Genomic DNA, 72,089 nt, shown 5'->3' on the forward strand with positions numbered 1-72,089 from the left:
ATTGGGAGCGTTTGATAATTTTATCTCCTCTAGTGCTCTCCTCTAACATTCCCAAATGTGGCATGTGGCATGGGACTCTGAATTGGAATGCCCACGGCCCCACAGTTAATCCATGGTTGGGGAGTGCATGTGGAGCCCTTTTGATAATTATAATGTATTTTTGAAATGGCGTGCCAAACCAATCTGACTTTAATTATTTCTTTTTTCTTTTTTTTTTCTTTTTTGAAAAGTAATAATTAATTTCAACAATTATTTAATTATTTTATAATTTTAGAAATTACAAATTTAAATTTCGTTGATTTTAATATTAATAGTAAAAGATATGTTATATTTAAATTCATTAATATGGTAAAAAAAACTTATGTTTTAATTTTAATAATTAAATTTCACTATAATAATACAAGAAATATTTATTTTACAATTAAATTTTAATTTCGTAAATACGTTAATTTTAATTTATTTGATTATTCCACATATGTCTCTCATATTCATCACTTTTATTATAAGAAATGTCAAAATAAATTTTCATGAAATTTAATTTTACTAAATTCGATAACAATATTAAATATAATACGAACAATGTAAAAATAAAAGAACATTAAATCACAACTACAATTAGAAATACTCATAAGCAATTGATATTTAGACATCTTCTTCTCCGTAGATAGTACAAATTGCAGGGCGTATCGACGGAAAAGAAATTGCACGTGTCGAATGGACCAGAGAGGGTAGGGTTCCCCTACAAACCATTCGAGCTAAAATTGATTATTGTTATAAAATAATATATAATGTAATAAAAATGGTGACTAATATTTAATTAATGTAATCTTATAGGAAATTAATTTAATTAAATACAAAGATTCAAATTTAATTATATTATTATATTTACTTCCTTAATATTTTATTATTGTTTAAGATATTTGGACAAATTTTTAGGGAGTTTTAAATGTATCAGTAGAGAATTTTTTTGTAGGGAGTGTTAAATGTGTGTCCTACTTTTAAGGAGATAGTAAATTGAGTAGGTGGCATGTGGACCTCACTGTTTAGGGAGTGTTTTATAGGGGTTTCACTACAGGTACCCTAACTCTACACAATGTATATGAGGGGGTTTTGTCAAATAATCGCTTTTTACTAAGAACTTTTCCAGCCCACTCCTCATCGTGGGACTCATGCTTCCTCTTATCCTCGTGGTTGGAATTGTATTAGTGGATTTATTTTTTGGGAAAATTAGCAATAACCCCCTCATCTAGAAAATGTAGTTAAGGAAACACCCCCTTTCAAAAATAATTAGAGAAAACCCCATTAGCTAATATTCTACCCAAATGCTATTTTAATAATTCATAAACTACTCTTATTTAATTATATCTATTTTAACTGTAATTATATATCATCTTTTCCAAACCCGTTTTTTTTCCTCTACCATTTCTATCGTTTCTCTTCAATATTCAAATTTCATATCTCTCTCTCCCTCCGCCACCACCATGACCTAAATTACGAACAATTTCTGGAAATCCACAGCAAAGACTACGGCGACGACGCGGCGGAGGATCTTGCACTCGCGAAATTACCCCAAGTAGCGTTCCCTTACCCACAGTTTCTCGATTTTGCGAAGATTGCTTATGTGTCGCCGCAGGTTATGGATTTTTAATTTAATTTTGTTGCCTCTTTTTTGATATGACGTTTGTCATGAAGAAAATTGGGTTTGGGTGGCATTGTTTTGGTGGTTTTGATGGTGGTGGTATTGTTTGGGATGGTGGTACGGGTTGTAATTTACTTTATTTGTCATTAAAAACCGTCAGAATATGGAAGTGTGGTGGTGATGGTGTGGTGTGGCGGCGGCATGGTGACGCCGAGGAGCAGATCTAGGGTTTTTAGGTAGATCAGGCGGAACACGGCGCGGGTAGATAAATTCGCGCAGACTGGACCCTTAATCGACTATGTGTTTTTTGGGTGGTCGATTAAGTTAATTGACTATGCTCTGGTAGTCGATTAAAGTGTTAATCGACTGTTTTGATAGTCGATTAAGGTTACTTGATTTTATTTTTTTAATTGATTTTCGGATTCCTATTTGTATAAATCAATTACAATTTATGTATATTATTTATTATGTAAAAATAGTTGTGTTTTATTTTATTTTATAGTAGTCACTTTCTTAATCGACTATGATTATATCGTATAGACGATAAATATATCTGAGAGAAAGAAAAAAAGTTAAAAAACGAAAAAAAATTAAAATTTTAAAAATTTTAAAAAATTTAATAAAAAAAAAAGGTGATGAGGTGGCAGGAACATTAGTGATAATGTTGATGAGGTGGTAGAGCATAATTGGAAAAATTGGTGGTTGAAACTAGGAAGGGGCTTTTCTCAAATGGTGCAAAATAGTTTGAGCATTTCCCCATTAAAAAGAAGTATTGAAGAGGTTATATCAAAGAGGCCCAATTTTTTTTTTGATTGGAGTTGCTAGTATTCCTCAAGGGAATTAGAATTCCAAGTCTAAAGAAAGATGAAAAAAACGTGATTCTAATATTTGTACTTGTATAAGAGGGTAATTGCACATCAAAATGAACGGCCCAATGGCAAATCTATCTAGTCAAATCTCAACAAGCCATGAGTTCGAAACCAGGTGGTGTTCTGTTTCGAATATAGTTCTATTAATAAGATGAAAAGGACAACAAAGCCCTTACTTACTCGTGTGCACAAACGTCGTCAGTTAGGGTTAGCTTTTAGATTGATAAATTGATTGTCTGTGCAGAAAGGAGGGGAGGAATATTCAATTCAATTCAGATTTACATGAGAAAGTCAGTGCTGCAGCAGCAGCAGCAGCTGGAGAACAACAGTCTTCCCAGAAGAGACGATGCTGATGATGGAATATCCTCCGAGTCGGAATACTCGTTTAGCTTAACACGGGTTGCGGTGGCCCAGATTTGCCAATCGATGGGGTTTAAGGGGGCCCAAAAATCGGCCCTCGAAGCCCTAACCGACGTGGCAACCATGTACTTGAAAGCAATTGCCAAATTGGGGGCAGCATCCGCCAACTCCAACGGCAGCCGGACTCAATCTAACATCACTGACGTCATCGTTGCTCTCGAGGACTTGGGATCTGTGCAAGGTTTTGCCGGATCCTCCACAGTAAGAGAACGATCCTTGTACACGTCAGCCGTCATTAAGGATTTGATCAAGTTCGTCAACTACTCCGATGAAATCCCATTCGCCCGGCCCTTGCCGCTGCCGTGAACTAGTTTTTTCCCACGGCAAACTAGTAGTAAATTGCATTATGATGATGAGGGTGGTTCGAAGCACGTGCCGAGGTGGTTACCGGCTGTGCCAGTAGTGGTGGAGGTGGGGAAAAGGAAGCGGTGGTGGGGGTGTTTGGAGGAGGAGAGAGGAAACGAAATTGGGAGAATACGGTGGTGGAAAATGAGACGTCGTCCGTTATTAATAATAATGACATTGATATATCATCAGCAAAGAGGGCCAAAGTGAGATTCAAACTCGGATCGCGGCCGCCAGCTACTGGTGGTAATGTAGGGATTAGAAAAAGGTTTTTGTGCGACTGATTTTGATTCATTATCGAGATTCATACTCTCTCTCTCTCTCTCAATTTTCAGCATGCATCATCATCATCTTGATCCGAAGCCAAACACTCTTTAACATAACCTGTGAATACTGATGTTATTATAATTATTATTCTATAACTTTGTCCTGCTTAATAAATCCCTTGCTTTAAAAGATTTGTTAATGGAGAATCAACACAGCACATACATGATCACCATATGAATTGGCAGTCAAGAAATTTAGTTTCCAGAGTTAAAACCCCTGTCCTTGTATTCTGAAATAAATGTAGCACAGAAAACACGGTTTTCACAATTGCTTACGGAGATGAAAGTCAGTGATGCCTGAGGCTGAGCAGCTGAATATCGAAGATGATTGATTATCCATAGTATGGTTGGTTGAGCCTTCTTCTCCATTGGCTAGACAGAGGTGTTGGATTGAATATTGTAGTGAATAGCCTCTGTCTCTCAAAAAACTGCAAACCAACCACACATTAACTAATTAATATATATAGAGACTCCCAACATAACTCACTAATCTCAATTCTCAACAAACTTCCCTCCTTATTTCATTGCTCAAATTCGTAGATTACAAGTAATAGGGCATAAACAATTTAACATGAGAGAGAGATCCTAGAAAATTACATACATTAGGTGGGATGTATTTTGATATCCTTGAGGGATAACAACTCTGCGAATGCCACCTACTTTCATCCATCAAAAATGAAACATGAGAGAGAGAGAGAGAGAGAGAGAGAGAGAGAGAGAGAGAGAGAGAGAGAGAGAGAGAGATGAGAGAGAGAGAGAGAGAGAGAGAGAGAGAGAGAGAGAGAGAGAGAGAGGAACAGGTTCTCCATTTTCATCTTTATGATCATAAGTGGAATCAAAGCGCCATCCTTGATTGCTTTGCTGCCAATCTTCCATACTAATGTATTATAACCTTTGTTTACCCACCCCATAAACCAAACCAACATCAATAAATTACTTCAAATGCAAAGAATAGATTAAAAAACAATTAGTAACGAGGGAGGTGGTTGAATAAACCTTGTCGCCGTTCAAGGGAGTTTCCCCATCGCCGATTCGAAATCTGAAACACCACCAGAATTTGGGATATCAACAAAATCTGAAACACCGGCGGGGGGCTTGGACCAACTGTAATTTCTACCAAAATTGGATAATCCGATTCCGGAGGAAAAGCTGATTGCAAAGAGACAGAACTCTTCTACTGCTTGTTAGAGGTGTCGCCGCTGCCGTGGTTATCAAAACCAGACCGGACCAGGCGGTCCGACCGGGAACCGGCAACTTTGTGATCTGGGTCAACATCAAAAACCGTAAAAATCAAACCCGGGGTCAATAAGCAAAAAATCAAGTTCACACCCCGAAACGGGTTAACGAACCGGGTTTTAGCCTATAATGGCGGTAGTGTTGGAATAAATTGAATAAATGTGAATTCAATATTGGAATTAGTGGCAATTCAATATTGGAAGAAGTGGGCATTCATGTTAGAAGAAGTGGGCATTCATGTTGGAATAAGTGGAGGATTGAATAAATGTGAATTCGAAGCACTATTGTCTAGATGTATAGACAATTGTCTTTTGATTTTCCTAAGTATTAAATTAGAATTAAAAGAGTTGTTAGTCTATGAGTTATTTTGTAATTTACTAGTAGATTAATGTACTCATCACTATAAATATGGAGTGCTAGAGATCATTGTAAGCAAGACAAGAGAAACAAAAAGAGAAGTAATTTTTCCATCCACAAAAACACTTATATTTTACTTTCTCTACTCAAAAATATTATTTTTTCAAGTCTTCACAAAATCACTAAAATCCAAATTCGGGATTAATCATTTTTATCCTATCCTGGTGCCTACAAATTGGCATCAGAGCCATCTTAAAAATGTCCACCAACCTTGCTACTCTTATCCCTCGTTTCAATGGAGAAAAATTCGATTATTGGAGTAATCTTATGAAGCTTTGTCTTGAATCTCAAGACATTTGGAGCGTTGTTGAAGACGGTGTTCAGACTCCCGAAAATGAGGATCAATTGACGAATGCACAAAGGCAAACTTTGAGAACCGAAAGGCAAAAAGATCGAAAAGCTCTTTTCCAAATATATCAAGCCATCGAAGTTCCCGTCTATGAAAGACTAACCAAGGCGAGTAGTTCCATGGAGGCATGGGAAATTCTACAAACAACCTATGCCGGGAAAAATGAAGTAAAGAAGGTTCGTTTGCAATCTTTGAGGGCTGAATTCGAAACATTGGAGATGAAAGAAAACGAAAAAATTGTTGAATATTTTACAAGAATGACCTCTCTTGTAAATCAAATGGCGACAAATGGCGAAGTCATGGAAACCCAAAGGGTTGTCGAAAAAATTATGCGAAGCTTGCCAGTGAAATTTGATCATGTTGTTGTGGCTATCGAAGAGTCACGAGATCTCTCATCAATGGCGATGGAGAGTCTACAAGGACGATTGGAGGCACACGAAGCAAGGATCCTTCAAAGAAATCCTCAAATTTCTTCTCCGGATCAAGCATTAAAATCCCAAGTTACATTCACGGGAGGCCGTGGCTCGTTCCGTGGACGTGGCCGAGGTCGTGGCCAAATAAGAGGAGGAATAAACTCTTACAACAATTACCGTGGACAAGTCAAATCAAATGATGAGGCGAAAGAGGAGGAGAAATATTTTCCGAACAATTTTCAAAGAGGAAGAGGCCGAGGACGAGGATCATATAAAGGTACAACGCCTTACGTTGAGTGTCATTATTGTCATAAACCGGGACACAAAATCAATGATTGTTGGGAAAAACATCCAGAAAAAAGGCAAGAAGTTGGTTATTTGCATGAAAATAAAGTCGAAAATATGGAGACTTTATTGATTGCATCTAACGGTAGCTTTGAAAATACTTGGTATTTGGATAGTGGTGCGAGCAAGCACATGACGGGGAATAAAAAATTATTCTCAAATCTTGTCGAAGCTAGCCATGAGACAGTTACGCTTGGAGATGGATACACCTACGCATTAGAAGGTGTTGGAGAAATTGTCTTCAAAACAAAATCCGGAAAAGTCGAAACAATGTCCGAGGTTTACTATGTACCTAACTTGGCAAGTAATTTGCTAAGTGTTGGTCACTTGATGAGGAAAGGTTTCAACATGTTTTTCGACGACTTCACTTGCGTTTTGAAAAAGAAGGATCAACACATTGCAAATATCGGTATGACCGGAAATAATATATTTCCGATCAAACTTAATAATTTTGAAGCCTCTTGCCATTTAACTATGAAGGACGACGTTTCAAAGTTGTGGCATGACCGGTTCGGGCATCTTAATTTCCAAAGTTTGAAGGAGTTGTCAAACAAGGAAATTGTTCAAGGATTGTCGAACATTAAAGCCATGGACGAAATTTGTGAAGAATGCCAATTGGGGAAGCAACACCGAGAGCCATTTCCTTCCAAGTCAAACTGGAAATCAAAGTCACCATTGGAGCTCATTCATAGTGACCTTTGTGGACCATTTCAAGTTCCCTCTTTCGGTGGTAATCGCTATTTCTTGTTATTTATTGATGATTTTACAAGAAAAGTTTGTGCTTATTTTGTGAAAGAAAAATCCGAAACTCTTTCATGCTTCAAAGATTTTAAAATCCAAGGTGAGAAATTTTTCGGTTTCGAAATAAAAAATTTGAGGAGTGATCGTGGTGGAGAATATTTATCTTCTTTATTTGAAGAATTTTGTCGAATCCATGGGATTAGACATGAATTGACGGCCCGGTATACACCGCAACAAAATGGCATGGCGGAGCGAAAGAATCGAACAATCATGGATATGGTTCGGTGTATGTTGAAAAACAAGAATATTCCATCGGAGTTTTGGGCTGAAGCGGTCGCTTGTGCCGTTTATTTGATCAACCGATCACCGACGAAGAGCTTGGAGAATTCTACTCCAAATGAGGTGTGGTATGGTAAGAAGCCAAATGTTAGTCACCTTAAAACATTTGGTTGTCTTGCATATTCACATATTCCAAATGCTATGAGGACCAAGCTTGACGATAAAGCTGAATAATGCATTTTCATTGTGTATAGTGAGAGGTCAAAAGCTGACAAGCTTTACAATCCTCAAACGAAAAAAATTGTGATAAGTCGGGATGTTCGTTTTGATGAAAAAGCCTCTTATGATTTTTCAAAAAATTCAGAATCATTAACTTGGCCGACCCTTGGAGACGAAGAAGGCGATTCTCAAGCAATGCAATCAAATGATGGTGAAAATGAGTCTCTGCAAAATTCACCATCTCCCCCGCCAAGAAAAACAAGGAGTTTGAGAGAACTCTATGATGAAACGGAGGAGGTGAATGCAATAAATTCTATTTTCTTTGCATTCTTTGCCGGGGAGGATCCAATCTCTTTTGAATAAGCCTCAAAAGAAGAAAAGTGGAATCGAGCGATGAAAGAAGAGATCAAGGCGATTGAAAAAAATGAAACTTGGGAGCTCACACCTTTACCTTCACACAAATCTCCTATTGGTGTGAAATGGGTGTTCAAAACAAAAACCAATCTTGATGGTTCCATCAACAAATACAAGGCACGGCTTGTTGCAAAAGGATACAAGCAAAAAGAAGGAGAAGACTTCAATGAGGTATTTGCTTCCGTTTCAAGGCTTGATACAATTCGTTTAATTATCTCTCTTGCGGCTCAAAATGGTTGGAAGTTGTATCAAATGTATGTCAAATCAGCGTTCTTGAACGGATTTCTTCAAGAAGAAATTTATCTTCAGCAACCTCCCGGATTTATTAAAAAAGGCGAGGAAGAAAAGATGTACAAACTCAAGAAAGCTCTCTATGGCTTGAAGCAATCACCCCGTGCATGGTATGATCGAATTAATGATTATTTCATTAAATTTGGTTTTGATCGTTGTCCTTTTGAGCATACTCTTTACATCAAAAGGAATTCTAACGGCGATTTTATGGTGGTGAGTCTTTATGTTGATGATTTAATCTTCACGGGTGAGGATTTTGAGATGTTGGCGGAATTCAAAGCTTCTATGATGAAGGAGTTTGAAATGACCGATCTAGGTGAATTGCATCATTTTCTTGGAATTAATGTGGAACAATCAAAAGGAGGGATTTTTATTTCTCAAGAAAAATATGCAAAAGAAATTTTGAAAAAGTTCAAAATGGAGAATTCAAATCCGGTGTCAACTCCTTGCTTCACGGGCTTAAAATTAAGCAAAGAAGGTGAAGGAAAATTGGTGAACACAACTATGTTTCGAAGCTTAATTGGAAATTTGATGTATCTTACACCCACTCGTCCCGATATCATGTTTGGTGTAAGTTTGATTAGCAGGTTTATGGAGAAGCCATATTCGAATCATTGGGAGGCGGCAAAAAGAATTCTTCGATATGTCAAAGGAATCATTGATTATGGTATTTTTTATGAAAAAAATATTTCTGTTAAACTTGTGGGTTTTACAGATAGTGATCTTGGTGGAAGCGTGGATGATTCTAAAAGTACTTCCGGTTATGTTTTTAATCTTGGAAGTGGAGCAATTTCTTGGAGTTCGAAAAAAAACCAATCGTGGCCCTTTCTACAACCGAAGCGGAGTACATCGCGGCTTCTTCCGCCGGATGTCAAATTGTGTGGTTGAGAGGAATTCTCGAAACCTTGAGTTTCAAGCAAGATGGGCCTACAATTCTCTTTTGTGATAATAGCTCGGCTATTTCTATCTCGAAAGATCCAGTTCTTCATGGAAGAACAAAACACATTCGACTTCGTTTCCATTTCTTAAGGGAACTTGTTCATGAGGGTGAACTCAATCTTGAGTATTGCAAAAGTGAAGAACAACTTGCCGATATTTTCACTAAGCCACTTGGAGGTCCCGTTTTCTCGAAAAATGTTGAAGGTTTGGGAATCAAAAGCAAATTCAATTTACGGGAGGCAATGTTGGAATAAATTGAATAAATGTGAATTCAATAGTGGAATTAGTGGCAATTCAATATTGGAAGAAGTGGGCATTCATGTTGGAAGAAGTGGGCATTCATGTTGGAATAAGTGGAGGATTAAATAAATGTGAATTTGAAGCACTATTGTCTAGATGTATAGACAATTGTCTTTTGATTTTCCTAAGTATTAAATTAGAATTAAAAGAGTTGTTAGTCTATGAGTTATTTTATAATTTATTAGTAGATTAATGTACTCCTCACTATAAATATGGAGTGCTAGAGATCATTGTAAGCAACACAAGAAAAAAAAAAAAAAGTAATTTTTCCATCCACAAAAACACTTATATTTTACTTTCTCTACTCAAAAATATTATTTTTTCAAGTTTTCACAAAATCACTAAAATCCAAATTTGCGATTAATCATTTTTATCCTATTCTGGTGCCTACAGGTAGGTTGCTGGATTTGGACGGGGGATTTCTGAGGGTGGTCAGATCTGTGTGTTATGAACAAATAGGAGTTGTGGATGGCTAGATCTATGGACTGAAGAAAAAAAAACTAAGAAAAGGAAATAGAAGAAGTGATGCGTGAAGATGGATGAAAAATGAAAAGAAGTAAAACTGGATGTGGAAAATGATGTTTTGTGAAGTTAAGGGCCCTTTTGGTTGGGCAGCTTATACTTGTAGGATACGTATTTGTATGCATCATATATTTGTAGGGTTTAGGTGAACTAATTGAGATTTTACTTTGTTCTTGAGCGGAGATGAGTGATTTTGTTTTTTCGTGTGTATTTGTTAGTTCAGTTGTTTTATGAAGAAAAATCATTTATTTTATGTTGTTAATTCAGCTTGTTTTGTTGTACTTTCTTAGTAGAAATTTCAAATTGTTGTTGTTGATAGAGTTAATGTTAACAAACTGTGCTAAAAAATCAATCTTTAAAGTTATAGATGAATGTGCGCACACAAATAGCTTTTGAAGATTCGCAATATTTGAAGCTCAATAAACTAATGGATTATATGCCTTTACTTTAGCTTTAACGGTGTCGGGTGTATTGGATTATATGTTTGTAAGTTTACTTGTGTTGAGTGTTCTGGTGGTTTGTTGACTGGTTTCTGAGTGTTCTCGTTTGTATATTTATATATTTATTCTGTTTCAATATGTTACTGATGATGGGTCTTTCGCTCGCTAACTAATTCGCTTTTTTGCTTAATATTTTTCTTGAAAACATTAGATATTTTGAGTCTGGGGTCGACTATATTTCCTATCGCGGTGCTGATGTTATAGACGTTTCATGACATTAAGGAGTATTAACATGTGTTAATCTTATCTATTACATTACTTGATATGACTATGACATTAAGGGGTAATTTGCTTACATCTAAGTGTCAATAAAAAATTTCCTCAAAAAAAAAAAAAACAGATGGACTTATTTGTAAAGACCCCTAAAAAATAAATATATTATATTATATATATATATATATATATATATATATATATATATATATATATATATATATATATATATATATATATATATATATATATATATATATATATATATATATATATATATATAACTTACGGTACTTTAATATATTAAGTTAGAAGGGGACTAATCTGAAAATAAGTAAAGGGTAAACTACACCCACACCCCTGAGGTATGCTTAAATAACTTTAAGGTCCCTGTGGTATCGATAATTACACTCACCCCTGAAACGTAGTTAGAAACTCTAATGGGATAATGCATTGGATACGTTATTCTGATAGCGTTCTAAGGGACTATTGGTTTCAGGAAGTGGTCGAGACAACAAAGAGCTATGGGTGATTTAAGAAATGTTGGGGGAGACATGTCACCCCCTAAGTCTATGTTGTCTCCACCACTAGCTAAAAGTAATAGTCCGTTAGAACCCTATCGGAATACGTATCCAATGTATTATCTCATTAGAGTTTCTAACTACGTTTCAGGGTGGTGAGTGTAATTATCGATACCACAGGGACCTTAAAATTATTTAAGCATACCTCAGAGGTGTGGGTGTAATTTACCCTTTACTTACTTTCAGATTAGTCCCCTTCTAACTTAATATATTAAAGTACCCTAAGTTATTATATATATATATATATATATATATATATATATATATATATATATATATATATATATTTTAGGGGTCTTTACAAATAAGCCCATCAATGGGTACTTATTCATAAAGAGATCTAGACAAAAAACTCATTTACCAATAAGTCCACACATGGTCCAGATTTTTGTAAAGGACTAAAATAACCATTCATACTTTAATATGTTCCAATTTCATCCTTAACTTTATTTAACCTCAATTTGACCCCAAATTACACAAATTATTCAATTTCGACCCAAACAAAAAAATTTCAAAAAAAAAAAATTTCAAAAAAATTTTTTTCCCGACGGATTCCGGCGTTGCCTTTTCATTTTTTTTTTTTTATTTATTATTTTTTTTCTTCCGGATTTTTTCGCCGGTCTCCGCCGTTGACTTTTTCGATTTTTTTTTTTCTTCCGGATTTTTTTCGCCGATTTCCGGCGTTGACTTTTCAAAAAAGAAAAGAAAAAAAAAAGTCAACGCCGGAAACCGGCGAAAAAATCCGAAAGAAAAGAAAAACAAAAAAAAATTGAAAAGTCAACGCCGGAATCAGGCGGTAAAAAAAAAATTGAAAAAAAAAAGTTTTGGGTCTAAATTGAATAATTTGTGAAATTTGGGGTCAAATTGATATCAAATTAAGTTAAGGATGAAATTGGAGCATATTAAAGTATGCTCAAAAAAGTCAAAATTGAATTCTTGTGGTCAAAATTGGATTTTTGTGGACAAAATTAATTAAACTGGGGTTACAATTAAGAATTATGTATAAAGGGTTGAGGGTAATATTGGCATATACATGAATGTTTCCTTTATTTATAATAAATATTAAAAGGATGGGCTTATTGGTGAAAGAGATATAGCCCATAAACCTAGAATAATAAAGATGTTTGGTTGGGGACTTATGCACAAAAACCCCTATTTTTTAATCCAAAGGTGTGCACATGGCCGGTTCTGACGGGAGGCGAAGTAGGCGGTCGCCTAGGGCCCCCATTTTTTTACGAAAATTTGGGGCCCCCAAATTATTTTATTTACACTTTATATACCAGTACTTATTTTTTTTTAAATATTATATATAATATTTGGAATATCGGTTCTAAAATAAATTTAAGCTAAATGATCAATAGATATTTTTGCAATTTTCTTAACTTTGGGGCCCCTAAATATTAAATTTATAATGTCTTAATTACTTATTTTTGTTCTAAAATAAGAATCAATATTCATTAGTGTATTCAAGTTTATAAATATTTATGAAGTCTATTTGGTATAAAGATTATCTTCCGAGTAAGTGAACCAACAAATCATATTGTTAATTTTTTTATTTTTTTTCCACATTTTTAGCTACTTTATATTCATATATTCATACATTTCAAAAATTATTTCAGGGGCACCACCCCCGAACCTCCATAATCTTTTATTTCATCATTTTTAGAAAATATTATTTATATTTTTTTAATACATTCAATTTCAAACACCCATTAATAAAAAAAAAAATGGTTTATCAAATAGAGACCCCTGTTTTCAGTTGTTCTTTAAAACCTCGCATAGGGCCCCGGAATTCTCAGGAACGGGTCTGGGTGTGCAAGTGCACATCCTAGAACCATAATAGATTCGTTGTGTACCAAGTGGAAAAATTCCAGTCGGTGGAACTGGAAGTCTGTCATGTCTGTTAAGCTCTCCGAGACAACCTAGGACCCAACACCCAACCAACTGTACCATCACCTCCTGCCACGTGTCATACAAATTCGTGAGGCTTCACAGCTACAAGATCGAAAACCTGGCAATTTAAAAGGAAAAGAGGACGATAATTTACAACACCTGTTTTCTTATAAAAAAATAATGCATTTATATTTGTTGATCCGAGTACGAAGGCAAACAATCCGACTTGTTGCCAATTACTATAACAATGTTAACAATATAAGATCTTCATATAATTAAAACCCGCAAAAGAAAAATCATTAGTCCGGGAAATTGAAATTTAATTTCAGAGTTCGAACTTAGTTCTTCGTTAATCGGGAGATAAAAAGAGACTGGCATTTGTTTATCGTTTTACAATAGTTAAAAATACAAATAATTAGTGCTTGGGAAAAGTTTTCAAATTAATTAAGAGGAATTAAACTAAAACAATTCACATTTTAACATCACACGGTCTTTTTATGTGATGTTAGCCATAATCTTTTTCGGCGGCACATGACTTTTTGACAGATCTTTAATAATCTCCAACTCCTTTTGAAATAATGGACTCAACCCATGCTCAGATGTATATGTTGGAAAATGATTATGCTTCCCATATAATATTATGAGCTCTCATCTGTCATCCAACTGTTTCACTCCCACAACCTGAAAACCACAATGGATTTTATTGCTACCAGTCCATCTTCTCGGGCGTGCAGTTGGTTAGTTGATGGTGTATCTCCTTTCGCCCCAAATAGGTCACAAGTCAGGTACGTTTTATTTTTAGGGTCACTTCTTTTAGCCAACTTTATAAGAAGATTTGTAGCAACGGACCTCGCCCAATCTACCAGCTCGTCATTGGAGTCAAACAATTGAGTAGTCGTAAAATAATCAGTATGATCGACTTCAACTTCAGCCGTATAGTGTTGGTTTTCCTGAAAAAAGAGTAAAAAAAATTAATAACAAAAATAAAAAGCAAAAAAAAACGGGGGGGGGGGGGGGGTGCCCAAGCCGGGCGCCTGAAGCAGTTACACACGTCCGGTTTGGGCGTGGGACTGGGGTTTTGCACGCCCAACTTGGGCGTGTAAAACAGCTTCGGGCGTCGGGTTGGGCGTTTGCCCGTTATGTCCAGATTTTTCGAACGAAATGACAAAAATTTTGATTCGTTATGATGTGTATCTCGATCTTCATCCGATGAGCTCATTTGTGTTCGTATATCACTTCAACAAAAATGATGTTATGCCAAATTGGCTTCTATTGTAAATAAGAAAGGTTTTTTCTAGAGAGATAGGTAATTAGATTTGAACTACAAATAACAATTTTTAAACCTAAAAAGTAAGTCCCCATAAATAATCATTGAAAAACTAGATAACACAGTTGTCTTACATTTACTAGACCATTTCATTTATAAAATTAGATACTAGACCATTTCATTTGTAAAATTCATATTGGGCCTGAGGTAACATTGTGTGTATATTGGGCCTTAAAGTATGTATGGCTTTATTTGGGTGGCAACCAAAAATAATTAAAAATACCCAAAAATAATTGAAAACGCCGTCTGTGGGAATCGAACCCACGACCACGTGGTTAAAAGCCACGCGCTCTACCAGCTGAGCTAAGACGGCTGATTGATAAAATAACCTTTACATACTATGTAACGTAATGTGACTATTAACGGGATATATATATATATATATATATATATATATATATATATAAAAGTGATAATAATGTTGGGGTGGGGAATATATAAATCGTGTAAGTTGACAGGGCCATTTTGAATTTGTCAAAATCATTCTTTTCCATATTCCAAAAAGCAGTGGCTGTAATATTCGTTTATCATCATTTTTGCCAAGTGAAGCCAGAAATCATATTCCCCACAACGTTTACGTGTCGTGTCATCCACCTTTAATTCATAATATATATATTAGGGCCAAGAAAATACCAATTTATATATGAATATATATCCTCAATTCATATGATCAGTTGATTTTATTAATTTATCTAGTGGTTTGCTGATCAGGGTTGAAATAATTAATGGGTACCAATAACATGAGTAGTCCACACCATGCAGGAAATCCTTCACTAGAATTCAAGGTATAACACTGTACAGTAGATCAATGATATATAATTCATGATCCGTGCACGTACGAGCGACGAATGATTCTTTTTGGCATGAATTCATCTATACTTGACATATATAATATATAAATCCATGCATGTTCTGTTTTGTGCAGGTAGATGATGAGACGAAGCGGATGATAATCCCAGCAAGGCATCTTAACATTGTTTGGGGCAATGACACCCGGTACTGGAACGTACCCATAGATGAGTGAGTGATTGATCTATAAATTAAATTAAATTAAATATATATGAATTAATTTGATGATACATATTAAATTAATAATGGGAATGAATGAATGAATGCAGGGGAAGTGCAGTAGAATTGAACCAAGTATGCTGGCTAGAGGTAACAGGGTGCGTAGAGAAAACGAGTCCAGAAAAGATATATGAAGTGGGGTTTGAAGTGTCACTAGGGGCAGATGCTTTCGGGTGGGGGAGCTCACCTCTGTACGTGATGGTTAAGAGAGGGAAAGACGGCAAATTTGAGTGGACCAAGTATTCTATGCAGGATCATCACCAATCTCATGATCATCACATATCTCTTACAGCAAAGCTCATGTCGTCATCGTCCGAGAAGCAGCAGCAGCAGCAGCACAAAGAAGATGATGATATTATTAATAATGCAGCAGCAGCAGCAGCAGATGAGAAGATTTACTTTGGTCTGTATGAAGTGTGGAGTGGCAAGTGGAAGGGTGGACTCAAAATTCACCATGCTTTTGTACATGAATTACCTCCTTAACCACCACCACCACTAATTGAATTGATCGTACGCCCAATTTCTACTACTACTGCTGCTGCCAGCCGGCTCCTTATTTTGTATCAATTAATTAGTTAATTCCAAGAGCTTGTTTACTTATATATTGATCATGCATATATGCACATGCTAGATTGCTAGTATATATAGTACTAGCTTGAATATTATATATATATTTCTCTTATTAATGATTAATAATAAAGTTGTACGTTCTGCACTCCCGGCCATGATTATTGTATTTGTTGGTGATGATAAGAAAAAAGAATGACCGATGTGGTTTCCTGATCGATCAAGAGTGTGAATTAATTGTGATCAGAAAAGAGGAAAAAGGTATCTCCTTTAATTATTATATTCTCGCCTCGCTCAATTCACCACGCAAGCTATGGGATAAAATTCTTACCTTTATTTAAGATTACTTTCTTCATTTTCCAATTACAAAATTATTATTCCTAATTAGATCGTCCCAAACTAACCCCAGTGACTAAATTATGCTCTAAGACTTAACAATAATGTAATATTGTATAGTCAGTAGTCATCTCATCACCATCATCATCATTGATGGAGCAAAATTTGCACCTTCAGGGCCCTTTTTCGAACCCTAGTACTCCCTTTACCGCCATAAAAGCTCACATATTGTCAGGAATATGACCAACGGAGACAAACAAAACGACTGGAAATTAGTAAAAAGAGAAAGAACTTGAGAGAAAGTATAAAATTATTGTTGTAAATAGTATGGAATGTGTGGTTTCCTAACATAACCACTTGATGGTTTTCAACCTCCCACTAGTGTAAACTTCCCACACCTTAGTCCCATGATGTGTGCAGGAAATAACTTCCATGGAACTTCCATTTGTAACTCCTCCTTGTAACTTCCAGTGGCTTACACCTATATTAATGAGAAAAACTCCCTCCCCATGGATACCCACAATTTTCTCTCTACGGATTCTTGTTCTTTGCATTCTCTCATTCGCTCTCCATTATCGTTATTATGTTCTTATGTATTTCCACAAACACAAACCAAAGAGCTAGATAAATAGGTCATTTTACAACACGTTATCAGCACGAAGTGCCCGTCGTTATTGTGGAAAGACAATTGTTCGTGGGGCGAGGATACTCAAAGAATTTGCGGTGCTCGAGGAAAGGTAATTGTTCGTGGGAAAAGGTTACTTGGAGAACTTGTGATGCGGGTTATATGTGAAACGGTAATCTCGGAAAAATATATTAATACCCTTAGTAATATTTGGATTTAAGCACCTCAAAGAAACTTTAATCTCCTTGCAATGTTGATTTCGTAAGAGATGCATGATAGATCTATTTAATGGCATGAAATACGTGAATAAACTTTATTTTCAAGTCATTACTTAATTTATACCGTGGATAATTTGAATATATGATCTGATTGGTAATCTTTATTCTATAATGTGATTAAAATGTCTTGTTATTTCATATAATAATTGTTCTGAGCATGTGAAATGCTATCTTATTATTCGGCAAAAGTATTACATGTTCAAGTATGAAACATTGTCATGAATTTTGCCGTCTCAATCATGCTATATGATTCTATGTATTTTGCTATATATGATGATTCAATGTTAGAGATTCAAAGTGATGAAATCTGGTATATATTCTTTTGTCTCATGCTCTTAACGTATTATCACTATATGCTCTTAACGTATTATCACTCATGCCTAATGTGATTGTATGAATTCCGCATTATGGATATGATTAGTTAATTGGTAATTAACTATCTCAGTCATTTCAAATTGGTTCATGGAATTTTTATGAGTTATAATACATGATAATTATGATTTATATCATGACAAGTTATACGGTTTTGGTTATCTTTTATACCAATATTATAGCATACTATATGTCTTTAATGTTTGGCAAATTTTCATTGTCTTAATTACATGAAAACTTTGGTCTATCTCTAATGGAGAATTTTATTCAATTGATCCATTATTTATCTGCCATATGTAATTTTGTGATACAAAAATGGTAAGCAATATTTCGTTTGTCGTTATGATTTATCGTATGAAATCCATGAATGTGTATGAATATATGGTGTATGAATTATTAGACAGGAAGTTCTAATATGTGCAAAATATTCATGAAATTGTTATGGAGGTTACATTCCCATAAAACAATAATACTCTTTATTCTATTTGATTTGAGATGAAACACATGAGCAAACTCGAGTTTACCCAACTTAATGTATTTGGTGAAAGTTTTTTTTGGTTGGAGAATGGATGTTAAGATCCATAAGCTTAGTGAGCAATTGAGAATGGTTGTTTTCGAGTATAATTTATTAGGTAAATAAAGCCCAGAAGGCTGAGACTATGTTTCTGATTACGAGATAATTAGATGAAATCCTTCGTTTGGAATATTCATCGAACGAGGGTCCTCATAAAGAATGGGATACCCTGACTAGTCGTTTTGATTATCAAAAGACAATACGCTTGCTTGAAGCAAGGAGCAAATGTTCATAAACGATTTGTATATGACCTTTAAAATTCGAATAGAGCTCAAAATCAGAACATAAATATATGTTTTATATATAGTGGATCTAAGAATTGGTCGCGCACCTGAAGTGCGAGGAACATTGGGGTTGGGTATGCAAATAATAATGCACCAACATCGACTGATTTGGTAGATGTTAATATCTCGGGAGGCCGTTACTCAACTCCCATACTTGGGCACATCTGACCAAATGATCCAGGTTGGGATATGATTGAAGTGTTGATTTCATGAAATATGCATTATGGTCATTTATGCTCTAGCTATTAGTGTATAGAATTTCAATCATCGCATTTCATATGCTCATGTTATGAATTGTATTCGTATGTGGATCATGTTTAGTTTATGCTCTGGACCATATGTTTATGTCACTATGTGTTCTAAGTTAATTATTATGTTATTCAGTGGTGTTTGCTTGATGAATTTACTTAGTACCTAAAGTACTGAATATATGTGATTAGATTTATATAACTCTCTAGACATGACATGTGGGGATAAATGTCTGGCAGATAGTGCGACAACACATACTATCCTGAGAGCTAAGTCGTACTTTATTAATTTCATGTCTATTTGTAGCAAGACCTCTTTGATAACTAAATGAAGCACGTGTAGTTTTGATAGATGGTTATGGTAATGTCCGCATTGTATTATCTAATGGCACAAATTTGCCCATTGAAGTAGCTCATTTTTTTCTCCACGTTCCAGTAGAACGTTATTAAACTTTAAAGATATTTGAGTTAATGGTTATTTTGTTGAAACCATTGAAGACAGGAAATCGAGTATATGTGCACCATCTCTAATGTGTACGGCCAGAAGCGTACATTGGGAAAATTAGAGGAATTTTCGACACGGTTATGTAGAACCACAATTTGTATGCCAGAAGCATAAGTTGTCGATTGCTCGAAATTAAGTAATTTGATTATATTTCAGCATACGCACATATATGTAATGATTCAATTCCTTTTCTTGGAAGTAATCCAAGAACATATAGGTGAAATATGTATCACCATCTATAACTTAAATTAAGAACCTTAGACAGGCGATCTCTTACCCGCTCAAATTGCGGACTGTCACTTTGATGAGAATGTCTTCCTGACGTTAGGGGGAGGAAAGAACGTCCACACTAACGTTGCAAGAGAACGGCGTGAAGTCGTGTGGGACGACCCCACTGTGTCTCATCAAGATCCCCTACTTCAGAGAATTGATATATAGATTTATAGATCATCCACACTAACGTTTCTGAAGAACGGCGTGAAATCGTGTGGGACGACTACTAAATCTGCAAAGAATGTCAACACTAATGTTCCTGAAGAACAGCGTGAAGTCGTTGTCGAATAATGCCAGACTCATTCTATGGTTTGAAAAAGTGACGAGATCTCAAATAAGCCTGCAAGGATATATGTCCTAGAAGGAAAATTACGGGTAGGCCATCAATCCATGCTAACTAGTCTTGCCTCCCTTCCTAGGAGAGGAGGAGCGCAATAGGACCAAATGATTCTCACCCCCGGAAGTGGATGAATGCCCAATAATTGAATCCGTTTAGCACTAGGATAAATGGGATTCCACCTGATCCATCTCATAAAATAATTCTGGAATATGGATTCGTCCTGCAAACGAAGTCGGGGGACGCCTCGACATTAATATCCATTCCCATGAATAGTAAAAACTCGGTTAGTTATTCATGCATGAACGAGATGTGGTGTTGGGATGAAATGATCATCGATGATAAACTTTCCTACACAGTAGCTACTGAATTTTTTAAAGAGTGATGATATAAAACCTCGATCAATCGATAAGTGTAAACAAATGGATGATGGCCGAAATCAATCCAAGCTGAATTTGATTCCTTGATAAAATGGAGAGTAGAGAGACCAGTAGTTCCTACAACTCCTTGAATTTCACCCATGAGATATAAGTGAGTACTCACAAAGAAAAGAAACGAGATTGGGAGCCAAAAAGCTCATCTCATACCTCAAAGGAGATTGGGAGCCATTAAGCTCATCTCATAGCTCAAGGAATGAAATGAGATTGTGAACCAGAAGATTCATCTCATAGCTCAAATGAGATTGGGAACTAGAAGATTCATCTCATAGCTTAAACGAGATTGGGAGCCGGGAGACTCATCTCATAGCTCAATCAATGAAATGAGATTGGGAACCAGAAGATTCATCTAATAGCTCAAATGAGATTGGGAACCTGAAGATTCATCTCATAGCTTAAACGAGATTGGGAGCCAGAAGACTCATCTCATAGCTCGAACGAGATTTGGAGCCAGAAGACTCATCTCACAGTACAATGATTTATGGGCAAATGAGATTGGGAGCTCGAAGACTCATCTCATAATTCAAAGATTCCTCAGAATACTGAGATTGATTTTAAAGAGGTATACTCTTTCATGGTGAATGTTATTAAATACGTGGTCACAAAGTATCTAATGAGAATCTAGATACAAGTATTTATATGAAAGTTCCAGAAGGACTTCGATTTCCCGAAGCAATTAGTTCCAGATCACGGAACATAAACTCAGTTGGGCTGAGATGTTCACTTTAATTATGACTAGAAATATTCTAGAAGAATATAAGACAATTGCCTAAGTGAACAATTGCTCGGAAGAGAATATGTGAACAATAATTGGTTTTGATTGTTCCTATTACTACAATTTATATAAAGGACATAAACTTGATTTAGACTAGAAGTCAAGTAAGAAAAACTCAATTGTTGAAAATTTGAGTTCAAGATCAAAGATCTAAAGAAGACTAATTTCTTGTCCCTACCGACTTCAAATTTATCATGTCAATTGAATGTTTGTCCATCAATCGAATTACATCCAGAAGATGTTATGGATAAAGATAAATTATCGAGTAACACCTATAGGAGTTGGAAAGTGGAATAGGTCCAATGATTCATTTCGTCCCATGGAGAAGGACGAGGAAGTGTTAGCACCAGAAGTGCCATATGTAAATGCAATATATGCATTATTATGCTTAACTCCATGTACTCGATATGATTAAGATTTTTCGGTAAATTTATATGATAGACTTATCTCACCTTACTCTATGCATCAATGAATGAGGCGAAACTTGTGGTTTATATTGGCATTGACTAGAAGTCATATCCACAAAAGGCTCGTTCCCAATCCATGGTTAAGTATTGGGAAAATAGCTATGTCTTGGGATTCTATGAAATGTACATCGGTTGTCACTAGATCAAATCATGCATGATGTTTGTTTCACAAGATAGTGAGTGAATGCACTTGGCCTGAAGCCATGATTATGCATGTTCGAGATTCCTGTGAATCGACTAACACAAAAGATCCTACGATATTGTATTTTACTGTAATACAGTATGCATTGAGCAAATGAAGACGGGCTTCATTAAAGTGATAACTCCATGTACATAGCTTTGAAGTTTTCTTCAATCAACAACAATAAGAGCTGAAATGATCCAGCAGATCATGATTTAAGTTAACTACGCAAACTTATTTACTAAGTCTTCGCCTAAAGTCACTATGAAAATTCATGTTAAGGCTTTTGACTTGCGTAGATTATACAAGCTCGCTCCCTTGTAGACATCAGAGGGAGTTAACTTGAGGGGGAGTACCCTGTAGGTACTCAGTATCCAGAAGATACCCGAGTGCCCTGTTGTACTCTTTTTCCTTCGTGCGAGGTTTATTTTTCCCACAGGGTTTTAGTTACTCGACAAGGTTTTAATGAGGCAACATTTGTTGATTGAAAAGATTGTGCGTTGTACTCTTTTCCCTAACCGAGATTGTTTTTTTCCCAATGGGTTTTATGACTCGGAAGGTTTTAACGAGGCAACACAAAAAGCACAATAGTGGTTTGATAGGAACCCAAGGGGGAGTGTTGTAAATAGTATGGAATGTGTGGTTTCCTAACATAACCACTTGATGGTTTTCAACCTCCCACTAGTGTAAACTTCCCACACCTTAGTCCCATGATGTGTGCAGGAAATAACTTCCATGGAACTTCCATTTGTAACTCCTCCTTGTAACTTCCGGTGGCTTACACCTATATTAATGAGAAAAACTCCCTCCCCATGGATACCCACAATTTTCTCTCTACGGATTCTTGTTCTTTGCATTCTCTCATTCGCTCTCCATTATCGTTATTATGTTCTTATGTATTTCCACAAACACAAACCAAAGAGCTAGATAAATAGGCCATTTTACAACAATTATATTTTTGATTGTGTATGCACGTAAATCTAATCGTTTTTTCCTACATTTATTTATATAGATAACTTTTAAGGAAACATTCCTATTTTAGGACTTGTTTATTCGTGCAAGATTTGATTATGATTGGCGCGTGAAATCTCACATCTTCTGTAACACCCCGTAATATATATATATATATATATATATATATATATATATATATATATATATATATATATATACATACACAAAGGTTATTGTATTTAATAATGAGATTTAGAGGGCTGATGTGTTATTATGTGATAATTTTGGGGCATAAGCATAATAATAATTCTTTAATTTAGTAAACTTGGCCATTGAGCAATTGAGGGGCTTGTTAATTGGATAATTGAGTGTTATTAACCAATGAAATTAGGAGAGAGACGCGTGTCGTGCGAGTCATCATCCTTCTTCTTCATATCCGATAAGTTTCTCTTCTCTTCGTTTATTTATAAGCTCAAACAGTTTCTCACTCTCTCATATCGCTCTCTGTCTCTCTCTCTCTCTCTCTCTCTTCTCTTTTTCTCTTTTGCTCTCTCGCTTTCTCTCTTCTCGTTTATAGATCGAGAGATTATATAAAATAATGGAAATTTTGAGTAAAAGAAAAGGATTGAGAGGTTTTGTTGGAAGAAAAATTGAAAGGGAAAAGAAGTATATTCAATTGAGCCGAGAGAGAGGAATTGCACGAAACCTTAAGCGTGGTTTTTCAACGATAAGGTCACGTGAGTGGAAAACTCAGGAAGTCAGCGTCCCCATGGTAGAGTATTTCGCCGGCGGAGGTCATTGACGGTGGTCGGAAGACGGCAAGAAGTGCAGCCTGCCTCTGAACTTTAGGAGTCGTTTGAGTTATGTCGGCAAAATTCTGAGAAATAAAGACTTGCTGCCGCACCTGTTTTCGGAGCAGAATTTGGAGGGTTTGGAGTGCGGATTTGAGAATCATTCCTCGATGGAACTCGTAGAGAAACTCGAGAGTTGTAAGTGTCGAGCATACTAAAGCTCTCATTCAAGACTTGAGAATGACTCGAGAGTAAGGTGTTTTTATAGCACTTGCATTGGACTTCAGTGGCAGGTGCTATAAGTGAATGATTGTGTTGACTGCACTTAAGAGTAAAGTTACTTCAATGATTTATAGAGTTTAATCTTTTTGTATTCTAGTTATATTCAAAGGTGATTGTTGTTCAAGAGATATTATACGAGATTGTAGTTGTGGACTTCGGTTACCCACGTGTATTTGATTTTATTGTTGAGAAATTAAGTGAGAGTAGTTGTATTCATTGGAAGTCATAGTATTTATTTAAAAAAAAAAAAAGTACAGTGTATTTCGACAGTGGACGTCACATCTTCCTTTAAATATTTATGAAGAGTCCCCAATCCAAGTCTTCCAACGACAACGGTCATTAGATAAGCTCGCCAGCTACCACATCTTATTTATCTTTATCGAAGGCATACGGGGCAAAGATTGTGGACTCTCTTTGCTAGATACATTGAATCCTATATTATTGAACTTCGACCAGGCGAGCTCGAAGCGTATAGAGCGAATTCTTCATGATTTGTTAGGTTTTCGACCCAATGATTCAAAGTGGTGAGAGTTCGGCCCAATAGTGTTGAATTGTCCTTCATGTCTGCTCATCTAACTTTTCTCGGAGTCCATTGGGCTTTTAACCCGCTAACTTAGTTTGGGAAAGTTCGGCCCGATGGTGTCGAATTGACCACCATCAATCATCATATGTATTCCCTCGTACTTATTAATGAGTTACTGAATTATTTAATGTACAATATCTATGTAGAACATCAATTTGGGTAGGAATGGCCATGGGGACGTGGTGGGTTTTGCGCTCACCCGTCACAGTTGGCAAAATTTTCCATTCCTAATTGCCCCGTCGCCCTTTCGGATTTGATTTTATCAAACCTTCCCCGGACACATTATTGTTTTTTTTTTTTATAATATTTATAATTAAAATATCTCTAAAAATTAATATACAAAACTAATGAAAAAAATATATAAACAAGTTGGATGTGTGACGGGTGCTTATTTCAAAATCCGTACCCGCTACAAGTGAAAATTTTAAAATCCGTACCCGCCCCATTAACTAACGGGCTGGGCGGGTTAAAGTGCCGTACCTAAATTTGGGCCTATGGGATATCTATTCAATAAACATGGGGCATCTTTGGTTGGGTGGTTTGGATAGATAGCTATGGATGGGATATAGTATACTGGGACTAAATTGTTGATTCACAGTGAGTAATCCATTATTTGGTTGGAGTTATGGGGAAGAAACTAATAATACCTGCACTAACAATATCATGTTTTGTTTGGGTGATAACACTGTTTTATATGGGTTTTTGAGGTAAATTACTGGTTTGCCCTTATAATATTTTTTTTAATCAATCGATTATCTTTCCTTATTGACCAATACTTTTCCCTCTTCTTCATTATGTGAGTACAGTTTTCTGCGGAAGAAACCCCTAAATTCCCCTAAAATTTTTTTCTCCCCTGAAACTAGATTATTGTGAGCGGGTGTATGTTCATATCTCGTAATGAGCTACAACAACATTAATTCTCGAAAGAATTCGAGTAACAAAGCCGCTGAAGAATTCAGTTCATATGGGATGCAGCACGATGTCTGTGACTACGGCAATCAGCTACGCTTACAAACTTCTTGGACTTCTGTCAACCCAGGTCACCGTTTTCTTTCTTGCGCAGAGCGGATATGCATCCAAACCCCAAATACTTTCATTCTTGTTCTTGTTTCTTGGCTATCAGTGCGTTCACTATTTTTCGATTTTGGTATAGATTTTAAATTAAACCCATATTCAATTGTAATTCAGAAAACTATTAAATAAAAGTATTTTTAAAGGAAGATTCATACCAGTTCATATACACTAGAAACTATATGTAAAATTCTCATCGTTCATAATACATGTTGAGCAAACCAACAAAAATACCACAATATAATAATAAAAAAAGAAAATTAAAATCCTCAGATTGAATTCAATAATAAAGACCCGAGTTCGGACAGAGATGTAAGAAAACATTACTTTCAAAGTGCAACATTCACTGTTCGTTCAATCATGAAATAAGCAGAAATTTACACAGGACTATCAACATTAAATTAAAACAAAAAAATTGACAATTAAATTAAAACAAGAGATGAAACAAGAGAGCAAGAGTGTTTGGTTACCTTGACATCTTGAGAATGGAGGACAAAGTCTTTGTGTTTCAGCCATCTTTGACGAAGCTGGGCGATGGTGAACAAATTAATTTGTAGGACAAATCAATTTGTTAAGCAAAATGAAACCCATATTCATTTGCAATCCTGAAAACTATAAAAGACCTTCAAATTTGACTTTAGCACCAAAAGGAAGAAAAGAACGGAAGATTGGAACGAAATTGAAAGGTATGATTTTTACCTGGGAAAAAAAAAACTAGGGCACAAGATATGAATGGGGAAGATGAAGATTATTCAGTATTTATATCTATTAATTTCGTAATTGTGGTTTTTTTGAAGGATATTTTCGATATTTCACATGGCTTACAATATGGGATTGAGTATGTGATAATTAGTCAAGCCAATTTTGGCTTGACTAACAATAATTCGATTGGGGGATTAAATCTGTGGGCCCAACTATCAAGGATAGTAAATCAACCAAACCAAACGTTGTACAAATTGGTACAACTCGTCCCATCCCTTGTAATACCCCCAACCAAAGATGCCCATGGGGTAGTAGGGATGGCCATGGGGTGGGTACGGGGTGGGTATTGCAATCCCCGCACCCGCCCCGTTTAGAAAATCAAGCAACCCGCACCCGGCCCATACCCGTTACGGGTTGGAATTGTAGAACCCGCCCCCGTCCCATTTTGCACCCGCGAATACCCGCCCCGTTTGACGACCCGTTTTTCTTTTTCTCTTCCATTTCAACTTTTCCTTCTTATTTTGAATATAAAAATCAATTCTAATTATGTTCCTTCAAAAAAAAATAGCAGCCGCTTTTTTTTTCCAACGCAAATATATATATATATATATATATATATATATATATATATATATATATATATATATATATATATATATATATATATATATATATATATATATATATATATATATATATATATATATATATATATATATATATATATATATATATATATATATATATATATATATATATATATACCTGCTAATTATTAAATACAATTAAAATATAAATACAAATCAACAACCATTTTATAAAATAACATATTAAATCAAAAATTAAAAGCAAACATTCTTTGAACAAGTCAACCAGTCACATATGTTCAACATTACTTAATACAAAATAAATAGAAAGAAAATAAATAGAAAAATAATACATATAAGGGTAATATACGTAAATAAAAAGTACGGGTGGTAAACGGGGCGGGTACGGGTCGGGTATTGGGGAAATTTTACTATACCCGTACCCGCCCCTTACCCGTTGCGGGTGTAAATTGTAAAACCCTTACCCGCCCCAATCCCTAACGGGGCGGGTATTACCCGTCTAAAACGGGGCGGGGTGGGGCGGGTACCCGCCGGGTCGGGTACCCGCCGGGTCGGGTAATATTGCCATCCCTATGTGAATTTGGATCCTCATGTGTCGTGAAGGAAGCACAAAGAGATGTTTGTTTTCTTATGGGGGCATTTACGGGGTTAGGTGAATGGAGATACAGTGGAAGGGGCAATCCTAGATACATTACAGTGGTGGTTTGAGGTGTAGTGAAGAAGAGGGCTTTTCATAAACTATGAAGGACTGAAGTGATAATTTGAAAAACTTTGTTTTGGGCTTATAGAAATTTTGGGGGTGGATTTGTAATTTTTTAAATTTCTAGAAGGGTATTTAAGTCTTTGCCGGTCAAAAATTACAACCCAGTCTCACAATAAATAAGCAGTTAGGGACTTTATTAGCTTTGAAAATTTTTCATTGGGGTTCTTACTAATATTTTTAATACGGGAACTTTTTTAGCAATTAAATATTATACAGGGGTAGTTCTTGCAAAAAAAACCCAGCTAATTGGTCAATGCACGGATAATTGAGGGCATGATTGATTAACTTGTTATCTTTCCAACCAATAAATAAATAAATAAATACCCTTTACGCCTTTCCTCCTCTCTCCACCACCACAAAAGCAAGTCCACCAAACAAAAAAAAATAATAATAATAATAAAAGATTCCTCTCCGGAGAAGTTGTGAAAGAAAGAAATCAATGGCGGTGTTGTTGGAGGACATAGTGAAGTCTGTTGAGCAGTTGCTAAAGCTGATCAGCAAGAAGACCCAGGAACAGTCTTACGTGGACCCCACCCTCGACCCGGTTCTTTTCGTGCCTGGCATCGCCGGTTCCATTCTCAACGCTGTCGATTCTAAAACCGGCAACACCGAGCGAGTCTGGGTCCGAATTCTTGGGGCTGATCACGAGTTCCGGGACAAGCTTTGGTCTCACTTCGATCCTGCCACAGGTTTTCTTTTTCTTCTTTTTTTTTTATAATTCAATCTGGATATTACTTTTTTTTGAGTCAAACATACTTGTTTGGTTTCATAAGCTCAACTTTGCAAAATAAGTTTGTGTTGTTAGTTAAAAGAGGAAGAGGGAGGGCCAATTTGAAAGACAATTATAAGAATGCTATATTGCAATCTTTAATGTACATAGATGGGACATATGCTCTATGTAACTAAGATGTAACAAAGTTTACCTTCATTAGGAAGGAAAAGTTATGTAATTTAGAATAATATGTATTGTACACGTACAAATAATGTACAAATATTGGGATGGTAATTAAGAGAATGCATCATGGTTGAGACAGGTAGAAGTGAGACCGTAGATGCGGACACACATATTGAGGTTCCTCAAGACAGACATGGCCTTTATGCTATTGACACCTTGGACCCCGACATGGTCAGTCTCCACCTATTCAAATCATTACTCCAACCGCATCTTTGCTCTCGACCTAATTCTTGTTCCTCGTTTCTTTTTCAGGTTATTGGCACCGATTGTGTGTATTATTTTCACGACATGATTGTCGAATTCATTAATTGGGGCTATCAAGAAGGAACTACACTCTTTGGCTTTGGATATGATTTCCGCCAAAGCAATCGGTAACTTTTTATTTCTTTCCAAACATACTTCTATCTGTGTGGTTATAGCCATAATCACTACATGTTTGCATGCATATTGGAATTAATGTATTTCATTGATTTTAACTTGGAATTATGTATGATGCTCTACTTGTTTTCCAGTTTTCAGGGAACACTGGATCGCCTGGCATCAAAACTTGAGTCGGTATATACTGCTTCTGGAGGAAAGAAAATAAACATAATAAGCCATTCGATGGGTGGTCTTCTCATTAAATGTTTTATGACCCTGCATAGTGATGTAATACTGAATTTCTTATTCCATTTTGATTTCATTACTAACTATACACAATTTGGAATACTGATATATATTGATGTCATTGTTTTCTAGATCTTTGAGAAGTATGTCAAAAATTGGATTGCTATAGCAGCACCATTTCGAGGTATGGGACACAATTTTGATCTGTTTTTCTCTAAGTAAACGTTACACTCTTCGATAATTATTTTGTTGTTTGGACCACCCGAACAGGTGCACCTGGATACGTAACCTCCGCATTCTTGAATGGGTCATCATTTGTTGAAGGGTGGAAACAGAATTTTTTTATTTCAAAATGGAGTATGCAACAATTGGTACAAACTTTTTTACACCAACTTGTGTACGTATATTACTTCCCCCCTCTTTGGAGAGACGTCTTAACGTCTTCCTTTTTTTCTTTCCAGCTGCTCGAGTGCCCATCAATATACGAATTGATGGCCTGTTTAGATTTCAAATGGGAAAATGTTCCACTTGTTGAAATATGGAGACAGAAATCTGATGATGATGGGAATACCACCGTAACCCTTGAATCTTATCCTCCTGTAGAAGCTATCCAGATCTTTACGGAAGCTCTTTCAATCAACAAGGTGAGCGATCTATGACCTTATTTTTTTAGATATTCGTTTTAATAATTATACTCTATATGTATATCTTCTTACAGTACGTGTGTTATATAGATCGACATTAGTATTCCTGGCTGGCTTTTGTGCAGGTCTGTTATAATGGTGCTGATGTTGCCGTACCATTCAATATAGAGATTCTAAAATGGGCTAACGAGACACGCAAGTTGTTGAGCTCTGCGCAACTTCCAAATGAAGAGATTAAATTCTACAATATTTACGGCACAAATAACGAGACCCCTCATTGTGTTTGGTACTTGACACACTTACAAACATTGAACATTAATAGTAGTAGAATGTAAGAAGAATTATGAAAATTGATGTTATATATGGTACTATGTTGCAGCTATGGAAGCGAGAATGCCCCCGTCACAGATCTGCGAGCAGTGCCTACTCTCCAGGTATATTTCTTAGTTAAATGAACCACACACAATGTTGATATTCCATTAAATTATTTCATTGGTTCTAAGAATTACACACACGTACGTAGGCCAAGTACGTATATGTTGATGGTGACGGAACAGTTCCAGCAGAATCTGCCAAAGTAAGTAATTAAATATTTTTAAGATATGTGAAAATTAATCTGACTGAGGTTGCAATAATGACATTTGTGAGTGTTGATTGGTTTGTATTGTTAAAAGGGGGACGGGCTTCGTGCGGAAGCAAGGGTAGGGGTGAGTGGGGACCACAGGGGAATACTGTGTGACAGACATGTGTTCAGAATAGTGAAGCACTGGTTGAATGCGGATCACGACCCGTTTTACAATCCATTAAATGACTATGTAGTACTGCCAAGTGCTGCTATTGAAATGGAAAGAGGATTGAAGGTTAGTTATGTAAGAGAAGAATGGGATATTATTACAGATGAAGAAAATATTAGTATGGGAAAAGATGTTGTTTTGGTGGGTTCAATTGATGTGGCGGCACGCATTGCTGGCGGTGGCGGTGGTGAATCCATGGAAGAAGCTCATCATGCGAGTTTTAAGATTGAACAAGAAAATGAAGAGGGTAAAAAGCATGTGGAGCTTAATGTTGTATCTATCTCAACTACTGCATAGAATGAAGAAGATCGTTGCCCCACTTATTTCCTCGATCTGCATATAAATAATATAAAGCTTGTATGTAATGAATCAAATTTCCTTAAAGATGATATTTATATGTAAACAAACATGTTATGCAATGTCATGTGTAAATACTACTAATTAGTAATGGCTTTGCTGTCTGTACATGAATTTGCTCACTCCGTTACGGTGCTTTCCTTTTATCCTTCATAATTATCAATCTTTGCTATCTCTCTTTCATTTTCTGGAATTGAAGTGAACTGATAAACGGCGTCGTGTCGTTGTTGAAACAATGTCTGTTCGAGCTTTGAAATTTATTGAATCTTCTAATGGAGCACTTTCCTATCTTATTCATAGACCTGCTCTATTCATTTTCATTCACATAATGATGGTAGGCCTCATTCACATACACACGTTTTGTCGTTTGTAAGTGCTACAAGCGATGCGATGAAGAAGTCAATAATAATGCTGATACTGGGGCATGCACCAACAATGTTCGAACCTGCTTATTAATTATGTTTTCATCTAATTCTTTTCCTACAAGTCCGACCAAAATTTCAGCTATAGGTTTAGATATTTGGATTTGTTGTTGCTTTTCGAGATATAGACCCAGAAGCTCCAGTTCATGTTCTTGTCATTCCAAAGTTTTTTACGAGATGGTCTAACCGAGCTTGGCAAGGTACTGTCTCTTTTCCTTGTATTCTTATGTTAATACATAACATAACATTCTTGACTTTACAGAAAATTTGACAAGGTTTAGTGGTGGTTCAGCTTTAGCTTTAATTGTGTGTTGTGATGCTTTCTGGGCTGAAAAGAGATATATTGGGCCGCCTTCTTTACGCTGCCTGCAGCTAACATTGATAGTGGCAGAGAAACAAGGCATCAACGAGGGCTTTCGTGTTTTTATTTACTTGTAAGTTTCTTTCTCTAAAAGATGCAAGGTTTGTCCTTCTGTTCTGAGACTTGTTTCTTTAGGCAGTTATTATTTCTTTGATAAACATCTTTTGAAGAAACTAGAAAGGTGCACGTCCGTTTCACGTGTCGAGTTATTTTATTTTATTTTACTTTTATGTTATGCTTGATCAAGTTTTAGTAGTAGTAGTATCTTATGGGATAATTACACTTTTGGTCCCTCATATTTGGCACAATTTCACTTTTGGTCCCCCTCGTTCCAAAGTGAACAAAGTTCACCTTCAAGTTTCAATTTTAAACACTTTTGGTCCTCGCCGTCACATATCCGTTAGCAAGTAACGGAAAACACTATTATGGGGCGAAAATTGAAATTTTAAAAATTTTCGGTTGAAAATAATTATAAATTAAAAATAGACTACTTATAATTTTTAATAAAAAAAATTCAACGAAACAAATTATTTTTTAATATACTTAATTTTATTATAATTATACTACTATAATCATTTTTTTAATAATAATAAAAAATAACTAAACAAATTATTTTAATCATACTTAATATTATTTTTGATTATACTACTTATGATAAAAAAAATTAACTAAACAAATTAGTTTTAATTATACTTAATATTATTATAATTGTACTACTTATAATTATTTTTTAATAATAAAAAATAAATTAACTAAACAAGTTATTTTTAATTATACTTAATAGTATTTTTAATTATACTACTTATAATAAAAAAATAATAATAAAAAAATAATAATAAAAAAAATTAGCTGAACAAATCATGTATAATTATACTTAATATTATTATAATTATACTACTTATAATTATTTTTTAATAATAAAAAAAGAAATTAACTAAATAAATTATATTGCATTATACTTAATATTATTTTTCATTATACTACTTATGATTATTTTTTAATAATAAAAAATAAATTAATTAAATAAATTTCATTATACTTAATATTGTTAAAAGTTTAATTATAAATAGTATATTTTAAATTTCTAATTATTTTTCAGCGCCAAAAAAATTAAAAAATTAATTTTCGCCCCAAAATAGTGTTTTCCGTTACTTGCTAACGGACATGTAACGGCGGGGACCAATAGTGTTCAAAATTGAAACTTGGAGGTGAACTATGTTCACTTTAAAAAAAGGGAGACCAAAAGTGAAATTGGGTCAAACATAAGGAACCAAAAGTGTAATTATCCCAGTATCTTATATATTCGAAATATTTATGTCATATATATAGATAATACATGTGCAATTTTTGTGAGTTTTATGTATCATGGATCATTAAACAATATATATAAGCTGCAGTTTTTTGAGGACATTGCAATAACTTGAAGCATCAATCTAGTCTTCATCGTGTCATTTGACTCTTTTTTAACTTCCTCATTATATTGTTTTAAATTAAGGCTGCTAATCTAAAAACAAGTAGCATAAATATAAAGCAAAAGATTTCAATGGTAACTCTAAGAGGAAAATTTCATATCCAAATGAAGTACAGTGTCTATCTTAATAGCCAAAGAAAACGGGTTTTTGGCACTTTGCACCCTTAAATTACACCATTTTGGCATTTTGCACCCTTAAATTGCAAAATTGGTAGATTGAACCCTTTAAACATAATTGTTTGGCACTTTGCACTTTGCACTTTGCACCCCAAATTACACCTAATAAGTTATATGTTTAAAGAATAAATATGTTTATCATCAAAAAACAACAAAAACATAACATTATAACGTTGCATAATAAATTACAAGACAAATTATATAAATGAAATACACATAAACTACTTAGCAGGTTTTTTTTCTTTTCTAGCCAAAATATTTTTTTATTGATTCAAAGGGGCCACGTTAAAACCTTGTTTGGTCTAACGTATTGATTAAAAGGGGGGCCTCGTTAAAACCTTATTTTCTAAGATTAATAGTCTTGACTATCATAGTTCGAATTAGAGAAATGTCCATCGCCAGTAGGTTCGCCATAGTTGCATTCTTTGTTGTTTGGAGATTTCGGGACGTAAACATCTTCATCACTTGGTCCACTTCCCTCTCCACTAACATTCAAATTCCTAGCAGCTCCTGACCTGCTTCCCCTATCAATGATGGCTTGTTTCTTATTCCCCTATCAATGTTGTAATGTTTTTTTTTTGAAATCATGTTGTAATATTTTTATGCATTTAGTTATGAAATTATTGTTTATGTGTGATTTTATTATATGTATAATAATTTACATTGATTTTCATTTATGTTTCAATAGTTTTTTAAAATTTCATATAATTCTAAGATTATATAATCAATCAAATTATTACTTATAATCGGATCTATAATCAATATTTTTAAAATTAAAATAGACTAAATTATGATTAACGTTAAATTTATAATTTTGTGATATATTTTGAGAAATACCATGTGAGACCAAATCAAATGTTATTCTCTATAAATAGAAAAATGGTGAAATATTATTATTTTAATGTTTAGTGTAAAATTTGCTGAAATTGGTGGGAGACCAAATCCACTATTTATTCACTAAAAATAGTGAAATTATAGAATGGTGTGTTAAGGGTGGAGGATAAACCCATTTTTTCACCAAAAATAGGATTTGGTGAAAAAATGGTGATTAGGTTGGAAGATGCTCTAAGGGTGGAAGATAAACCCATTTTTTCACCACCAAAAATAGGATTTGGTGAAAAAATGGTGATTAGGTTGGAAGACGTCGTTATATCAATTAGCATAACTTGTATAAATTATTCATTTTTTCTCTCTTTCCACAACAATCTAATTCCTAAAAATCTGCTTCCGAATTCCTAAAAATTTGCTACCAAATTCCTAAAAATTTGCTACCAAATAAAAAAAAAAACAAATTGAATTTTTTATTTTTATTTTTTATTATTTCGAATTTTTTTTGAATTTTTTTTTTAATATTTTTTTAAATAAAAATATTTTTTTAAATTTTTTTCAAACAAAAAATTGAATTTTTTTCTCGACTTGTTTGCTACGCCAAATATGACTACAGTTATGTGACTATATCAACTGTAGTTATATTCTTTCTTTATAGGCGACGACTATATGCAATCCAAAAATTGCTTAGGGGAAGACCAAATCTAATTTTTCACCAAATGAATTATTGAAAGACTATTATACCCTTATTAAAATACAAAATCCTCAATTACAAAATTCCACAACTTTCTTTGTGCAAGACCACACCAGCAAAATCCATTTTTTCTTCCTCACAAACCCATTTCACACAGATTCTTCATCTTCTCCAAAAATTCTCAACACTCAAAACCCTCTAATCTTACTAAAACATGCAAATGGATAACATTATGGAGTCACGAGACATCAATATGGAGAATTCTATAGAAAAAGTAGAAAACAAACTATGAATGAATGTTTTTTATAGTTAGGTGATCGATTTTTTAAGTTTAAAAAAAAAAAATTGCGCAGTCAAAATTCGACATATACATGTCGATTTTTGTCACAAAATTCGACATTTAGACGTTGATTTTTTAGCAAAAGAAACGACATCAACTCTAGATGTCGATTTTTTGGCGAAAAATCGACATCTACATGTCGAATTTTGTTGCAAAAAACGACATGTACATGTCGATTTTTAGCCAAACAATCAACATCTACATTGTTGCCAAAAAAACGACATGTAGATGTCGATTTTTCAACAAAAAATCAACATGTACAGGTCGAATTTTCTTCTTTTTCTTCCTTTTCTTCTTTTTCTTCTTCTTCTTTTTCTTCCTCTTCTTCTTCTTCTTCTTCTTCTTCTTCTTCTTCTTCTTCTTCTTCTTCTTCTTCTTCTTCTTCTTCTTCTTCTTCTTCTTCTTCTTCTTCTTCTTCTTCTTCTTCTTCTTCTTCTTCTTCTTCTTCTTCTTCTTCTTCTTCTTCTTCTTCTTCTTCTTCTTCTTCTTCTTCTTCTTCTTCTTCTTCTTCTTCTTCTTCTTCTTCTTCTTCTTCTTCTTCTTCTTCTTCTTCTTCTTCTTCTTCTTCTTCTTCTTCTTCTTCTTCTTCTTCTTCTTCTTCTTCTTCTTCTTCTTCTTCTTCTTCTTCTTCTTCTTCTTCTTCTTCTTCTTCTTCTTCTTCTTCTTCTTCTTCTTCTTCTTCTTCTTCTTCTTCTTCTTCTTCTTCTTCTCTTCTTCTCCTCCTCCTTCCTTCATCTTCTTCTTCTCTTCCTCTTCAAGCACCGGCGGTTGGGCGGCGGCAATTTTTCGGCGGCGGATGAGCGGCGGCAATTCTTCTCTTATCCCGCTAGAGCATTCCTTCTCGTTTTTCAATTTCTCTCTCCCTCTTTTTTTTTTTATTTTTTGGTCTTGCAATAGCAATTAGACCTTTTTTGACTCTTTTGAATTAATAATATCAAAATCAATATTGGGGTTATATTTGTAATTTTCAGTCCTGCTCTTAGTAAATTTATTTATATTTTGGTCTTGCATGAAGTAAGATCTTGCCCTTAGAAATTTTGAGATTGCAAATAGGTGCAGCCTTCTTTATATTGCAGTTTTTTACATTTTCAATTTAAAAATTCCGATTATATAGTGTGGTACAGTCATGTTTACCAAATTATATAAAACAACGAATATTGCCTATTGTTTACGAAAACAATCCAATCAACATCACACAAAAAATCACAATTTGAATGTTGTTATTACAAGTCAATTTGAAACGAAAAGATATAACATATTTGAATATTACTACAATCGTATTCAGACAATAGTCATATTCGAATATGACTATAGTCATGTTACTGCTGCTAGTTCAGATCTGGAGAAGAAAAAAAATATTCGAATATGACTATAGTCATTTTAATATTGCTAGTTTAGATCTGGAGAAAAAAAAGAGAAATCGAAGAATACAGAAATAAAGATACAAATATAACGAAAGAGAGGGAGGGGAGTCGACGACAACGGCAGTGGCGGCGGTGAACGAAAGCGAGAGTGGGAGAGGCGGCGACGGTGGTGGACAGATCTGAAAGAAAAAACTGAGAAATCGAGAGGGATAATGAAAAAGAGAGAAAAAGCCTTACCCGGAGACGAAGAACGCGGCGGCGGCAACGAGCGGCGACGGTGGTGGTGTAGAGATCTATGTGAACATGATGGTGGTGTAAAGAGAGAGAAATCAAGAGAGATAACGAACAAGAGAGAAAGATATTTATGTGGAGACGAAGGAGGAATTGGCGGCCGCAACAGCGGCAGTGGAGGAATGTTGGAATTTTCGGAGAGAGTTGAGAGATTTAGGTGGAGAGGTGGAGAAAAGAGAAGATATAAGTGATAGAGGTGGCCAAATAATTAGGGTTATAGTAGTTGAGGGTATATTTGTCTTCTCACACTAGTCCAGGGGGTCTCACTAATTAAGAATGAAATTTGGGTGTAGAAAAAATCTTTAAAAGTCAATTGAATTTAGTTCAAAATATTTTTCATTAGAAGGGGTATTGCATATTTTCCCTTATTATAATTCACATAAACACTTATGAAACACTTATGAAACACTTAATCACTTAATTGTTAATCATAGATTAGATTACTTAAATTATGAGCGCAAATGATTTATTTAATTCAATTAAGCTGCATAATAAATTGTGGGCAATTGTCAAATAGGCCCATCACAAGGGACTTAAATGCACATTAGTCCACAAAAAAGAAAAAAAAAACAGTCTTTCAAATAAACTCATCCCCATGTCTTTAGTCTAAAATACCATCCATAATATAATTCTTATCAATTCATCCATTATGCTCTAACTTTCTTAATATTACACATTGACCTCGGATTTAAACAAATATATCACATTAACCCCCATTTTAATAATTTTTTGAAAAAGTATTTTTATTTTCAGAAAAATGTTTTTTTTTTTTCTGAATTTTTTTTCCGGCCAGATTCCGGCGTTGACTTTTTCTTTTGAAAACTTCTTTCTGAATTTTTTTCCTGCCGATCAACCACCGTTGTACAGCCGGTCTTCGGCGTTGACTTTTTTTTTCCTAAAATTTTGTTTTTTCTTAAAAAATATATTTTAATTAATATTACTGTCTTGGCTGCTAACTTGCTGTCTCAGATAGCAATATTACTGTTTGGGACAGTAATATTATGAATATTATTTTCTCGAATAGTAATATTATTAATATTACTGTCCCAAACAGTAATATTATTGCATGAGACAGTAATATTACGGCCGAAGACAATAATATTACAGTCGAACACAACAAAAATGCAGGCCAAGACGATAAAATTAATTAATACAGTAATATTACTGTCTCAGACAGTTAAATTACTGTTGGAGAGACAGTAATTTAACAGCAAGACAGTAATATAAATTAAAATAATTTTTTTAAGAAAAAAAATTCAAAAAATAAAGTCAATTAACAGTTAAATTACTGTCTCCGACAATTAAATAACTGCTGGAGACAGTAATTTAGCAGCCAAGACAATAATATTAATTAAAATATTTTTTTGAAAAAAAAAAAGTCAATTAACAGTTAAGTTACTGTCTCCGACAGTTAAATAACTATTGGAGACAATAGCAGTCAAGCCAGTAATAGTAATTTAAATATTTGTTTTAAGAAAAAAAAAGTCAACGCCGGAGACCCTACGGTCAACAGCGGTTGACCTACCGGAAAAAAATTTCAGAAAAAAAAATGTTTAGAAAAAGTTAAACAAGAAAAAAAGAAAGTCAACGCCGGAGACTGGCGGTCAACGACGGCTGACCGGCGATTTCCGGTGGTGGCGGGTCAAAATTGGGGTCAAAATTGAAATTATGGTCAAAATCAGTTAATTGGTGAAATTGAGCTAAATTGTGGTGTAAATCATGAAATTTGAGTTGAATTGTGTTCCAATGAATTGGGGGTAATTTTGGTATGAATAAAATGATTTTCCTTATTTGCAAATAAGTTTGAATGAGTTGGAAATATTTGCAATACAAAAAAATTAGATGTCCCTTTTTGAATTAAGTGCCCTTCTTATGGGGCCTATTTGCCATTTGCCCATGAATTATAATTCACATAATACATGCGAGTGGATTAAATAGATTACACAATTCACTTAAAGTCATGCAAACACTTAGGGTACATAGAATTACTAACTAATGCATTGCATATAAATTATAACATATTCTAAATAATATGTAATTTATGCCTTATGATATATATTCACTGAATTCCTGATTTGATTTCATGGTAATTTTAGGAGTAATTATTTAATTAGTACCGATAATTATATAGATCTAATAAATCACTTTGAACACTTTGCTGTTAATTGTTGTGGAAGGAAAAATAAAAACATGCCGAAGAGAGGAAAAAGTAATGTAGATCACGTTTAACATTTGGTTAACTTGATTGCATAAGCTGCTATTATTATCTAAAACTGAAAAGCCTAAAAAGAGTATGTCAACCAATGGAAGAAGTAAGTATTTATTTTTGCCATAATCTTTGTTTCCATCTTAAAATTCTATTACCAGAAACAGAGTCTAGAGTCATGGTGAATTAGATTCACATTATTAATAGCAAAATATTCCCTTTATACATATTACTTGCTAAAACGTTACCACTTAATTTCTCTATTGATCAATATCCAAGATCCGTTTTTGGCAAGTAAATCTACCCCATGATTTAACAAATAATTATACTAGTGTTGATAATTGGACCTTAGAAATTATATTATATATCTTCTTAAATGCACCAATTCATGTGAAGACGATCAACTCTGCACTAATTACAATAATCCTCAAACCACTTTTGATGGCGGTATTCTTACAACTAGAGTCCATACGAAAATATGTACATATGTATGTATGCACACATAGTAGAGAGAGAGAGAGAGAGAGAGAGAGAGAGAGAGAGAGAGAGAGAGAGAGAGAGAGAGAGAGAGAGAGAGAGAGAGAGAGAGAGAGAGAGAGAGAGAGAGATTGTTATTTTATACGTTTTTGTTCGATCCGATGAAGCACAATTTGAGTTGATCTCCATGAATTAAATGCACTGTTATGTAAAGATCTTTGGTATAAAACAGTTCTTTATTGTTTCTACTTGAAGATTAAATCATCTCAATTTTTTGTTATAGGTTAATTTTCAGAAGATGGTGATTGATTAACTAAAGATTATAGTTTTGCATGGAAAGTTTTTTAGCTTTACAATTTCTGTTGTTCTTTTAGATTTGACAGTTAGGTATGCCTTTGTTCGATAATTTGCCAAAAATGATAGTAGGATGTAAGCATGAGTTTTTGAGTTTTGATTGGTTGTGTCATTTGCTCGTTAAAAGATATAAGCCTCGTCGAGCTGTTAATGGGGGAAAAGGACAAAGTAATTGAAGAGCTAGCGCATATACTATCCGTCGCAACTCGGATTAAATGAAGAACGTGTAGTACTGTGCTGATGGAAACTTATAAAATTGGAAAACAATTGACGTATATTAGGTTTGTGAAAGTTTAGACGCGAAAAATAGTAACGAGAAAAGATTTACGATTCTTGCAAAGAATATGCAATGGCTTCAGCAGAAACATGTAAAAGAACGTAAAGAATTGAAGGCATAAAAACTTACCTTGCCCATAGTATCTAAAGGAAATATATTATAATTTTTGATCCAATTAATTAGACCTTCTGATTTACTTAATAATTTTGAACTATCAAAATTTTTGTGTGAGGTCATGGGTTCGGGTATGGGCGTGTGCATGTTTGTGTGTTGAAATAAATTGGTGATTTATAAAAGCCCCGTACTTCGAGAAAGGTATCGTTTACTCCTCTGATGTATAGAAAACATCAAATAATCTCTTGTTTTGACAGTCAATGCTCAAACTTTTAACAGTGTTAAATTTGAGTGAGCAATTACTATTTTACCCTGTTTTACATACCTTAGACTAGGAGTGGTAAAAGAGCCGAGCCGACTCGTGAGCTCAATGAGCCGGCCGAAAAAAGCTCGAGCTCGCGAGTTTGAGCTTTCTAACGAGTCGAGCTCGAGCCAGTTTTTAAGTTGTTCATGACCTCACGAGCCGGCTCGCGAGCCTTGTTTATTATTATTATTTTTTTTAATTTTTATGTATTATTTTTTATTTAAACTATGCATAATAATATTAAGTATTATAGAAATAAATAAAAATAAAATATAAATATAAAAAATATATTAATTACAATTTTTTGTAATATTTTTCAATAGTTTTTAAGAATAATTAATAAAAAGAAAGAAAATAAGCTTGAGCTCGATCTCGATAAAATGAACACGAGCTCGAGCTCGAGCTCAAATCGAAAAAGAGAAACTCGACGAGTTCGAGGTCAACAAAATAAACTCGAGTTCGAGCTCGAACCTTCCAAAAGAGAGCCTTCCAAAAGAGTGCTGGGCTCGAGCTGTGGGGTGGTTCACACCCCTGCCTTAGAAAATTCCCAAAGTTTTTCACGTCATTCACTCTCTGTACAACTTTCTCTCTCTCCCTCCCTCTCTCTCTCTCTCTCCCGGTCTTCCTTCTCCCTCTCTTCGATTTTGCAAGAAAACAACACCTGAAAGTTTCATATAATTCTCAAGATTTTTGTGGAATTTTTTGAAGAAACCTTGAATGAGCAGCATATTCGAAGGTTGCTTACCCTAGAAGAAGGTACGAGTTTTGGTTTTAGGTTTTTTTTTCTTTTTCTTTCCCAATTAGGGGATTAACATTTGGGTGAACTGATGTTTTTTGGGGGTTCTTTAACCCGGTGAACTTCGAGGATTAAGGACACGATTTTAACTAGAAATAAGGTGTATTTTGTGGATTATTGACATTTTTCATAATTCGTTCAAAGTAGAGAATTTTGTCGATTTTAGTGTTGTTTGATTTTCGGGGTTTATGTTTAATTTCAAATAGCAGAAGTAATTTATTGCATTGCTATATAAATAGCAGACGTAATATCTTGTCTTGTTTGAATTCTCAACTTTATTGATTTTTTTAGTTTTTGCCATAGTAATAGATTTCTCAACCTGTATGACATTTTATGCTTGGACTTTAATGAATTTTTCTTTTTCTTTTCTTTTGCAGAGTGTATATTTTCTCCAACTCAGATTAAAAAAAAAATCTTATGCAAAGTCTGTAAATCTTTGTTTTTAGTTTGCGGTTCATTAGAGTTTTATTTTGATTTAGCATTTTTTTTAGAATTTAGGGGTTTTCACTTTTTTTTTTTGGTGGGTCTTGCGATCATAATCTGCAAAGCTTTATTTTTTGTCGATTTGAATTTTCTTTTTTTATGCAGGAATAATGAGCGACCAATTGTTTACTATAAGGATCAATTGTAAAGGGAGATTCACAAATGGTGCTGAAGAGTATGTCGGAGGGGTGGTTTCTGTTTTGGCAGACATTATAAATTGACAAATGTAGGGAAAAAAAACTAAACGAAATGAAGAATTCAAGAACAAAAGAAAAAATGGGTGAAAAGAGTGAAAAAAAAAAATGCTGAAAAGAGTAAAAAGGAAGGCTGAATAAGTGGGAAAATCTGGTCAAAAAATGTCTAAAACTAGACAATCTATATCTAGAGATTATTAGGGGTAATTTCGTCAAAAAAACAGCCAACGGATTTTTATAACGGTCGGTCAAAGGATTTGACTAACGGATTCAAGAAAAAAGTTGACGGCAGGGGTTATTTGACACGGGTGCAAAATGAATTTTACCCTTTATAGAATGTAGTATTTAACTCAACTTTCAGTATAGAAACTACTGATTTGATCTCCGAAATCATGATTTTGCTATAAAAATATCATATGATTGTTTTTAAACAATGTTTAGTTTGTCAATTGACGTCAACCCTTTTTCATGCGCATTCATCCCGGAATGTTGCATGGCTAGTCTGTTAAAATGTCTCATTTGTTCTCTGCATTATTTGGCTGATCATTCATCATAGGGATCTTATTTGAGCTATGCATGTGGTTTGAAGCACTCTATGCATCATATTTACTTTTTTGCCAATGTTGACTAAGTCATTTTTATAAAGCGTGTGCGGCCTTTTCCTTATTTTGTACGTATACTGATTGACGCTGCATTAGGGTTATAGCATTCACTACATTCATTTATTACGAGTCTGTATATGATCTCATTTATTATTAGTAGCCTTTCTATATATAAGGTTACCTCCTGAATAGAGTGTATCCATTGCCAATTATAACTTAAACATTTTGGTTGCAGTGAATAAATGTAAGAATGAAGGACAACGGTTCAGAGAATAGTTCAATGCTTAACAGAAACTGGGTGTTGAAACGAAAGCGTAGAAAGCTTCCAGCTAAGTTTAGAGACAAAGGCAAAGTCAACAACTCTGTAGAGCTGAAAGAGGATGATAGTCTCGATCAACGTTCTGGCAAGAGGAAAGGCAATGATGGAGTAAGTTATCATTATTTCCTTGAAATGGATAATACAGATGTTGCCTCCGCGCATGAATGATTTAGAACCCCCGGCTTGTTTCTTGATTGTATTTTTCTATGTTTTATTTACCAGCTTTTAAGCCACATGAAGGTTAATGGAATTTACTCGTATCTTGAATCTTTGTTTTTTCATATTATTACAGTATTATTACGAGTGTGTGGTCTGTGAACTTGGTGGAGAGTTGCTTTGTTGTGATACATGTCCCCGTACTTATCATCTTCAGTGTTTAGATCCTGCTTTGAAGGTATGCTGATTATATTTTATGCTTTACTCTACTCCTCCTATTTACATGCAATGAGACACTCATTTGTTACTTTATCCTCTGAAGAATATTCCAAACGGGAAGTGGGAATGCCCAACTTGCTGTTCTGAACATTCATGTATGGAGAGCATGAACCAACTAGAACCTATTTCAAAACGCGCACGGACGAAAATCATCATCCGTAGATCAAAAACCGAGTCTGGATCGTCTGCATCTGACAAGGCTAACCAAGCATCTGAAACTCCTATTCTTGGTAAGAAAAGGTATTCCGACAAAGGAAAATTGCCTTTATCTCGTCGAAGTCGAACAGTTGAGAAGTTGGAATCTTTATCCAATAACATTTGTGGTAATGATCCCGTTGAAGATGGTTCTCTGGATGCTGGTTCATCTTATGCTGATGTTAAGAAGAAAAAATTAGTGTCTCAATTGCATATACAAGCAGAGAAGTCAATTACCCCTGTTAAAAGATCTTTATCTTCGTCGAAGAAAAAAAAGTCAAAGATGAAAGAGGCATCTCCTGAAGTAAATAATGAGACATCTATTGTGGAGTTTTCACCAGGAAGCGAACCTGTCCTTGCATTGGAAGCTGCCACCCCAGTACCCAGAAAAAGAAAGCATAATAAAGCTTACTCCCATGATACCGAAAAGAAGTCAAAGACCAACAATGCCAAATCGTGTTCAGATACTAAGAAGAAGAAAGGTCTGCTCAAATCAAAGAACAACAACAATAATGGCAAATCTTCACAGCCAAAACGTAAAATAGCTGCCTGTGCAGATATGGTTAATATCCTCCTGAAGGATGATGAGGTCTATTTCTTTTTATTATTGTTTTTTCTTGTGGTTTTATCATCCATATTCTCATTTTCTTGAGCTTATCTCATGTTTAAATCATAATTTTAACTTTCATAACTTCAAATTCTGGTTCAAACTTAAAAGTATTGACATGCATGTTTATCATTTGTTAGACTTCTGGTCCTATATGGTTTGAGAAAATAAATGAAACACTTTGTTTGGGCTGGACTGCTAAAACTGTAGTAGATTGAATTGGGAACAAGTTGCGGGAAAGAATTGATAAATAGCAAGTGTAATACTAGTCGGAGGAAATATATGATGCCTGAGATGATATTATTGCTCATAAATTATAACCTATAGTTAGTGTGTCTAAAAAAAAATGATGGTTTTTCTAGCTCTTCTTGTTATTGATACTATCATGCATGATTCATATATCTTGCTCTATTATTTGTTTCCATAATATGGTCTTTGATGCAGATGGTTGAAGAAGCAGCCCATGATTCACTTGAATCACAGGACGCTGTGAAAATTACTGTTGAACCCTTGAGATATGAAGATAATGCTACTGGAATTCTACAGGTAACAAAGAAGTTGATGTTTCTAGCTGCCAGTGTTTTACTAAATCTCATCTTGCTCCAACTATAAAAATGACTGACATTGTGTCTTAATTTTATTTTAGCAGGTTGATCGAGTTGTTGGTTGTCGAATCCATGGTGATAATGTTGATTTTGGTTGTAATGCGGTGGTCAATGACGATGACCCACCTTTAGCAGATTCATTAGTTGCAGAACATCCCAGTAAATCTGATGAGGAAAATCCGGATGTGTTCGATGTAGGAAACTCAGCTGATGATCCTCAAGATATTGCCAACTGTTCTGGTGTGGAAAGGAACATACAAGATATTATGAACAAAGACAAGCTACAAGTGTACACAAGATCAGTAGCCAAAGAATGTAAAGAAATTGACTGTTCTAGTTCCATGGTAGTACAAGAAAACAAAAGTCAAGATGACAATATCTCGTCCACCAGTGCAGCAGCCAAAACTGTCGAGAAGGTTCCAGCAATTGAGAATGCCGATATAGTCTTAGAGACTTGTACCAGTAATGATAAAGGAATCACAAATGAGGATGTAGAGGATAAAAAATTGACGACTACTTCTAAAAAGAAATTAGTAGGTTCCGATATCTCATATGAGTTTTTGGTAAAGTGGGTGGGCAAATCTCATATACATGACAGTTGGATTCCTGAGTCTGAGCTGAAGGTGTTGGCTAAACGGAAACTGGAGAATTACAAGGCAAAGTATGGGACAGCTACAATGATTCTGTGCAAGGAACAATGGAAGTCGCCACAGCGAGTAATTGCTACTAGGTCCTCCACTACTGATGGTGTAACTGAAGCATATGTAAAATGGAATGGTCTTCCTTATGATGAATGTACTTGGGAAAGAGTGGACGAAGCTGCTATTGCAAAGTCAATTCACTTGGTTGATTTGTTCGTCACGTTCGAACGACAAACATTGGAGAATGACACTGTCAACCTTGACAGTAGGCACCGGAAGGGTGACCTCCTACAAAACGAGGTACTTACTCTGACAGAACAGCCTAAAGAACTAGTTGGAGGTGCTTTATTTCCGCATCAGCTAGAAGCACTGAATTGGTTGCGTAAAAGCTGGCATCGATCAAGAAATGTAATACTTGCGGATGAAATGGGGCTTGGGAAAACAATATCAGCGTGTGCTTTCATATCGTCTCTGTACTGTGAGTTTAAAGCTAAACTTCCTTGTCTTGTTTTGGTTCCTTTATCCACAATGCCCAACTGGATGTCAGAGTTTGCGCTGTGGGCTCCTCACCTGAACGTTGTAGAATATCACGGTAACACGAGAGCAAGAGGCATGATTCGCCAATATGAATGGCATGCCCATAATCCTAAAAGATTGAAGGAGAAAACATCTGCATTCAAATTCAACGTCCTCTTGACAACGTATGAAATGGTTCTATGTGATTCCTCTCATTTACGTGCAGTTCCTTGGGAAGTTCTTGTGGTTGATGAGGGTCACCGTCTTAAAAATTCTAGCAGTAAGCTGTTTGGCTTGCTGAATACATTTTCATTCCAGCATCGAGTACTGTTGACTGGTACTCCTCTTCAGAACAACATAGGGGAGATGTACAATCTGCTCAACTTCTTGCAGCAAGCTTCATTTCCTTCCCTCTCTTCATTTGAGGAGAAATTTAATGATCTAACAACTGCAGAAAAAGTTGAGGAGCTGAAGAAACTTGTTGCTCCGCATATGCTTCGTAGACTTAAAAAGGATGCTATGCGGGATATCCCCCCCAAGATTGAACGAGTAGTCCCTGTTGAGCTGTCATCTATTCAGGCAGAATATTATCGTGCTATGCTTACAAAGAACTACCAGGTATTACGCAACATAGGGAAAGGGGCTCCCCAGCAATCAATGCTGAACATAGTGATGCAGTTAAGGAAGGTCTGCAATCATCCTTATCTCATTCCAGGTACTGAGCCTGAATCTGGATCGATGGAATTTCTTCACGAAATGAGAATAAAAGCGTCGGCCAAGCTGACTCTGCTGCATTCTATGCTTAAAGTGTTGCACAAAGATAACCACAGAGTTCTTATCTTTTCACAGATGACAAAATTACTTGATATACTTGAGGATTACTTGAATATAGAATTTGGTCCTAGGACATTCGAAAGAGTTGATGGCTCCGTTTCTGTGGCTGAACGACAAGCTGCAATAGCACGTTTTAACCAAGACAAGAGTCGCTTTGTGTTCCTGCTATCAACACGCTCGTGTGGCCTTGGCATCAACTTAGCAACTGCTGATACCGTTGTTATATATGATTCTGATTTCAACCCACATGCCGATATCCAAGCTATGAATCGAGCTCATAGAATAGGGCAGTCAAAAAGACTTCTTGTGTATAGGCTTGTTGTGCGTGCTAGTGTTGAAGAGCGTATCTTGCAGCTAGCAAAGAAAAAGCTGATGCTTGACCAACTCTTTGTGAACAAGTCTGGATCACCGAAAGAGGTGGAAGACATCCTAAAGTGGGGAACAGAAGAACTTTTTCATGATAAATCTAATATGACTGGAAAAGATGGTGAAAACGATGAAGCAATTGCAGAGATAGAGCCTAGTACTAGTAGTAGTAGTAGGAGAAGAACTGGTGGCCTTGGAGATGTATACCAAGACAAATGTGCTGATGCTAGTAACAAGATTGTCTGGGATGAAAATGCTATTATGAAATTGCTCGACCGCTCAAACATTCAGTCTGGTTCACCAGATAATGCTGAATCAGGATTAGAAAATGACATGCTTGGTTCCGTCAAGGTATCATCAAATTGCTTATAATTTCATCATTCCTTTTTTTATTGCCTTCAATTCTGCTTGTGGCACGATCCGCGCGCACACACACACACACAATAATTTTTTTGTTTTTGAATATGGCTAGTATATCTGTGTGAACTATTTCTGCTTCTAATATTGGATGTCCATCACCCTTTTTATTTTTTCACTTAGTCACTGGAATGGAATGACGAATTAACAGAAGAACAAGTTGGGAACGTATCAGCTGCTGAGGCAATTAATGACACAAGTGAAGAGATTTCTGAAAAGAAAGCTGCTGATAATTTGGTTGGCACAAATGAACAAAATGAATGGGACAGGCTTCTGCGAGTTAGGTGAAGAAGAGCTCAACCTTTTATTACCTTTTCCGTTGTTTAGTGTCTCTTGTATTTGTGTTCTCTTTGTCGCATCTAGTACTTTTAAGAATTTGTGTTACTGCGAAATTTATTTCCTCAGTCTCATTATAACGCATTGCTTATGGTTTCTTCTAGATGGGAAAAATATCAAACCGAGGAGGAAGCAGCTCTTGGCCGAGGAAAACGCCAACGAAAAGCTGTTTCTTACCGAGAGGCATATGTAGTTCATCCTAGTGAAGCACTGAATGAAGTACCTCTCTCTCTCTGCCCCTCCTTTTGTTTCTCTGTGATCTATCAACCTATGTATGAATTTTATTGACATAATTAATTAGGAAAAAGAGAAAGACAACTAGCATCTCTTGGGCTAGAATTATAAATAAATAATACCAAGAGAAAAGAGACTATGAAACCCTAGCAAATTGTTATGATACTGTGATTAGGAATACTAGATTGCCATCTTTGTTTGTACCCCACTGAATGTTTCTTCATTAAGTGGCTCACTGCTGAACTGGCAATAGCACCCTCAGTTTAGTTCCCTTGAAAAGTCAAAAGAATAACTGCCAAATAACAACTATTGTTGTGAGTAGCCAATAATTTGACGTTTTATGTACCTTCTGTTTGAATTATGTTACGAGAGGTTTGTTGCTTCCAATGTTTGAATGTATGGTAGTAACTTTTGGCATGTGATATGATAGGGTGGTGGTGTCGAAGAGGTGGCACCAGAGCGTGAACCAGAGCCCGAGCGTGAGTACACACCAGCAGGACGAGCTCTTAAAGAAAAATTGTGAGTTTGGCTTCATTCATATTTCAACACTCTTTTCATGTGTTTTAATGAATGCCTACAATATTAACACATCATGTGCTAAAGTTTTATTTTCAAAATCATTAAATCTTGCACTTTCAGATATTGGGCTATATCATATCACTGAATGCAACATACACCGATAATATAATTTGTTTATCAGAATAAATGCCTATAGTGAGTGATAGTTTGCTACAAAAATGATTGCGGATTATCTTTTAATCGACATTATTATATGACATGAATATCTTATTAAAATTTGAAATTGTAAGACTATTTTTCATTTGAATTTTTTTTTCCTAAAATTTGATGCTACACTTATTGTTATTAATTTTTTTACAACATATTAATTTCAGTAAGGAACATAATTTCTAATAATGTTGTTGGAATACTTCAATCATGACAATTGATTATAGGTTATTATTGAAAGCAAATATGTTGATGCCTTGTAAATTTATTTCCATGATAAGTGGGAATTGTTTTTACTTCCCACTTCGGATCGCTAGATTGATGCATTACGTACATTATCAATGCACGTGTATTGCTTATAGAAAATTTATTGGTTAGTGCTGTGTGTTGACTCGCATTCTTCCCATGCATTGCGCAGAAAATGCACAATTTGTATATTATCCATGCACGTGGATTGCTTATAGAATTTATTGGTTAGTGCTGTTTGTCGACTAGCATTCTGCCCATGCATTACACAGAAAATGCACAATTTGTGTATTATCCATACACGTGTATTGCTTATAGAATTTATTGGTTAGTGCTGTTTGTCGACTAGATTTCTGCCCATGCATTGCACATAAAATGCACAATTATGGCTTTGTTATTTCTGTGTCATTCATTCAAGAGAATTCTTCTTTTCTTTTCTTTTTTCTTTTTTCCCCTCAAGGGTTAAAATTGACACTGGTGAAGGTCATTTAAAAGTTGTATACAACTAATGTGCTTATTATTCAACAGCGGCAAGCTTCGTGCAAGACAAAAGGAAAGACTGGCTAGGAGAAATGTAAATGAACCGCCGCCCGTTTCTGTTCAGGGACCATATGTGCAGCTGCCAGGTTCAATTCCTCAAGAACAAATACAAACGGCTCAGCCTGCTGAAGAACAATCTTCAGTTGTTGCTGCTTGGGAGGATAGGAATCTTATTGGCCAATCCACGAATGGCATCACTGACTCAACCCTCAAGCTGGGAAGGATGATGTCTAACCAGAAACCTTCTCGTTTAACTCTTCCAGATACATCTAGAGGGCATTTTCCAGAATATTCCAGGGACAATGATCAGTTACTTGATGCGATGCGGAGCAACTTGCTGCCGGTTATTGGACTCTGTGCACCAAATGCTCCTCCTAACAATAAAACGGAGTTGCTGCAGCGAAAACTCCCAAAACCATACCAAAGGCAATTCAAACACGGGCTCGGGCTGGAGTTCCCGTTAAATGAGATGACTGGTAAAGGTAACGAGTCGATGCCAGCCCAACAACATATGTTGCCTGATCACTTGCCTCAGGTGCAGCACATGAAGACTGATCAATATATGCCCTTTACGCCAGTAAGTTTCTTTATAGATCAATTGGTTGGGTTTAAATTGGGGAAAAAAGTTGCAGTTTCTCATCTGAATATCATGGTTTTTTTTGCAGCATTCCTTGAATATCCGGAAAGGTAAAGGGCCTGCAACAGAGCATTCGTGGAACTCTAGTGCAGCTTTTTCGAATTTTCAAGAGAAAATGCTATTGCCCAAGCTACCATTTGACGAGAAGTTGCTACCTAGATATTCATTTCCTGGTGGAAACTTGCAGCCAAGTACAACTCCTGATTTGTTCCCAAGCCTATCTCTGGGATCAAGAGTTCCAGAGCCCACCACTGTACATGATATGCCTGTGCTGCCATTGTTGCCGAATCTCAAATTTCCACCAGATATGGCAAAGTATGAGATGCCTCCTCCAGCTTTGGGTTCATTCTCGTCATTTCCTGAAAACCACAGGAAGGTTCTTGAGAATATCATAATGAGAACTGGAGGTGGGTCGTCGAGCAGCAACCTGCTGAAAAAGAAATCAAAAATAGATATATGGTCTGAGGACGAGCTTGATTATCTGTGGATAGGGATTCGTAGACATGGAAGGGGCAATTGGGAGTCAATGTTAGTAGATCCCAGGTTGAAGTTCTCAAAGTTCAAAACTGCAGAGGATTTGTCAGCAAGGTGGGAGGAAGAACAACTCAAGATCATTGATGGGACAAAGTCTATGATGCCTCCTCCTCCTCCTCCTCCTCCTCCTCCAAAGTCTGCAAATGCAATGGTTTCTGATGGTATGATGGCACGAGCAGCAATGCTCGGGAATTGCTCAGAAGGTATGATGGCACGAGCAGCAATGCTCGGGAATCGCTCAGAAGAAGGAATGATGGCACGGGCATTGCACGGAACAAAGTATGATGGGGGGCCGCCGCCTCTGAGATTTCAGACACATTTAACGGATATGAGACTGGGTCTTGCAGGTCTACCACCATCGTCTGATGAACCACTTGTGAATATGTTCCAGGCTAAGTTTTCCAGAGACTTTTTTGCAGCAGGAACCAGTGAAAGTAGTACCCTTATGAATTCACCTCCGTTTCTGCTGGATTCACTAGGAGGTACTAGTTGTTTGGATTCTCTCGGGTTGCAGCAAAGAATGATGAAGCAAAGAATGGATGTAACTACTGGGTTGGGAATATTGCCTCCTGCTGGCCTTAGTAATAATCTGGTTCCGGATTATTACAAATCAAAGGGAAAGGAGGATGAGGCTGCTGCTATGTCCATGAAAGGTGGGGCACTGCCACACTGGCTTCGAGAAGCAGTAATAAAAGATCCTCCACCAGGTAAAAAACCCCGGTCTGAGCTGCTGCCTCCAACTTTATCTGCAATTGCACAATCTGTTCGTGTATTGTATGGACAAGGTTGCTCCCAAATTCCTCCATTTGTAGTCCCAGGACCAACTCCACCTAAGCCTATGTATCCTCTGCATGATCTGAAAAACAAACAAAAGAAGAAGAAGAAGAAGAAAAAGTCAAAGATACCAAGTACGATGATTGTTGGTTCGACCTCTTCTCCAGTGCAGCAACAAAAGTCAGAAGGGGATGATGCAATAGCAACTGCAGCAGCTTCGGATGAGAAAATAATGAGTGAAGATGGTGGTGTTGATGAAGGAGGAATAGTTTCAAACGAGAAGACAGCAAGTGGGGATTCCAGCAAAACAAATCCCCCGCAGAAGCAGCAGCCAGATGGAGATGGAGATGGAGAGGAGATGTCTTCGGAAGGGACGATATCAGATGGTGGCCCTGCATGAAGCATTATATATAATAAGATTATTGTAATTGCAACACATTAAATGCTAATTATAATTATTCGAAACGTCATTGGTTGATTGATTAGCTGACTGGTGATGGGGCACAACAGTTTTGTAGTGCATTCCTCCTCCTCATTGTTGTAATTATAGCAGAAGAGTATGTAGAGTTGTTTTTTTTAGTGTGAGGGTAAAAGTTAATAATTACATAACTGCCACCCCCGTATATTGCACAACTTGCTGCCTAATTAACACTCTTTGGCCTCCTAAGTTGTGAAAAGAAAGCAAACAGCAGCAGCACAGTATACAGGTGTTGAAATATTTGAACTTGTTCTGCACAGCAGCTGCTCATCGTCAAAATAAATGGCTGTTCTTATGCCATTCAGTAGGCGAGCGTCGGACAAGATGCTCTTTTGGTTGTAATTCCTGATCCAGTTACTCGCTTTTCCACTGCAAAATATTCCCAATTCAAATTGGCATCTGGATTGAGCTTGCTTGTCATGAAGCAGGGGAAAAAATGGGCCTTTTCTCATTTTAAGAGCACTAACTGCATTATTTTAGAGAAGAGGACAACGATCCCGTATTTCTTGACACGGTACTTGCTTTCTCCTTCTTATATCAAATCCACCATTTATTGAATGTTTCTAACTTTGACGGCAGATGTTGTTAGAGCAAGAAAGTAACACCAGTATCATGGTGGACCGTCTGCAAGACTACCAAGCAAGCAATAGCCATCATGATTCTACTTTTGGGCTAGGAACAAATATATTGTTGTCCTCCTGATAGTTAATGTTATATAATGTTTCGGGTTTTCTACTTTAATAAGAATTAAGATCGGATTTATCAGACCTTCCATGTTGTCTTTTAGGCCAAAGTTGAATGAAGCTTATTCAGAACCAATTCCAGGGAAGATGTGAACAAGTTAATGTCTCAGCAATTCCGTATGCCTACAATTGGCTCAAGTTGGTTGTTCACACAGTAAAAACATTGGTTGCCCAAACCTAGTTTTCACGTGAATGCGATAACTTGTTGTATTCTATGTCATAATGCATTTGCCATCATCTCTTGTCCACACGAAAATAATATGGATGCACTTGCATGTTTTCCAAGTGAGACAAAATGGGACTTTGTTGTTGCTGCTGCTTATGCAAATATACTTGGGTTTTCATTTGTGACAATTTTGTTCTAGTGTAAGTATGTTCATAGATTTGCTAATTTGGGAAATAATTTGGTTTTAATTAATTTTCATCAATGTATCAAATAATTCTTTTATGGGATCATTTTTGAAGAGAAATTGTATTTTATTGCTTAGCTTATACAGATGAAATAGAGTACCTGAAAACAATGTTTTTAAGTAGGGTGGAGAATTCTAGCTTATACAATGTAGCATCAACTCCAGACCCCTCCCAATCGATTGGTTGGTGTAAGAACACGTACACCTTCCATCTGAATGTCATACATAAAAGACATCTTTGAAGAATATACATGCATCAACAATCTAAATAAGCAGATGTCATTGTCAGAGCATCTCCGACCGGTCACTATATCGCCATTTTTTTCCATCTAATTTAGGTGTTTTTAGCCTCCCACCCAAAATTTCTATATTTTTATTACACCTAAAATTATGGAGATTTGGTTTTAGCCTCCCACCGTGGTCAACCCCATATCACCATATACCCGATTCTTATTTTCTACCAAATTTTTTTGTGAAGGAACCCAGCCATCCACCATTTTCCTATTTTTTTTCCCACAAAATCCTATTTTTTGCCAAATATAGAGGTGAAAATAGGATTTGGTGTAATTAACACCATTTTATTAATTAGCATATAGATAATGATTTTAACTAATTGCACCTGATTACCGAATTATTAGCATATTTATTGTAAATACATTAGTCTTAATTATTAAATTAGTTTTTAAAATATAAATTCATTTTTTTTATTATTAATAAAAATATTTTTAATTAATATATATGCTTATTTTTAATTAATTAAAATACTAATAATATAAATATGCTTATTTTTAATTAATTTGTATATTTTTTTTTTATCAATGTCGATTAGTTCATTTATTTACTTAACTAATACGCTATTGCCATTAATAAAATATAATAAACAATGATAGAATCATTTACGAAACACACTTTAATTGACGAAATACAAGCAAGACATTTCAATTGAAATACATAGCTCATATAAAAAAACAACATAACATGATAAAAAAAAAAAAAAACTAAAAAAGAAAATAATAAACAATAACACAAATTATATAAATTTAAATTCTCATAAATTTGTTAGTAAATTTATTATTTTTAACGTGTCCAAAATATCCCTAATATGAGTCATATTATAAGAAATACGTCATATTATATGATGTATTTCAAATCTCAAATTCCACCGTTCCCAAAAATCAATTTCATCATTTCCACCGCTCCCAAAAATTAATTTCATCAATTCCATCGCTCCCAAACATCGAATTCATGAACACCAAACCCTAACAAAAAATTGAATCGCGTCTGCCATAGGTAGGGTCCTCGAACCATTTGCAATTTACAAAATTCTGTTTGCTATTTACATTGTGGAACCAACTTTTTTTTTTTTTTTTTTTGCTATTGTTGAATGACCATCTGAACCAAAAGTTTAAGCTTTTAGTGAAATATATCATTTAATATTAATATCTCCAATACGTCCCCACAAGTGCAGACGAATTACATTTGAAGCCTTGCACTTGAAATCTTTTTAAATTGGTGGTTGTGGGATTCGAACTCAGACCTTTCATTTGGCTTGGCTCTGATACCATGTTGAATGACCATCTCAACCAAAAGCTTAAGCTTTTGGTGAAATATATCATTTAATATTAATATCTCCAATAGCTATTTGGAGATCGTTTGTTGTGTGAAGAGACATCTTATGTTGTTTCTTCATTTGTTGTTTGCTATTCCTACAATGGCTCAAACACGATTTAGTCTCGGTAAGTAATACTCCTACTTGATTATTCGATTTTTTCAATACTTATTCAAAACCCCCTCTTTTTTTTTTCCGTGGAAATCAAAAGAGAATGATGACATCGAATCCCCAAAATAAGGTATAAATTGCAGCGTTTGTTAATGTTATTAGTTTGTTTATGCTTATTTGAAAAAAATGTAACTGTTTTTAAGTATGAACTTTTAATTTCTTGAGATTAAACATTTGATTGTTGCTAGTGTGGATTTGCTATACCGAATTTGCAGTTTGCTGTTTCGAGTTTGTTATTATGAGTTTGCATTTGCTATATTGAGTTTGCTTTTTTCTATTTAGGTAATTTATGAAATTTTGGTTTGCATGTAGTTTGAAGTCAATTTTTTTTAGTATGATTTGAGCTTTGCTATTCTGAGTTTGCACTTAAATTTTTAGTATCATTTGAGTTTGTATGTTGTTGTGGTTAACTTGGTATACAAATTACTAGGGAATACATCTAGTTATTTTGCAATTGGATGTACATGTCTTATTGCAGTTTGCACTTTGCGATTTTCTATTGTAATTGAAGTTGTTATTAGTTCTTAATTGAAGTTGTTATTACCTGTTTGCAGTTCATGTCTAATTTATAAGATGAACTGTTGTATCTGCAATTAGTTCTTGCTATTAATATTTGTTGTTTGCTGAAAAGAATCACGGTGAATAAGTGGGCTGCTCTTGAGGTTGAAGAAGAGGGCTTAATTGAAAATATAAAAGACTCAATTGAAAATCTTAAACACTTCATTTTGGTGCTTATGAAATTTATGGGGGTATTTAGGTATTTTCGTGTTAAAAAATGAACTCCCACTAGCATTCATGGCGAGTGAAGCGCACAGTCAGTTCTCAGGGGTCTCATTGCCTTTGACTAATTTTATTAGGGGTATATTTTCTAAATTTTTTTAACATAAGGGTTTTTGCAGCAATTCGAGATTACACAAGGGTGTTTTTTTTTTTTTTTTTAACATTAAACCCTTTTTATATCTAAAAGAAAAGTTCCATTTTGTCTTTTTCTTCCCATTCATTCTTCATCCTCACACACTCTCTTCAACATTTCCTCTCTCTTCTTCACACTTTGGTTGGTTCGCCAGAACACCGCCGGCACTGTCATTCCAATTCCATAGCAACGCCGCGGCTCTGTTGCGGCCGAAACCGGGCATTTTAATTAAAATGCTAAAAAAATAAAATTTATTTAAAATATATAACTAATACCAATATTACAGTACAATAATATGCAAAATATTATTCCAATTTCAAAAATAAATAATACATGCAATATTAAAAATATTTATAGATGTGAATGAATTTTATAAAATCCAGTAAAACAAAATTAATCATCGTTCTCATTAATTCTCTCAATGTTAATTATGTTATTTGTTGATAAAAATTAGTGTTTGAAACAATTGAAAGGTGATACGGACGGACGACAATATAAAAAGAGTAATTAATTAACTATTATAAAGGAGTAAATTGCAAATACCACCCCTGTGTAATACCTAATTGTCAAATACCCTCAGTCAAATAAAAATTCACTCAAACCACCATGTGTAATCAAGTCAAAGCATTAAGACCCTCACGCGCTAGTTGTGCGATTTTTCTTCATTTTTGTTGTGTGAAATGACTGAGTTGCCTCAACATCTTTTTTTTTTCTTCTTCGCTCATCATCGTCGTCGAAATTCCAGCTGTGACTTGCAGTCATTTTCGCCGGCAAACCATGGCCGTCGTCTTCAATCGGCAGCGGTGAATTTTGTGTAACATTAACTATTAAAGAAATCGACAAAATCAACCTCTGCGAAGGATAAATGGGTATTCCAATCTCAAGTGAATTCCACCTTCAATGTGAGTTGCTTCGCCTACCACTTGAAGCAATTCTTTTTATCGCATTCCAACACTATTGCACCTCTCTGATGTCCAATTTCTCCGAGAATGACGACGTCTTGCTCGAGGTTGTGGGCGGTGGATCTTAAAAACACAGTGGTGGTGGTGGTGGTGCAGGAGGGATGAATTGATGGTGAGCGGCGGAATGGACGGAGGCTGGGAGAAATAGTGGATGGAGCTGTGAGTCGTGAGTGGGGTAGGGTGGTGTACTGGTGTACAGTTTGGGGGTGCTGCGAAGAAGATGACTACTTTTCTTTTTTCTTTTTCTTTTATCCTTCAATTTTTCTTATTATTATTTATATTTATTATATATTTTATTTATTTAAAACAATAAATATTAAAAAAATTGTTATACACCAGTAAGTTTTACTAATTGCAAAAAAATCCTAGGGTATTTTTGTACTTTCGCCCTTGGTCATCAATTAAACTCCCAATTGGTGCAGTGTGCTTCAAAAAATATTACACATGGAGGTACGAGTGAATTGTTTTTTGACGGCAGGGTATTTGACAATTGAGTTTTACACATGGATGATATTTGCAATTTACTCATTATAAAGTGATACATAATACAAGATAATTTTTTTTTTGTCCAGAGCGACCATTAATATAAAATTGAAAGAATATTTAGTATATTGAAAGATAATCTAGTCGATTAAATACAGTTAAACCTCTATAAATTAATACAGTTGGGACCATCGAAATTTCATTAATTTAGCGAAATATTAACTTATCTATAAATTAATCTTTATTAATTTATACATTAATTAATAACTTATTAATTTATAAAATTACTTTTATTATTATTTTCAATAAATACATTTTAAAAAAAAAAATTACGTGTATATTATTCATTGTACCATTAGTTCAATGCACTATAGAGCACGTTTCACGAGCGGAAGCTCTTAAAGCAGCAATGTATAGAACGGTTTTATGTTGATTTATGAGAAAACTATACCGAAAGTTCTAACCATGTTAAGAAAAGCGAGGGATGAGATTGATCCTAATGTGAACTTCAACAAGAAACAAGCGACAATTAATTATATTGTATTAACCTTTCATAGATCTATAAACTATGTACTATACCATGTATTTTAAGAATTATTTTTATGCATTATTAATTTATATATTATATGGGGCTTCTTAAAATTTTTGAATGTGTATTATCTTATAAATTTAGCGAATTATTAATTTAGCACGTTGTCCCCGAGTCGGGATCGAGAAAATTTATTATTTAAGCGAGGTTATTAATTTATCGGATATTAATTTATCGAGGTTCTACTGTAAATAAGAAATTAATAAGAGTTAAAAAAAGTCTAATTGGATAAATTAGTACTAATATTTTTGTTATGGGACTCTTTCGATACAAAATAAATTGTTGGGAGTTTTTAGTAATAAAAGCTTTAAGTAGGACTTGTTTGTATTTTCTCTGTCCCTGCCCAGATCCACCGCACAAAAAACGGGGTCGAACAAGATTTTGTTTTCCCCCAATGATTCCGGTTTTCGGTGTTGAATCAGACCGCCAAAGTGAGTGGTTCCCCGGTCCGGTTCTGAAATTAATTTTACTTTTACATAAAGAAATTGGCGGTGCATCTTATTAGAAGTTGCCGCATAGCAGCACTCCAATTGGCCAACTAACTTGTACAAATCCAAACATCTCTGTTTCCCTTCCACTTCCTTCTGCCCTGTTTGTTTCCAAAGTCATTGAATATAACTTAACGATGAAGATACAGTGCGATGCCTGTGAAGCTGCGGCGGCAGAGGTGGTTTGCTGTACGGAAGAGGCGGCGCTATGCGGCGGCTGCGATCTCAGAAACCATGCAGGAAATACGATGGCCACCAACCACCAGCGTCTTCCGCTCTCCACCGCCCTGAGGCCCAGGTGTGATACTTGTCAGGTACATTAACATACACACTTTCTTTAAACGGAATTCAATTTAGAACACCATAATTTTTTATTTTCTTTAATTTGATATTATTTATTATAACTATTTGAATCACATAAAACGTGTATTTATTTATTTATTTATAGAAAAATTGATTTGATAGGAAACATTGGGGTGGTTCTTTTGCTTGGAGGACCGAGTTGTGCTGTGCAGGCAATGTGACATTTCCACACACAAATCACGCCCTTTCGGGTCGGGTCACCATAGGCTCTTGCTCACAAACGTCAAGGTAGGACTTCACCCTAAACAATCCACCACAACTCCATCAAATTGGTAAATTAAATTGAACTCCCACCTATTAATTCATTTGGCTTACAATTTATTACAAATTTGGATTAGTTTATTTCATTTATTTATTAAATGAATTGAGGTGGAAGGGAATGGAAGAATCAGTGGTGAATCAAAGTATGGGAGGAGATGAGACAAATGATTAATCTTGGAAACTCTTCTTGGATATTCAAGCATGCCTTGCCAATACACACAATTGATGACAAAATTGGTCTCTGCAAATCAGTCAACTTGGAAAAATCACCTGTTGTGATTTCAGAAGAGTTAAGTTTTGTATAATATATGGTTAGAAAGCTATGGAAGTCGGTTTACAACCAAAAAGACGGTTTACAAAAAAAAGGTAAGATGAAGAAGTTATGCTCAATTTTTCAGTCTGCCAACTGCACTCCGGAAAATTGATAGCTTTTTGTCTTTTGGTATTTCTAAGTGTTTTACTTATTTTATTAATCTAATTTTGAATTGTCGTTATCGTTATGAGATAATTAGGCCATCTTCTATTTATGTCATGAGTCAAAAGTCAACTTTGTTTATTTTCTAGAATAAGAAATTGAGAAGTCATTCAAAGTTGTAATTTCCTATGTTTTGGAGGGATGTTCCGAAACCCATATATAAACCCCCTTCCAATGAATAAAATGAGAGATGATTGTTTACGTTCAAAAATATTTTGCTAGTTAATTGCATTGATAGTAAGTGATTCCTCTTTGTACAATTGAGTTATAATTGAGTGACTTGGTTGCTATGAGTGATTCTGAATTGTTTCACACCTATTATAAGAGAGAGAATTTGTCCAATTCTTTTAGAATGAAAATCTTTGTTTACAGACTTTAACACATGAATAAATTTTACAAAGATAATATGATCTTACTAAGTTACTAATCATAACACAAAAATAAAATTTATCAAATAAGCTAAATATTACTTATTTTATTTAATAGCTTAGTTCTTGCCAATAACGGCTACATTTTCCTTAAATAAACCGTCACATAGGTACTCCTTTCCTACGTAGAACCCGCATTTGGTTAGCACAAATTTATCCGACACAAAAGACAATTTGAAACCTTTCTTGGTTAGGACAAAATCACTGATTAAGTTCTTCCTAATATCCGATTTGTAGCGAGTTAATTGCATTTACTACCCCTGTGAAAATCGCAACTGCGCGATTCCCCCATGTCATAAAAAAATAAGCAAATACCCCCCTATGCTTACATTTAGACTGCACACTCAACCCATTTATCTTTTCGCCTTTGACCAGCAATAAAAAGACCAAAATACCCCAAGGAGATTTGTTATATTACATGTTGAAATTGTTTTCAATGTGTTTAATTTTAATTCTATTTCAATTTTATATAAATAAAATACACAAAAATATTATTGAATTAAATATAAAAAATAAAATAAAAATAAAGAATGTTTTAACCTGTCTTCATCTTTCCCGCAACCCACCAGAAACCATAACTCTTCACCCACCCCCGTCACCACCACCACCACCGCCACCGCCGCCGCCGCCCCTTCCTCCAGCTCTCCCGCGTCGGAACCCTCGACGACGAGTTCTTCTCCGGAGGCTCCGATTTCGACCGCTCCCTCTTCCATCCCTACTCCCGAAAATTCACCCCCAATGCCACTCTCCTAATTCTCTCAGACTTCAATTCCAATTGCGATTTCGATTCCCCCAAAATTGTGAAGCCCGGGGTTTTCAGTCTTAAGCCCGAATTCGACAAGAGAATCGCACTCTCGGAACAAGACGAAATCAAATTGATAGAAACCCCGGGCTTTCTCCTTAGCCTATGCATATGCTGTGTTTGCATTCATCTTCACTTACACTTGGGTGTGTGGGGTTATTTTCCTTAAAGTCGTCGACAATTTGCTCGGAAACTACCGATCATTTCTCCGCACATTTTGGAAAGGTTCGAACATCAATTTTAAACAATCCAAGCCCAAGTGTTCCTAATCATTATAATGTAATCTTCTTTCCTCGTTGTCTTCTATGTTCTTCGTCATGAACGTGTTTCCTGAGCAACCCAAATACCGGTGACAACAAGAACTGTGACTATGAAGATGAAGATCTTCGTTGCTTTACCCGCATAACACATTTTCTTTTTAATATTTATCTTTTTTAATTGGATTTTAATTAAGTTCTTAAAATTTGCAATTTAACCCCCCTTAAGTTTCTGCAATTTCTTTAAAAAAATTCAATTTTGTCCCTTAACTTTAAAACCTATCTATTTAAGGACAACAATGTTTTTATTGCATAACCCCTGGGTATTTTTGTCATTTCATAGGCAAAAGAAAAGAAAAACTCGCACAGGCAGCGAGTGAGCCTCACGATGTGCCCTCAAGGGGGTTTTTGCCTTTGACTAATAAACGTAGGGGGGTAATTGCTATTTTTTTTATGACAGGGGGGAATCGCGCAGTTGCGATTTTCACAGGGGTAGTAGATGCAATTAACTCGATTTGTAGCACATCGTTCAAAGTAACATCTTTCCCATAAGTGAATTTTAGGACCAGTTCCTTGTCCTTCAACCACAATAAGCATTATTTCCCATAAAGAACTTTTGTTCTCGCTCTAACTTTTTGTAGGAGGAGAACATGCTCTTGTCATAGCAAATTTGACGTGTAGCCCCGGTGTCTACCCACCATCCTCGAGTATCGCTAATGAGGTAGGCCTCTATTACAACTGCCGAAAAGTGCATTTTGTCGTTGTCGGAATATCTAGGAAGCACTAAGTCCACGGTGACATTTGTTTCACTTTTATTGTTTTCTTTGCGGTGGCGGCAATCACATGTGTCCGTTCTTTCCACGAACAAAGAACGCTCCAGTGAACCTCTTGTTCTTCTTATTGTTTGGTCTTTTGTTGAATGTAAGACCCTTCCGGTTTTCGCTATACTTCGAACTCTGCATTTAAGTGTGCGTTAGGCACATATTGACCACCCTTGTCGGTAAATTTATCATCCTCATCGGTTTTGAGCCTGGCTATGAGTTCCTCTATTGTCCATTTGATAACTGATTTCTTATGCCTTAGCTAGTGTTTGAGCTCCGTCCAACTAGGTGTTCGAATCATGGCAGCAACTTGATGAGATTCACTTACCTCATGACACTCTCGGTGGGAATATCATAGATCATGAGTTGGAGTTTGTTCACTTGCTCACTCACAGTTTTGCTATCGACCATTCGATAACATTGGAATTTATCCACTATAAATTTCCTATAACCCGAACCTTCGGACTTGTTTTTCTTGAACGAACTATCAACAAAAGTTTAGCTGTCTTTACAGGACTATAAACCTTGTACAACGGTTCGTCCTAGCAATTCAAGATGTATTACGGCATAGGAAATCAGAGTGACTCCACGCATCGAGGAGAGGACGACTTCCTTGTTGTTTTTCGGGTGTTTCTCCTTCCACCCCTTAGGTGCATCTTCATTGAGCATTGTTTCTAAGTTGAAGGTAGTAAGGTAGAAGAACATTTTGTTCTTCCAAGTAGCAACGTCGGTGCCCTTGAAATTGTTTGATTTTCGGTTGCGCCGACAAGAATAGGAGTGATTTCATTGATTGAAGTCATCTACACTCATGGTTCAATATGATCTAAGAGGAGTCTAGAAAATACTATTGTTTCAACAGAAAAGTTCCTAACTCAATTATTCAAGAACTTTGAAAATTTATTTCTATAACTATATAAAATGATTTACCTTCTATTAAATACGCATAATTTTAAAGAAGTTTTGTGAATCAATAATTTGAAACAGAAATTCGTTTACACTTAAATTCAATTTACACCCTTAAACTATAAGGATGGTAACACTTACCCCCTTAAAATTACAAATGTAACACATACCGCCCTTATTAATGAATTTAATGGTAAAACTTTGACTTTGAATGATGTGGCATTCTTTCTTCCCAAAGTACCCTTCTAGCTATTTATATAAAGATGCATGTATAATAATATCTTTTCAACAATCTTTCAAAAATAAATTTCATAAAATACAATATTTATTAAACATATTATTTTGATTTATGTTTAACTTCACATTTTAATTACTATACGACCCTAATATAAATAAAAATATCAATTATTTCAAAAAAATACGTTAAACATTCGCAAGAAAAAAAAATTATTTTCAAGACTAAAACATCCAACTTTTTTTTTTATAATAATTATTGACTTGAAAATTTATTTCAGTTACTAAAATTTAAATTTTAAAAATAAAAAATAATTAAATATTTAGACATTCAAATTGGGATTTCTTTTTTAACTTTTGAATACATTTTGTGATTCTCATAAGTAAAAAGTGGGATTATTATATTAGTCATATACTAATTAAAATAACTAGATAAACTATAAAATCATAATTAAAATTCGAATAATTGTTACACTTTTTATTAACTATAGATGTTAGAACATAAAGTAAAACAAAAAATGAAACTAAAATTCAAATTTTTTCATTCGTAAATTTACAATATTGAAATTGTGACACCCCTTTTCTAGTTACACTTACTTAGTGATTTAGAATATGATAGAGGGAGAGTTATAGAAAATAATGAGTGTGGAATGTTCGTTTTAAAATCACATTCTATAAATAGAAAGTTACACATAAATTTTCTTTTTAAAATCACAGGAAGAGTGCCCACATATTACCATACCATATACACTTAACCAACTATGACCAAAGAGGCATGCATGACTAGTAATCAAACTTATCAAGAGCAAAGAGCGGAATTTCAGACAGATTAGGCCGATCAACTTCGAAAATTAATTTATCTTAAACCCTTCCTGGAAAAACTTTGAAAATTTAACCACATACTCTCATATGGGTCTAAATCACTCCCTTGAAACAATTATAAAATATCATTAGCCATTTGAGAGAAATAATTAAATACATGCAACTGTATAGTTGAAAATCAAGAACACGGGAGGGAGCTTTGAAAATTCTTGATAAATTCCCTACTTTTCTAAACACTAGCAAATTTAATAACAAATCAGAAAAGTGCGTTAGGAACATACTTCAAGTTAAATAGATTCATTTGAGTAAAAAAAACTTCACTTATTGATGCATGTCCTAAAATGACTCTGCATGTGTACATTTATGGAAAATGATTCATAATAAATTCATGGCTTATGCAGATGATGCAAAAGACCTACCTCAATGATTGTAACATGAAGACCTATGACTCCGTAAAATTACATGCTATTCTATACATAAGGTATGTTTAATTCGTATTATCAAACAACAGGGAAGAACACAATATATAACTAATCGATGAACATTATATAGAAATTTTGGCAAAAGAGGTAATCATAATATTAATTATTGTTAAATGTAATGTTCTTACTAATAAGATCCCATGGGGGTGGAAGAATACGACAATAGATATCTAAGACGGTATCGAAAGTCTTTAAAATTAAACTATATAAGTAGAACAATATGGCTAGATTTAGAGCACACAAGATCCACACGCCTTCCATATGAACACATCCCTCGATCCTCGAACTCGACTCCAACTTTACGACGTACCTACAAGCATTTGAACACCTACGAGTCTTTTGGACTCAATGAGAATAGGAATTTCCGAAGAAGTATCAAATACACATAGGCAATCAAACATATATTTATGCTATATATATGTATACATACAATCTCAAATCCCACATATACACACACAATATAAACATTTTGATTTTACCTCAATCGTTATTTCATTGAGGGACTTTGCCAATTTACCTTTACCTTCTCGTTTTACCTCTTAGACCTTCTCGTTTTACCTCTTAGACTTTCTTTTCATCATTTCATAAGGAATAAGAGTAGATCCCTTACAAGGGAGTCATTCTTTTACACATACATCAATTTCAAGTAAGTTCACTAGGTGTGTGAGAAAAACATTTTTGCTCGGATATCCTTTGAAAAATCAAACAAAACATTATACAATAAGCCTTCATTTATTTGGAACCCGTTTCACACGTGGAATCAAACCACACACTCTTCATCTCATTTTTGGGGATACCGGCTCCTCATACCCCGTGCTTATTCGATCTAAGTTTCGCAAGATTTTCCAACTTTAAAAACGTGCAAGTGAGGTTAGTATATACTTTTAATTTCACATATTCAAAGTTAGCTTACACATAAGCATATTAGTACACATATTTTCACATATTTCACAAAGACACATAGTTTAGTCACCAAATCATAAAATCAAGTAAGAGACATAACAAGTCAACCAAAGATCATAGATCACATATTTTACACATATAGCAAAAGTAGCTGAAAGCTTTTGATTAAATATAGTTACTACCTCCAACTTTCATTAATTAAAGTTCAAGCCCTCTTTTTCAAGAGACTTGAAGTTTTCTTTCAATGTAGCACCAAATTTCAATTTATTTCATTTTCTTTCTAGCTAGATCTTCACATGCAAGGTAAGATTAAGAGTTTTTAATACTCATTCTTGTAATTACTACATGCATTAGCAGTTTAAACATTTTCCTCAAAGTCGTTCTCAAAAGATTTCGAACCATCAACAATTCAATCACACGAAATTCCACTTTTATTAATCTTCTTCTCGGTTTTTATCCTCATATATTATCTTATTACTCATAGATCATAAACCATGGATTGCTAGCTTCCTCGACCCGAAGCAAGTACACTTACAACCACGTAGGTAGATATATATACACATAGAAACATATATTTATACTAGACAGGTGCACGTGCTGTATTAATTCTTCATGTATGATATAAGTAATAATTGGGTATAATATTATAATAAATTATTTTTTTATTTTACTATTCGGAGAACTTCAAAGATACATTCATAAAAAAAAAATAAAAAGCACTTCAGAAAATAACGACTAAATGATGAAAATAATGTATATTTCGAATCATTTAAAATTTACTTTGCCTGGGGATAAACTCTAACCATATTGTTCAAACATAATTTAATTTCAAAAGAGAAAAAGAAGAATTCAACTTATGAGTCAAAAAGTTGTTCTTATAAATATAATAATGAATAAAAAGAATATTTAGAATATGTTAGTCATTTACTTGATAAAATAAGCCTTTGAAAATGAGAAAATAAAGTATAATATAATGAATGCAATTTCAAAGGCAGTTAATATGTTAGCCAGTTACTAAACTTAAGTATCTTAAAATAGTCATATCATCAGTTATTGATACAAAATTTAGCACAAAACTAAGAAAATTACATCACATGAGATATTATACGGAATTGTTTGCTTACCTATATTGGATTAGATCGGATTAGATTAAATTGTATTAATTTCCTACTATTTTAACTAATTAATTAGTTAATAATATGTTTGATTTTTAGATTACATGTATTAAATTTGTTAAATTCTGTTATATATGTAAATGATCTATAAAGTCTTTTATTTAATAAAATTTAATTATTATTTTAAGGATAAAGTTGTATTTTTCCATTTTTGTCACCCCTATAAAATTAATCGCATGATGGGGGGTGTAACTTATTCCATGACGTAGTAGCACCTAATTGCGGACTTTAACTTTAATAGCAGACTTGAGTAATGTTGAATCCTATCAACCAAACATCTTACTAACTCCCACTATTTAGTTAATCTAACCTAATAGCAAGCAAATAAGGCCTAAGTAAAATACTATATGATCTTTCAAACTAATTCAATATAGATAACCGAACAAGCCCTTAATATAAAACAAAAAATTTGCTAATTTCGGGATGATTGCAAATATAGGTACTTCAAATGAAAGTTATGGAAACATTCTCTTTTCTATAATTTTCATATTATCATAAAACATCCTAGAATATTAATTAGTTGCGTCTTTAAATTCTTATATAAATTAATTTTTATATTTTTAAAAATTATTAAGAATATAATAAATTATTTAGAAAATGAGATCGATAAATAGTATAAATAAATAATTTTGCATTGAACGGCTGTATATCATAACATATAAGTTATAACATCACCAATATAGGCAAATAACATTTCATTAAAAATCTCTAGAAATTTATATTAATTTAAAAATAGTATTTTTCTACAATTTCAAAATATTTCAATATAGTGGACCTTTTGTTTCCTAATCTGAACGTATGATTGAGAGAAAATATAAACAAGAGTCATTCATTTATATTTGTGATATAAATAAAGTAAAACCATTATAAACACAAAGTGGAAAATTACCATGTCCTTTTAGTTTTGTATATATTATATATAATTTATATAGGGATATTTTAGTCTATACATAAAATGAAAGAAACCACTCTTATCATTCACATTTTTATAGATAGTATAGATATAGCACATAGATATTATAAATAAACCATGGATCAAGTACTTTCTTCGACCACGTAGGTTTATGAAAACCATGGATCGAAGTTTCCTTAAGATCACATAGGTCTAGTATATATGCATACATAACAACTAAATCATTATATTTGATATGCCTAATTGGTCCAACCCAATGGGCCTACAAATTATTTACCTACTGGGCCATGAGCCCAATATCGCCGAGGCCCAATCACCTTCAAGTAAGGTTTGGGCCCGACAATCTCAACTAAGCTATAAATAAATGTTTGAACTCATTCTTTCGGGTACGTCCTATTAACTGAGCAATACTATTAACTGTATTCTCTGGACTATTTCTATGATCAACACGTCTGACTTGAGCGTCGGAGAAGAAGAAGGAATTTTAGAGAGGATGAAAAAGCTTAGCTTCTTGAAATTTTCGAAAATGAAGAAAATAAAGAAGAGGAAGAAGAAGACTTGCTCCTTTGGCCAATATATAATTTTACACTTGAAAGAGAGATTTTGGGGCTTTCCTACACATTAATTTCGAAAATGAGAAAAGAAGAGAAATAGATTTTGATCTTTGATTTTTAGGATGTGTGGAGAAGATGAGAAAACACATGAAGGCCTGGGTTCTATTTATAGAGTTGTGGGAGTCTTGCAAGTTTAATGATTAAGAATGGGGGAGTGGCCTTTTTGCAATTTAGGCAAACATAAAAATTATCTAGAGGGACTTCTTTGCAATTTCATTTAACTATACTTAAATCTAAATTCAAAAAGGAAAATTTTAATGCACATGGACTCACCTAGAGAAGGGTTGTACTAAAAGAAAAATTGTGGTCTTGTGTTGTACCATGGTAGCCGAAAATTGAGGGATAAATTTTTGATTTTTATTACAAATAATTTTATTCAACAAAAAAATTGATTTTCAATTAAGCAAATATGTGATTTAAAATTCTCCTAATAAATGAGTTCTAGCAAAATAAAAGAATATGATTAATCTCTAGATATAATAATGACTAATATGATCAATTTAAATTCATCCAAAATTATTTTGGACTAATGCATTCTATATGAAATTTCACCGGTTATCACATAAATAAAATCTTAAACTAATTAACGCACATAAGAGATAAAATCATGTTAACAGAATATATGCTACTTAATGGAAAATTAAATTATCGGAGGTGTGGGGTGTTACATAAATAATAAAATTAAGTTTTTGAAAGGTTGTCGAATTTTTTATTTATTACATATTCTTTATTTATATAATGGCTAAAAGGATATTTTGGGAAGAAAAAATGCCACATCATTCAAAGTCAAAGTCTTATGATTAAATTCATTAATGAGAGGGTAATTCTTACCAACCCTATACTTTAATGGTGCAAACTGCATTTAGCCCTTAAATATATTTCACAATAAAGTTTATCAAATTCAAATTCTTTGACACAAATTACGATGAGCCATTGAACTAGATTATACTAGTGGTGTAATAAAAATCACAATTACTTATTACATCGAGCAAAATAGATTTAAAACTGATAATGGAGTTATAATCCCGACTTCAAATCAACATAATACTAATTTGAAACAAACATTGTTGTTCACTATTTTTTTCAAAATAATGAATTGTTCTAAATAAAATATATATTAACATAATAGAAATTTAATCACAAAAACATATTTGAACATATGCTTAAACATATATTAAAATTAATTTCAGCAGGAACTTAAAATTCAAAATTTCTTGTAAACTTGTAACACAGAGATGCAAGATTCCAAGATAAAAACAAATATTATCAACATGAAAAACTAGGACAAGATTTAGGTTCTACAAAACCGTCAAAAGTCTGAATCTCTCCCAGTGAGAGGCGAATAATCTCTCCCAGTGAGAGGCAGTGGATTTCTTCTTTCTCTTCTCCCTTATCTTTTTGTCGTCCTTAATTCTGTTAAATTTCTTCCTGTTGAATCGTCTTACAGATTTGATTGTACGGTTTGCGCTTGTCTTTGGCGGCTATGTAAATTTAGTTGTGCTAGGGTTTGCCTATCTAGGGTTTTTTACTCATGCGGTTCTTTTCTTTCCTTTTATCGCTTAATTTTTTTCCTATCTCGTTTGTTTTTCCCAGCCGCTCCTCGGATCTCTGCAGCTATTCCAGACACATAGCAATATCTCATCTATCTCTTGGCTCGGATCCGAAAGTTCCCATGGATGAGATCACTTCCGGTTTGGCCAACATGGTGTAAGAGCATCTCCAATGGAGGAGGTTTCCCCCTCCCCCTCCCTCTCTCTCCCTCTACCTACGTCGTTTCCAACCGTTCGGTCTTTTACTATTATTTTTTTCAATCTCCACTCGCACAACTATAATAATAATAAAGTAATAATAACAACCACAATAATAATAATAACAATAAAAATATTATTATTAATATTAATATTCACAACTAATAATTAGTAATAATTGTTACTAATAATAATTAATAATAAAAATAATGATGAAAGATAATGACAATAATAATAATAATAATAATAATAATAATAATAATAATAATAATAATAATAATAATAATAATAATAATAATAATAATAATAATAATAATAATAATAATAATTATATTATAATAATACAATATTCAAATAAAAGTAAAGAAATAACCTTCAACTAATTCAATAATTGCAAAAAAACAAGAATAATAACCACTTATACAACATTTGAAAAACAACAAGGATAATACCGATTAATACAACAAGAATCTGAAAACAACTAAGATAATACCATTACTACAAACAAAAAATAATAATTAATTGAACAAGGAATTGTTTTTTGTTAAGTTGTTTTTTTTTTGCCAACAAATTAATATTCGATTTATATTTATGAAATAACGAATGGGCCTCAACAAAAACCTTCTGGGCCGATACAATGAAAGAGTATCCATATAAATCGAACAAGGGAGATCAATCAAACGGATTAAATCCGTCGTCGTCTAAATGGGCCGAAGAACTTTCAAATAAGTTTTTTGCGATTTGTTTCCTTTGCATCTCTTTTCTTTTCGACTTCCAATATACTTTTGAACCTTGAGTGCAATCACTTGTATCTATTGCCATAACTCTATGTTCTTCTTGCATTTGTTGGATTGCAATATTTTGATCATGCCTAAGCTTTCGTCCGGCCTCTAGTATTTGTACTTGATTATTATAATTAGATTCCGCATTAGAACTAGGCGCCGCCTTTTGTTTGCCTTTACGGGCTTTTTTCGATCCGATAAGTCTCTTACGAATAAAGCGTCATTTACTATTACGTTTGGTTGAATATTGAGACGCTCGAATCCATATTTTCAAAGAAAACTTGATAGGGCCCACAAATTAGGATTCTCATCACTCTAAAAGGTTACCGTTGCTATGCGAATGTTGTCTTACGCATGCATACTCCGCTGATTCAATTGACGAAACTTTCCATATGGCAGAGACGACCGCAAATGAGACCTTGCGCAAATTTTGCAAAACAATTTTGCGGTTGTATGAAGATGAGTACCTTCGTGCTCCGACAAACGCAGATCTGACAAGGCTACTTGACAAAGCGGAACGACGCGGGTTCCCTGTAATGATCAGTTCACTAGATTGTATGCACTGTGTTGGGAATCGGGCACGTGTAATCCGTGCAGTCGGGAGCAGCGGCGGCGAAATGGCGGCGATGGACGCGCGGGCAGTGGCGGCGCGTATGGATCACGTGCTGTCTTCGGGCGGCGTGTGAGGGCGCGTGCGGTGTCTGTTCGGCAGTTGCTTCTCGGTGATTTGACTCCTTTGTCTTCCTCATCTCGGATTTCACCTCATATACTGAGTTATACTAAATAAGTGGCACTAGACACGCAAACGTTAGAATAAACGGAAGAATAAGACAAAAAGAAAAGTGCTACCGAAGATTATCGGCGCGTGGGCGCCGATTCCTGCGACGGGGCGACGACGATGGTGGAGAGTGGCCGTGGACGTGTGAGAAAGCGGCTAGGGTTTTGTGGTGTGTGTTGTATTTGTGCAAGACCCATAAATCTTGTATTTATAGTGTCTTGTACAAAAGCGCTAACGGGCTTAAGTTGGACCGGGCCCAACAACTTAAGTTCTTTACTCTTTATTCGCTCGTTTCTCACAACTCAATGATCGGAAACTTATAACGATTATATTTTCGGAATCATTGAAACGTCCTCGTCATAACGAATGCCAATTCTCGATTTTCAAATTTCTGAAAGGGGAAACCCTAATTCAGTGGACCTTATAAATTTGGAAACTTCACAATTTAGAAAGTTCACTAAGATGTTCGCCTAGTTCTTTTCCTCTTCTTATTCTCATTCATAATTCCAAATTACGAATGTTGGACTAAATCATATTGATTTCCAAGTATGCAAATATTAAACATTTTTATCTTTGACCGTTTATTCAAAGAACTCGAGTGCACGAGCAGTGTGACCCTCGATGGCTCAGGTGTAAGCTAGTCGTGGGTCCACAGCTCTTTGCGGTTTAAACCTAGAGTTACGATTGAGATGAAGCTTGTTTCAATTTAATCACCCAACGAATCAAGATTGGCGTCTAGCAACAACGCGT

The 72,089-nt window shown here is 34.7% G+C and overlaps 4 protein-coding genes, 1 long non-coding RNA gene and 1 other non-coding gene across 11 annotated transcripts; 5 read left to right on the plus strand and 1 right to left on the minus strand.

Moving 5' to 3' along the window:
• Positions 1–2,779: 2,779 nt before the first annotated feature.
• On the plus strand, positions 2,780–3,594 carry LOC105954137 (transcription initiation factor TFIID subunit 8). Its single transcript, XM_012977811.2, is given in 1 exon segment — positions 2,780–3,594. A coding segment is annotated over 1 exon segment (693 nt). The 5' UTR covers positions 2,780–2,790; the 3' UTR covers positions 3,484–3,594.
• An 11,224-nt stretch (positions 3,595–14,818) lies between these two features.
• TRNAK-UUU (transfer RNA lysine (anticodon UUU)) lies at positions 14,819–14,891 on the minus strand. The gene has a single exon. It is a non-coding gene; the product is annotated as a tRNA-Lys (tRNA).
• A 245-nt stretch (positions 14,892–15,136) lies between these two features.
• Positions 15,137–16,264, plus strand: LOC105954149 (protein PHLOEM PROTEIN 2-LIKE A9). The gene is made up of 3 exons (XM_088818766.1): positions 15,137–15,363; positions 15,504–15,598; positions 15,697–16,264. Exons 1-3 carry the CDS (start codon positions 15,304–15,306, stop codon positions 16,127–16,129), a joined length of 588 nt encoding a protein of 195 aa, XP_088674892.1. The 5' UTR covers positions 15,137–15,303; the 3' UTR covers positions 16,130–16,264.
• Positions 16,265–27,902: 11,638 nt separating this feature from the next.
• LOC105954148 (lecithin-cholesterol acyltransferase-like 4) lies at positions 27,903–31,137 on the plus strand. Its single transcript, XM_012977825.2, has 11 exons — positions 27,903–28,348; positions 28,694–28,785; positions 28,867–28,985; positions 29,127–29,262; positions 29,353–29,404; positions 29,491–29,591; positions 29,682–29,864; positions 29,990–30,150; positions 30,244–30,298; positions 30,388–30,441; positions 30,539–31,137. The coding sequence occupies exons 1-11, from the start codon at positions 28,099–28,101 to the stop codon at positions 30,953–30,955; spliced, it is 1,620 nt and encodes a 539-aa protein (XP_012833279.2). The 5' UTR covers positions 27,903–28,098; the 3' UTR covers positions 30,956–31,137.
• A 9,845-nt stretch (positions 31,138–40,982) lies between these two features.
• On the plus strand, positions 40,983–52,311 carry CHR4 (chromatin remodeling 4). Of its 6 annotated transcripts, none has more exons than XM_088818769.1 (12): positions 40,983–41,451; positions 42,080–42,149; positions 43,006–43,197; positions 43,382–43,483; positions 43,568–44,308; positions 44,771–44,872; positions 44,976–47,639; positions 47,829–47,989; positions 48,146–48,260; positions 48,706–48,794; positions 49,776–50,364; positions 50,453–52,311. In XM_088818769.1, the coding sequence occupies exons 3-12, from the start codon at positions 43,021–43,023 to the stop codon at positions 52,130–52,132; spliced, it is 6,420 nt and encodes a 2,139-aa protein (XP_088674895.1). In that variant the 5' UTR covers positions 40,983–41,451; positions 42,080–42,149; positions 43,006–43,020; the 3' UTR covers positions 52,133–52,311. The 6 variants fall into 6 exon arrangements, with proteins under 6 accessions (XP_088674895.1, XP_088674896.1, XP_012833278.2 ...); XM_088818770.1 differs by having other exon boundaries at positions 41,102–41,451; positions 42,080–42,200; XM_012977824.2 differs by having other exon boundaries at positions 41,151–41,451; positions 44,973–47,639.
• A 299-nt stretch (positions 52,312–52,610) lies between these two features.
• LOC148770557 (uncharacterized) lies at positions 52,611–52,951 on the plus strand. The gene is made up of 2 exons (XR_016031404.1): positions 52,611–52,724; positions 52,800–52,951. It is a non-coding gene; the product is annotated as an uncharacterized LOC148770557 (long non-coding RNA).
• The last annotated feature ends 19,138 nt before the right edge of the window (positions 52,952–72,089 follow it).

The sequence above is a fragment of the Erythranthe guttata genome, chromosome 5 (assembly GCF_056151865.1).
Source record: "Erythranthe guttata isolate IM_541 chromosome 5, IM_541, whole genome shotgun sequence".
NCBI classification, from domain to species: domain Eukaryota; kingdom Viridiplantae; phylum Streptophyta; class Magnoliopsida; order Lamiales; family Phrymaceae; genus Erythranthe; species Erythranthe guttata.

What these genes read in the sequence shown, in the direction of transcription:
- LOC105954149 (XM_088818766.1), top strand. Translation starts at nt 15,304, where the DNA reads ATGGGTACCAATAACATGAGTAGTCCACACCATGCAGGAAATCCTTCA. An exon ending in ATCCTTCACTAGAATTCAAG is followed by an intron (nt 15,364 to 15,503) that starts GTATAACACTGT and finishes TGTTTTGTGCAG; the next exon opens with GTAGATGATGAGACGAAGCG. An exon ending in TGGAACGTACCCATAGATGA is followed by an intron (nt 15,599 to 15,696) that starts GTGAGTGATTGA and finishes GAATGAATGCAG; the next exon opens with GGGAAGTGCAGTAGAATTGA.
- LOC105954148 (XM_012977825.2), top strand. Translation starts at nt 28,099, where the DNA reads ATGGCGGTGTTGTTGGAGGACATAGTGAAGTCTGTTGAGCAGTTGCTA. An exon ending in ACACCTTGGACCCCGACATG is followed by an intron (nt 28,786 to 28,866) that starts GTCAGTCTCCAC and finishes TTTCTTTTTCAG; the next exon opens with GTTATTGGCACCGATTGTGT. An exon ending in AATGGAGTATGCAACAATTG is followed by an intron (nt 29,592 to 29,681) that starts GTACAAACTTTT and finishes TTTTCTTTCCAG; the next exon opens with CTGCTCGAGTGCCCATCAAT.
- CHR4 (XM_012977824.2), top strand. Translation starts at nt 43,021, where the DNA reads ATGAAGGACAACGGTTCAGAGAATAGTTCAATGCTTAACAGAAACTGG. An exon ending in AGAGGAAAGGCAATGATGGA is followed by an intron (nt 43,198 to 43,381) that starts GTAAGTTATCAT and finishes ATATTATTACAG; the next exon opens with TATTATTACGAGTGTGTGGT. An exon ending in CGAGCTCTTAAAGAAAAATT is followed by an intron (nt 48,795 to 49,775) that starts GTGAGTTTGGCT and finishes ATTATTCAACAG; the next exon opens with CGGCAAGCTTCGTGCAAGAC.